We start from the raw sequence: 71,312 nt of genomic DNA, 5'->3' as shown, positions 1-71,312 counted from the left end.
CCTGATCTAGCTGAAGTGGTACTAAACTCCTTCCCCAGCCAAAGGCAAAGCCCCTCATTACAAAATGTGTTCACTCACCTGCATGTTCAGACGACACCTCCAGGGACAAGACCATTGACTTTCAAAGCTATCTGTGAAAGATTCAAGCAAAAGAGACTTATAAGGGGGAAATGCACACCAAAATTATCACTTCAGGGGATGGCTGGGAGGAGGGCATCAAAGGCCAGCAGCAAAGGAACCTTGCTTCCATGTTTGCTCTCAGAAATGGAAGAGGCTGATACCATGGAGGAAAATAACTCCCCCAGCATGCTGGGAAAGTTGGTTTTGTTTGTTTGTTGTTGTTTTGTTTTTGCTTTTTTAGATTTGTTTATTATATACACAGTGTTCTGCTTGCATGTATGCCTGCAGGCCAGAAGAGGGCGCCAGATCTCATTATAGATGGTTGTGCCACCATGTGGTTGCTAGGAATTGAACGGGACCTCTGGAAGAACAAAAACTACTCTTTTTTGTTTTTAAATGCTTTTATTTTATATTTTATTTTACATATCAAGCAATCCCAGTTCCCTGTCCCTCATATTCTACCATGCCCCCCCCCCAACTCTTCGCCTCCATCTCCTCCCCAGGGAGGGTAAGGCCTTCCAGGAGGGATCATCGAAATCTGTCAAATCATTTGGGGTAGGGCCTAGGCCCTCCTTCGTGTCTCTAGACTAAGGGAGTATCCCTCCATGGGGAATGTGCTCCCAAAGTCCTTTTGTGCACCAGAGACTCCAGAGACTACCCAGGCCTCCTAACTGAGACCCATGTTCAGGGGATCTGGGTTGGTCCTATGCTGTTTTCCCAGCTGTCAGCTTGGGGTCCATGAGCTCCCCCTTGTTCAGGTCAGCTGTTTCTGTAGGTTTCTGCAGCCTGGTCTTGACTCCTTTGCTCATCGCTTCTTCCTCTCTGCAACGGGATTCCAGTAGTTCTCAGCCAGTACTCTTAACCTGAGCCATCTCTCCAGCTCCTGGGAGAAGGTTTTTTTTTTTTTTTTAATGATGCTGGCATACAGAAATATCACCTAGAGGAATCCTTGAAGCTAACAGGTTGGTGAAGTATTGAAGAAAGGAAAGCTCAGAATCTCACAAATATGTGGTTGAGGGTGGTGCCCATTCCTAATACTGAAGATTCATTAGCAGAAGGTGAGAAGCCGGTACATCTGGGACACAGCCAATGTAACACCCTAATAAGTTCTAAATCCCCACTCCTCCTCCCCAAAGGTGAATGCATGTTTAGATGTTTAGAAAAAAAAGGCAATAAAGAAGTGACATTGTCTAAAAAGAGACTTCCTGGGACCAAAAATACTGAACAGAAACAGAAATACCTGGAAGGTTGGTGAGAATGTGAATGTTCAAGAAGGTAATGGATACACAGAAAGGGCCGGAGAGATGGCTCACTGGTTAAGAACACTGGCTGCTCTTACAGAGGACTCCAGTTTGAGTCTCAACACCTACAGAGCAGATCACAACGATCTGTAACGCCAGTCTCAGGGGATCTGATACCCTTTCCTGGCCTCTGTTGGCACCAGGCACACACATGCAATGCAGACATATATGTGGGCAAAATACTTACATGTATGATGTAAATAAATCTAAAGGATGTTTTTAATTCACAGGAAAAGTGACTCAATAAAAAGAGGTATATGTATATACATACGTACATACATATCTTCTAATGCCAACCCAGAGAATGAAGAAATTCTTAAAACAAGGACTTCCTAAAGGAGAACACTAAAAATAATCTGAACAAAATTATGAAAGAACTACTCAGTATTTAAAACTGGTGCCAATTCCTGAGTAAACTAAATAAATAAATAAACTCCAGCTGTTAAAAGAAACTTTTATTATTCATGCACACACACACACACACACACACACACACACACACACACACACACACTTGCATACAGTGTGTGAAAGCCAGAAGATGAGTTGGCTCTTCCAGGAGCTGGAGTTACAGGCAGTTGTGAGCCTGTAACACATCCCTGTACTTCACTGTAGGTGAAGGTTTGTAGACATGATTCATCTCACTTGTGCATTTAAGCCACATCTTCTACAGCAAGCATAGTGTGAGTTAGCCCAAAGTCAGTCAGTCAGTCAGTCAGTCAGTCAGTCAGTCAGTCAGTCTGTCTGTCTGTCTGTCTGCCTGTCTGTCTATCTATCTATCTATCTAGGCAGCTATGAATCAACAACTTTGGGCATGTAGTAACTCTATGTCCTTGGATATCTGGGAATGTCTTAGATGGGATGCTTTTGCCTGGGCCCTAAAGACTGACCAAATATCTGTCAATAAAGGTAATTGCAGGAAGGCAGATCTCTGCAATTACAATGGAGAGGGAACAGAGACCTGATAGTGGTCTCACAAATAGCTAAGGAATGTAATCAGTAAACCAGGTCCTGTTATTGTAGAACAGGTTTTACACATAGCTAGGGAGTGTAATCAGTAAATTCCAAATGCGTGGGATAAATTGTTTCCAGAAAAGTATCAGATAGTGCTAAACTGTGGGAAGTAAATCCCAAGCTTGTTGCAGAAAGCAACAAACTACAGGAAGAATCTACAGCAAAACAATATCTAGCCACTTCATTCACAAAACTATAACGCCAACTTTTGTATTGGTTTAATTTATCAGAAGAATTCTTAATTTTTCTGAGTTATCTCATGATATGATGGCTGTATAATTACTGTGTTACCTTGCAGCTTGTAGCAGTTTTGGATTTTTCCCTTCACAAGCATGTTTGAATTTAGAGAAAGAGAAAACCATGCTCCAACTCCAAAGCTATTGATTGAATTAGTACCAAAAAAGACCATTTGCTTTTATGTTTGTAAAGAGCAGCAGAAACAAATATTTGGGAAGATTTATGAATTCTACCCTGTTGGATGTGTGCTATACCATTAAGCCAATTACACTTTCTTGGGACATTTTCTCTTTATGATTTGTCCTCCTTTTTTTTTTTTCTTTTTTTTGTCCAGACGTCTTCAGCTTGCTTAGTTGGATACTTTTATTCTTTTGAAAAGACAAAAACAAAACCCTGTTGTTGTGGATTATTAGTAGAATATGTATTACATTTGTTTATGCGGTGGAACATTTGCTTAATGATGCAAAGATGTGTTGCATTCTTTTATGTTGCATGTGTTTAACTCTCTGAAGTTACTTTGACTATCTAAAACACCTAATTGGTCTAATAAAGAGCTGAATGGCCAATAGCTAGTCAGGAGAGGGATAGGCAGGGCTGACGGCAAAGAGAATAGGAGGAGAAATCTGGGAAGAAAGAGGGGGGCTTGACAAAAAAGAGAAGGAGAGAAGGAGATCAGGGGCCAGCTACCCTACACAGCAAGCCATGGAGTAGGAAGTAAAGGATGGTATATAGAATAGAGAAAGATAAAAGCCCAGATAATTTAAGTTAAAAAAAAAAAAAAAAAAAAAAAAAAAAAGCTGCTACAAACAAGCCAAGCTAAGGCCTGCATTCATAAGTTAGAGTAAGCCTTGTGTATTTATCTGGGAACTGGGTGGTGGGCTCCCAAAGAATAAAGGGTGAAAATAAAAACAAATACATCCTGCCACAACCCTAACTTCAAGGAGTTCATTTTGGGCAGGTTATAGCTTTGTTTGTAATGCTTCTTTGTTTGTTTGGTATTTAATTTCTTTTTATACCTAATCAAATGAAAGGCATTTATTCGTCTTAGGAATTAGTTTAGATTGAATGATCAAACTGATAACAGAACTATCACCTCTCCTGATCCAGAAGTCTATCCTGTTTGAATCTAATCTTTATCAATTTTGAGAGTATACAAAGCTTTTAGTCTTCTGTGGGAACAAAAGCAAAATATCTTTCCCAATGTAACACATATCCTGGTTTCTATTCTGAGCTCAACACATCTTTAAAATATATAGGCTCATTTAATTCAGCAGTTTTTTTTCCCTGTTATCCAATGCCTCTCTGAAGTCATTGTTCCTTTTTCATTAACAGTTAAAAAATTAAAGTTTTGAGCCGTGTGGTGGTGGCACACACCTTTAATCCTAGTACTCCGGAGGCAGAAATACCAGGATCTCTGTGAGTTCGAGACCAGCCTGGTCTACAAGAGCTAGTTCCAAGACAGCCTCCAAAAAGCCATAGAGAAACCCTGTCTCGACACCCCCCCCCCCAAAAAAAAAATTAAAGTTCTGGAGGACTCTGGGGTAAACATACAAAATTATTTTTGTTGTAATATTCAAAACAGTGTTTTAATTTACTAAAGACAAATACTGGAGTGTTGTCAGCCTTAATTTATACAGGTGTCCTCATAATGTCTGTGAATTCTAATAAATATGTAATTACAGAGTCAATCTTTTCAAATTATAAAGCAATTTCCCAGTGAAATTCTGAATATGTATCTATGGTATGGTGAACATATATTAATTTTTGAAACTATGCAAATTATAGACATCCATTTGCCTAATTTCATTTTGGAGTACTTTTGGGTTACTTCTAGCAAGTAATGGAGTTTGATTATACAAAGAACAAGTAGAACGTTTCCTTATAAATTCCTTGGCTTGTTGCCAAGTGATAGAAAATTCTTTCTTCACAACTTTGCTGTTAATGTGGTGTTTCTTATGAAATTCTGAGGCTTCTAACACATTTCCTACTAATAGCTGATCAATCTCATCATTACCTTGTACCAGAGGGCCTGGTAGACCTGTACATGGTCTGAAATGCATTATATGAAGGGGATGATTTCTGTTTCTGATTACTTGTTATATATGAATAACAATTATGAATCATCTGTAGTGAGATATCCACTCCACCTTCACCTGTTGCACTGACCATGCCCACCGGGGCATGGGGACAGATGTGGACGTGACCTGTGGGGGCTAGGTCTGGGGTCCCAGACCCCAGCTCGCTCTCTTACTTCCTGGTTGTGTTGGAGAGAGCATCTGGGGGCATCCTTGGAGCGGGAACCCATGGTGGTCATCTATTTCTGGTGTAAGTGATTTCTCCCTGAATAAACATTTTTAGCCTATATTATGTCCCCGGATCTTATTTCTCAAGCAATATTCAACAGTTTCAGTATGTAAGACAATATTAAGAGGTTCTGAAAATTTTAATATCATGAGAATAGCATGTTAATTCTGATTTTTTGAACTAACTCATAAGGACTTTGAGCTACTTTACTTATTTCTCCTGACTTATAACCTGCCTTTCCTGATTTATTTCCATCAGTATAGAATGTAGGGACTCCAGAATTTGGTGTGCCCTTTGTTATATGAGGGAGAATACAATTAGTTCTTTTTATAAAGGAATTTTCTTGCTTTTGGGATATTTTTTGCTAATCCCACCCAAAAAATTACTGCAAGCTCTTTATCAATATTCATCTTCTATCCATATTGAAGCAATTTCAGCATTAGCAAAAGGTACCAAAATTTCTGCTAGGTCTATTCCTGGTCTCAGTTGCCATTTCAAAATCAATTCAGAAAACTTTTCTACATAGGTTTTTTTCATCTTTTTTACTCATTTGTGCGGTAAAAACATCCATTCTAAGATAAATATTCCTATAGGAGAATCAGTAGAAGGTAGAATGACTAGGATACAATTAAGCTCTCAACCCAAATGTGCATCCTGTAATTCCTTTCTACCAAAGCCAGTTCTCTCTCAGCCTTGGCCGATAGTTTTCTTGGCCTATTTAAGTCCTTCACCTTGTAAGGTTTCAAATACATTACTTAGTTCTTGAGTTGTTAAATCCAGTTGTGGGCAGTAGCCAGTTAACATCTCCCAGGAGTTTTTGAAAATCGTTAAAAACTTGTAATTGATCTCTCCTAATTTGTACTTCCTATGGTTGAATATTCTGTAAACCTATCTTATATGCTAAAGAATTAATAGAATCTCCTCTTTGTATTTTTAAGGAGCAATTTGTAATCCCCAGCAAGGCAAAATTTTCTTTTATTCAACATTTTTTTTTTCCTACAGTATTTGTATCTGAATCAGCCAGTAAAATATCATCCATATATTGGCAAATGATAGATTAAAAACTGTTCATGAATTTGTTCTAATGGCAGTTGTATAGAATATTGACACAAGGTCAGGCTGTTTAACATACCTTGTGGAATAAATTTTCAGTGGTACCTTTTAACAAGCTAGGACTTAAATAGGTGCTGTGAAGGCAAAGTTTTCTCTTAAATAAATCACTATCAGACCATGGCTTGGGCAATAAAGAAGGCTACAGAATTTCAGGCTGTAAAGAGCCAATTGGCTAAATCATCTTATTGTGACTCTTAAATTTGTCAACATTCTCCACTTTCTAGATTTCTTTTAAATGACAAATATAGGATAATTCTGAAGACTGTCTGATTCTTCAATATGTTGTGCATTTCACTGTTCCTGTAATAGCTGTCCTAGTGCTTGGTGCTTGGAATATGTCTGATTCAAAGGCCATAGCTCCACCCACATAGTTCGCCAGTCAGACAATATTTTGGTGAAATTATCATTAGATCTGTTCCTGTTTCTTCCAAACCTTCAATTTTGATGCCATTTATTTGCATTTTTACCTTTGTTCTCTGATCACTTATAGCAATTTGCCAAAATTCGTGTTTTCTGGACTCTCCCGAACCTTTTGTTCTATTACAGTTGTTCTGTCTTTGATGACATCCAGAGCCGTGTTGTATTTAAGAACAGGTGTTAAGTCTTTTAATTGCTCCTTGGGGGAGTTTCTCTGACACTGACTTCTCATAGTTTGTCTGCAGCAACAGTGCCATCAGTGGTGGGCTCAAGTCCCTTCCATTATTTCCAAGCACGAGCCACTTTTCCAGAGTGGCTCTTGACAGGGCCCAAGCAGGGATTGTGCAGGTCCAAGCTGGCATGACTTCTCTGTCCATGTGGTCATACCATGCCTTGAAGCACAAAAATGGTATTTTTATGTCAGCCTAGTGGTTGCACGTGAGTCTGGTGATACCTAAATTTTCTGCAGCCCCACAGTCTGCAGTCAGTGCCCTGTGGCCACTTAGCCTGGCACAGCTTCCTGTTCTGTAGACTGGCCCTGTCTCGGCCACTACGTGTAGGTTCAAACTAGGTCTCTATCACTCTGTTTATTAATAAGACTAGGGAGGCAAAGGATGGCATGTAAACCCGCAGCTCAGAGAAGTTGAGTAACAGCCAGCTGACCTAGCTTTTGTCCAGAAGCCCTGCAAGAGACAGGTCTTTTCCTTTGTCCCAGAAGCAAAAGGAAGCACCAAACTCAAGTCCCTACCTTTTCCTTCCTGTGCACCTTCTACATCCAAATTGCTGGCTTTTCTGTGGCCAATTCTGGTCAGCTAATTGCTGGTTCCACACCCTCTGATTCCAGGTTTAACTTTATTGGCAAGTCTTGGGAGTGCCAGGGTGCAACCAAAATATACCACAACATGCAGTGGTGTAATTAAAGGCAGGCACCACTGTGCCCAGCTATCCTGGACTCTTTTATCTTTCCACATTAACCTTCCAAGTTTTAGGCATGCAGGCATAACTTAAAGCTATCCATATTTTCAAAAATGTTTGCCAGCCCAATATACTTTTCTCAGTAATTATGGCAGTAAAATTGGCAAAGCACAGGCTTGTCTTCACATACATGGTAAAGGAAACAATTTAATTATGAGAGCTGGGTATTTTGACACATGATAGTAGGAAGCTTCTGTGTAGCATGAATTAATCACTATATCCTCTCATTTCAAGGCACATTCTGTTTATTATTTTGATTTTCTAAAGTTTTTTTTTTATAACAATATAGACTCATTCACTCATCAAAATCGAAAACAAGAATGTATCTCCCACGGGGCTGGAGTTAATAGCTCAGTTGTTAATATAGTTTGCTGCTCAGTCATAAAGGCCAGAGTCAGAACCCCAGCATCCATGTTTATCAGCTCACAATGTCCTGTATCTCCAGCTCCAAGGGATCCAGTACCTTCTGGCCTCAAGAGGCACCTGCTAAGCCCCTAAACTAAGAAGGGGGGCATCTTCCATATCCTTAGTCTCTTCATGTAATTGTCGTTCTTTTCTTAGGATGCCCCCCTTCCCTACACGACATAGAGTCAGCAGCTGCCATTGTGCTATCATCATTATAATCTATGCGATTTCAAAGGTTTTTAATGAACACATACTTTCATATATCCCTTCCCTTCTCTCCTCCTCCTCCCTCCTCCTCCTCCTCTCCATGGCTGAGGACTGAATCAATCTTCTTTGTGTCTTCTTCCTACTTTATATATAGCTCACTAAATAGTCTAGTGGCAGGCATTGTGAAATGGTATCTTTATTGTAGTTTATCCTCTTTCCCTCTACTGATATGGAAAATGTGCCTCTGAAATGTTCCTACGATGGCATTCCTCAGAGTGATTAATGCCAGCTGCTGGCGGAACAGCCTTAAATTCCAGTGGCTTAATGTTACAGTTTTTTCTTGCCAGTGTGTTCGGTTGGGTGACTTTCTCCAGGCATGTTCTTCCCTGTGGCTACTCAGAAATAAAGTTTCCTTCATGCTGTGGCTCTGTCACCTTTAAAATGTGGTTTCAGCCTTAGTTGTCATCCAGCCAGTATACTGGGCCAGTAGGGAGCCCTTTTGCTCCAGACTAGGAGTACCCATCCTTGATGCTAATGGTTTATAAGCAAACGCTACTAACAACATCATCACAGGGCTGGGCATATTGTGTAAATACACACATACTCACACACACACTCACACACACACTCACACTCACACACACAAGCCAGATTAGGTAAGATGGACTGAGCAGTCTCTGCCATAATTCCAAGGTGAAAACTGCAAAGAAAAGGACCCAATTTCACACATGCTCTTTCTGCCTTGTGCATCCTTGCTTCCCTATTGATGCTGCCTTGCTAAAGCAGAATGTGAGGACCACAGACACAACAGCCTGCTAGCAAGGATGGAGCCAGGGCAACTCAGCTCATGCTCATGCCTTCATGAATTAGACGATTCTTACTTTGTGAAGGATCGTTTAATGCGGTGTTCACATAAATGATGTGTAAAAAGACAGGGTTTCCACAGTGTAGCCCTGGCTGGCCTCGAACTCAGACTTCCACCTGCCTCTGCCTCCCCAGCGCTGGGATTAAAGAAGTGTGCCACCACCACCTGGTAAGAAGTAGCACATTTTTTTTTCTTTAAATTTGAAATAAGCTTGTTTTATATGTCAATCCCAGTTCTCTCTCCCTCCCCTCCTGCCTGGTCCCCTCCCTTCCTCCTCTGCCCCCTCATCCCATCCCCTTTCTGCTCCCCAGGGAGGGGGAGGCCTTCCATGAGGGATAAAGAAGTAGCACCTAAGTAAGTTTAATTTTAGAAGCTTCCTGGAATTATTGAACCCTCTCTTTTTCAGAAAGATTGAAATGGATGTGTGTGTGTGTGTGTGTGTGTGTGTGTGTGTGTGTGTGTGTGTGTGTGAAGTCCTGAAAGGGGTGGAACATGCTGAGATGATGGAGATACCAAGGCAGGGCGGAGGGAGGGGGCTGGAAAGGCTTCACTGCTAAGTTAACATCTGAGTCAAGAGTTCACAGAAACATTACTAGGTCAATTACCTGAGATAGCTCTGATTCTTTCTTCATGCAAACATCCACAGACTTGAACTTTTCTCTTAGGAATCCATTTGCTGTACCCTAAGGTCCTGGTAAGCTGTGTTTTCATTTTCATTTGATTCTATGAACTTTAAAATTTCATCCCCGATGGTTTTTTAATTCAATGGTTATTTAAAAAGAATGTGTAGTTCAAGAGCTAGTTCCCAGGACAGACTCCAAAGCAATACAAAGAAATCCTGTCTCAAAAAAAAAAAAGAATGTGTAGTTTAATTCTGCACATACATGTAAGATTTTTGCTTCTTTGCCTAATATGCTTTGATAAAGTATATGAATTGCTTTGATTCTTTTTAAACATTTTAATTAAAAGACCTACTAATTGCATTTGTTTATTTTCTTATTTGCATAAGTGTCTGTCAATGTGTGTGTGTGTGTGTGTGTGTGTGTGTGTGTGTGTGTGTGTGCAGGCATGTATGTGGAGGACAGAGGACAACCTGTGGGATTTGTTTCTCTTTTTCTCCAGTGTGGGAACTGAGACTAAACTCAGGTCATCAGTCTTGGCATCAAGAATGTTTATGAATGGAACCATTTTGTCACAACTTTTTTCTTTTTTTGCTTAGAATGATAATGCATAACAGTGAAAGAAAAGTCAGACACACATATGACAGGTGTGGTTGTGTTCTCTCTGAAACTCCAACACTCAGGATTCTGACTGAGGCAGGGGGATTACAAGAATAAGTCAGAATAGGTTCCCAGTGATTTGAAGGCCACCCACAGTGAGACTCTGTCACCATGATTAGAAAACTACCCCAGTCTTTGGATGAGGCAGCCTAAGATTAGGGACATCTCCCACAAGCACTTCCAAGACAGGAACAAAATGGACACCAGTGAAAAGGTTAAGAAAACTTTTAATGAAAACTGGAATCCAGGGGAAGGATAGTACGTACTCCTTGCCAGAAGGCAAGTTAGGTGAATGGGGAAAGAACAAAGAACAGTTGTAGCAAGCCTTTGCATTATTGCGGCTAGCATAAAAACTGTCTTCTGTCCAGCATCATGTGACACTCCACCTCTCCATGTCAATACAGGAAGAAATAAACACATTTACTTCTGCTGATTTAATCTTGCAGGCTGTTCCGTGTAACCCAATCCTCAGGATGGGTATATGAGACAGGAGTTGATAGCTAATCAGACATACTAGTGAGAACTTTACCTTTCTACAGTTTTTTTGGTGTTGGGCCAAGAAGGCACAGCTATTTATAATTACTGTCACCTGTTTACACTTAAGGTTCAGGGACAGAGTAGAGCCCCAAGCTGCTCATCTGGCTCCTCGTCATCTAAACAATATAAGCATTTTGAATACTGTTTAATGAAATGTCTGTCTTGAAAGCATTAAGCGTCCTCACTGAGAATCTGCTTCCCCTTCCAGCTCCCTGACTCCCTGCCTACTCAACAACTTTCTCCCAGAAGAAACCAAGGGCTGGGGATGTACTTCAGTGGTAAAGCACTCCCTAGTGCCTGTGAGGCCCTGGGTTTGATCTACTGAAACACGTGAAAGGGCTCTACCTGTTAATGGCTTGCTAGCTTTGATGGTGGACGAAAGTGCTGCAAAGTAAGCTGTCTGAAGTTGCCCTGAGAAAGCTCAGACAGCTGAATGCTAACCCAGCCCTGATGCTCTACTGTGGACAATGACTACAGGAAGCAGGAGTTTGCACCAAACTGGGAGAAGTCTCAGATGTTGGAAAGGCAAGGAAGCATTTTCCCCCCGAGATCCCTCAGAAAGGAATATATACAGTGAGTCATTTTAGTACAAGGAGACCTTTGTTAAACTTTTGGCGTGCAGAACTGTAATAAGGTGTCAGCCAAGCAACTGCATTTGTGTAATTTGTTTAATCAGCAATAGAAAAGTATCATACAACCTGAGCTAACCTAGGATATAAAACTAACACAACACTTACATGGACGTTTACTCATGACCAATGTTCTTTGGCTATGCCAACCCAGTGTTAGCATGAGGTCACACAGCCCATAATTACTTCCCTACCTTTAGTGGACTGTAGAATACATTTGTTTGTTTTTTTTTTTTTTTTTTTTCTTACAAAACTTTCCCTCAGTTGTCCCCAAGACTCCTCAGTATGGCAAGGGAAGTCATGACCACCAGGCTAACTCTAACCTAACCAGGGTCCCCCAGTTTCTGTTGCCTGGCTTAAATGTTATTGATGTCTACTGTCCCCCAGCACCTGCCAGTCTCACTCATGGTCCTGGGCATGACCACAGCTTCCGTCAGAGCATCTCTGGTGATCCCTTGTTGTCAGGGAGGCCTTTCAGGTACAGCGTGGGCACGGCTAGGTGTTGCTGCCTCTCTGGGAGGGAGGAGTGGGGGGAGGGGGAGTCTCAGTGCTTTCAGACAAAGTTGGAAGAATCATTGCCTCCTTCACATTAAATGTCTTTCAGTTTCAAAGCTGTCTGCCTCAGGATTGGGGTTTTAAAAGGCCCTTTTTGATGAAATACTTCTACCAGTTGAATTATAATCCTCCCTCGAGGTTCAGCTGTAAGTCAAGGGGGCTTCCAGAGGTTCCCAACCTTCCTAATGCTGCCACCCTTTAACAGTCCCTCATGTTGCCGAGGCCCCAATCATAAACTTATCTTGTTGCTACTTCATAATCATAATTTTGCTACTGTTATGAATTGTAATGTGAATATCTGATGTGTAAGATATCTGATATGCTACCCGCCCCAGAGGGGTCTGAGATATTACTGGCTTAGACAGAGGAGTATAGGTAACTATTTTCCCATAGGCCCTTTCCCCAGGAGGGTCCCACGCATAATGAGTTTCTAAAACTTCATCCTAGATATATTACGACCAACTTCTAGAATTTTCTTTTGCATCGGTTCCCTTTAGGTGTATTTGGGTCTTGGTTGTGGTCCTTATTACCTTGTAACACCTGGCAAAGCCTTGGGGCTGGGGTGGGGAACCTTGCCTGGGATCTCCTTGGTAATTGTAAATTTCCGGGGAAACTGCTGATACGGCATCTGCCAGCAGGTGGCGATATTGCCCTTCATCCGTGCCGACCTAAACAGACTTCTCCCCTGCACTTGCAATCGAAAATGAGCACGTCGTCGCTGGGCAACAAGTCCAACTTTTACAGTTTGGGCCGAGGTTTCCTGCTGGCTGCTGTGTGGTGAGTTCCGGAAACCTCAGGGCCCACAGACTTCCCCTAGTGGGGCACCCGCCCAGGCTTCATCCTCTGCGGGCAGCCACGCCCACTGGGGGAAGCTGAGACTGGAAAGCCTTTCCTTGAGGCTAGCACACCTTGCTGTACCTCACCTGTCCCTTCCAGTCCCCTGACTGGCCAGCTCCATCTGAAACCGGAGTTACCAGAGGAAGGACAAGGTAGCAGCTGGCTTCTGGGGGTTGCATCTGGGGTGGGTTTGAAGTTTGAAGAGAAGGAAGGAGGGGGAGATGGCGGTAGAATGGCCAGGCTGTCCGTCTGAGAACCAAGGTGCGTTGATCTGTATTTCTTTGGAGCAAGTGTTTTGTGGCTTTTGACTTCTGGCTTCTTATGGCATGAAAACTTCAGTTTTGGCAATGAGAACCTAAGATGAAATTCTCGGAGAAGGGACAGCCGGGACCTAGACGGTATAGAAAAAACGAGAAGGCAAGGATTACTGATAAGAGGGTCCATAGACCTTCAGATGAGTATCTGGTGTTTAGTACATTCAGCCTCGGAATTAGGCACCGCAGTTACAGTTACTGCATAAGGTTGTGAGATCCTATTTGTTGAATGATATAATATTTGTATTATCTCATGTTTCAGAACTGCGTTCTGTCCCTTGCTGGGCCAAACCTGTTTTCTACTTTATTATCTTTTTATTTTCTTCTTCCCCATTTTGTCTCTTTTGACTCTCTCTCTCATCTCTGTTACTTCCTTCTGTAAAGAGCCTTCTCCCCACGTGAGTTTCTTCTGTAGAGGAGACCATGCCTTACCCCCTACTCAGTGCGAGTCACTGGATGTCCAGGGTGCGGGGAAGCAGGGAGCTGCTGGTTCACTGCTGTGGCTCTGGACAGACACTGGACTTTGCTGACTGCCTGGTTTATCATTCTGCCTCCATCAGCATCTTCATTCACAGACACCAGGCGACTGGTCCTTTCACAGAGATGTCAGGAAGCATTTGTGCCGCTGCAAATTATAACCTCACCCCCATGCCTTCATTATTGGCAGAAAGACAGGGGTTTGTGCAACCAAAACTCTTGTTTTAAATTGTGGAAATCCAAGTGCAAAGTCCATGCGTCTGGAGGACCATTGCTTCTGAGCTCTGTGAAGGATTTGTTCTGGGCCTCCTTCTGAGTCGTTCCCCCCCCCCCCGCCCCCTACGTTTGTCTGCCTTTGCACCTTCCTTTTATGAGCTCCTCGGTCATATTTGACCAAGATCAATCCTCTTATCTCATCTTTTAAAAGTTCCTATTGCTAATTAAGTTCAAATTTGGGGGTAGGAGGTTCTACAGTGTCAGCCTATGAATGGAGTGGGTCACAACTCAACCAACCCACGACAGAGTTTAGCCTTTGTATGTATGAGCTCAAATGTAGTCCATCACCTGTGTACTCACAGGTGGTCAGGACATCTTAGGAATGGCTCAGCTGTCCCCTGCTGATGCTTCCCCCACCTTTCCCGCCCCTTGCTATGGTCTCAACGACAGTGTGATCTGTTGTGTTTTAGCACGAGACCTCACCTGTGCTGTGGCTGCTGTAACAAATAACCACACACACACACACACACACACACACACACACACACACACACACCAAACAAACAAAAGACAAAAGCTGGTGGCATAAACCTCCCACTCTTGTCTTTGGGTCCTGTGGGTTTGGAGTCAAGCAAGGGTAGGTGGTCTTCTCTCTGGGGGTTCTAAGGGAAATTTCACTTCCGGTCTTGTTTCTGGGGCTTCCATGTTTAAAGACTGGAAGCTTTTATTTTCAAACTTCTAAGAATTTCTTTGCGTTCTCTACCCAGAATGATGAGAAGATAGGCTAGTGCATGGTTGGGGTCGGTTACGTTTAGGTAATGGAAGGGAGTGGGGGAAATCGGGGGCTCCTGCCTGTTCCTTTACTTGTACCTTCTTCCCTGTGTCTGTACACTGCCAACTCAAGGCAGACAGCCTCCTCTGCTGCCAACTCAAGGCAGACAGCCTCCTCTGCTACCAACTCAAGGCAGGCAGCCTCCTCTGCTGCCAACTGCAGACAGCCTCCTCTGCTACCAACTCAAGGCAGACAGCCTCCTCTGCTACCAACTGCAGACAGCCTCCTCTGCTACCAACTGCAGACAGCCTCCTCTGCTACCAACTCAAGGCAGGCAGCCTCCTCTGCTGCCAACTCAAGGCAGACAGCCTCCTCTGCTACCAACTCAAGGCAGACAGCCTCCTCTGCTGCCAACTCAAGGCAGACAGCCTCCTCTGCTACCAACTCAAGGCAGACAGCCTCCTCTGCTACCAACTCAAGGCAGACAGCCTCCTCTGCTGCCAACTCAAGGCAGACAGCCTCCTCTGCTACCAACTCAAGGCAGGCAGCCTCCTCTGCTGCCAACTCAAGGCAGGCAGCCTCCTCTGCTGCCAACTCAAGGCAGACAGCCTCCTCTGCTACCAACTCAAGGCAGACAGCCTCCTCTGCTACCATCTCAAGGCAGACAGCCTCCTCTGCTGCCAACTCAAGGCAGACAGCCTCCTCTGCTACCAACTGCAGACAGCCTCCTCTGCTGCCAACTCAAGGCAGACAGCCTCCTCTGCTGCCAACTCAAGGCAGACAGCCTCCTCTGCTGCCAACTGCAGACAGCCTCCTCTGCTGCTAACTCAAGGCAGGCAGCCTCCTCTGCTGCCAACTCAAGGCAGACAGCCTCCTCTGCTGCCAACTCAAGGCAGACAGCCTCCTCTGCTGCCAACTCAAGGCAGGCAGCCTCCTCTGCTGCCAACTCAAGGCAGACAGCCTCCTCTGCTAGTTCGCTCCCGTCCCAACTGTACATGCTGTGACTAAATGCTCAACAAGAAACAAACCAAGCGATGAAGGACTTGTTAGGTTCATGATTTGAGGGGCCATCTATCAATTGGGGAAAAGCATGGCAGTGGGAGCAGCTTGTGGCTCTGGCGGCAGAAGGGGGAGGATTTTCACTAAAACTCATGCAGCAAGGTCCAAAAGTAGGGAATGAGCCCCACTCTGTCTCCTGTGGCTCAGGCTGGCTTTGAACTCGTGGTGCAGCTGAGGCAGGCCTTGAGTTCCTCAGTGCTGGGATTACAGGCTACCCCATGACTCTCGGCTTTCTCCTTTGCATTCAGTCTGGGGCTTAGTCCATAAGACTGTGCTTCTCTTAGGGTCTTCTCTCCTCAGTTAAACTTCTCTGGAAACAGCCCCAAGAACACTGCCAGAGGTGCATCTACTAGTGAGAGTAATAGAGGAAGATGCTGGCTGAACACTGCACATGCGTGCACAGAACACATCCATATAAGTGCAAGCAACACACCACGCGCGCGCACGCACACACACACACACACACACCACACATGCACACAAGCACACACAGGCTTAGGGTCAGCCTCCCTAAGTCAGATTGTGCTGATTTGTCTTCTGCTGATCTTGAGCTAAGTGCTCAATGAGTCTTCGTTGATCTTGGCCCCAAGTTTAGTGCTGCTTCTGGTCAGCCTGGGGGCACAGTAGCAGGATTTGTGAGTATGAGAGGCAGAAGTGGTATACTTTGTGATAGGGAAACCTAAGAGGATGCTGAAAATCTGACTTGGATATCCTATCTTCTATGTGATTTATGGTCAGGCAGTGGGGTTGGAATCTGGGTGGGCCTACCCAGTCTCCTGCCCCTTGAATTTCCTTCCAGGCCACAATATCTGATCCTTCCAAGGTCCAGAAGGGACTCATATCCTGGTGTGAGGCAGCATGAACTGTGCTAGAAGAAAAGAGCAGAATTTTTTTCATTAGTTGTAACTTGTGGGCCCTCCTTACACACAATAATGGATTGCAGGGTGATGATTTCACATCCCCTCCCTTACTCTGTCTTCCACTGTCCTCTTCCTTTCTCAAGAAATTCCTTCAGGAGGCTCCTGTAGTTTCACAGTTAGAACTCTGTGGCCTTTGTGATGCATGTGTTGCATTTCATAGTGTGTTTATAAAGGTTAATAAATGGATGAGCTAGACCCATGTGGTGCATGCCTTTAATCCCATCACTCAGAAGGCTGAGTTCAAGACGAGCCCGGTCTTCATACCAAGCTCTAGGACATCAAATGCTGTCTCAAAAATGAAGAAAAGAAGAAAGGAAGGAAGGGAGGGAGGGAAGGAGAGAGGGATGAGGAGGAGGGAGGAAGGGAGGGATGACAGAAATCAGTTGGCTGGCTTAGCAGGCAACAGCACTTGCTTTACAAGTAGCTGATCTGAGTTCAGTCCCTAGAAGTCATACAAAGCCGGAAGGAAATAACCCACTGGCCTCTCCACGTGCGAAGTGGCATAAGTTCACACAATATGCAACACACACACACACACACACACACACACTTATTTTTTAAAGAAAAGAAGAGCAGGCTCAGTCTGTTTCAGATATTTTGTTTCTTTAGTTGGAACGTGGCTCTCACGGCAGGGAACAGGGAGGTACTCAGTACATTTGCAGTGTGTTCCCAGAATGGCTTTCTGATGTTGGTTGACTTGCAGTGTTTGCCTGGCTCCTGGAGGTGCAGGCTGCTCCTTCTGACACCATGTGACCTCGGTTTCACTCTTTCCTCACCCTCAATCCAAACACAGAATGGCCTAATAATACAGCCAGAGTCAGGAGATCACATGGCATCAGATTGGATCTCTACTTTTTTTTTTTTTTTTTCTGACCTCAGGCAAGGCATTTTACAACTTAACAATTAAAGTGTAGTTTCCATGTCTAATATACTGTTGATAAAACAGGAGCGAGGTGGCCTGGCATGATTTTTCTATTATGTGAATGAAGGAAAACTTGAAGAGTACCACAACAAAGTAAGATTGTGAGAGCAAAATGTAGATAACACAAATACTGGTTGCAAATGATCCAGCCTTCATCATCACACAAATTGTTCCCCTTTCTTGGACCAAAATAAAAACAAGTAATCGTCAGTCCTCTGGATTGGTAATGAGCAGGTAATGGAGGGGACATAATTTGAGAATGAAAACAAGGGCATAGATTATCTACAAGGGTGTAGATTATCTACAAAACAAGGGTGTAGATTATCTACAACTGATCGGGCAATGAACACTCCACGGCATTGGCACAACTGGTGACAGGCTGTGGGCTATGGGTATTCAGATAGTGTGACATAAATCTCTTCAAAAGGAAGATTCTTTGACCGTTGATCTCTGGGATAGAATTGCTGATGATGTGCCATGTGTATCTTCATGAATGAGTCAATGGTTTAGCAGTAATATCGGGACCTACAGCTTTGTGGGCTTGAGTGAATGTGTAGTTCAGTGTGGGAGAACTTGCCTAACGCATATGAGGCCTGAGGCTTGGTCCTCAGCATGGAGAAAAAGGTGACCCAAAGACCTAATGGAATGGAGAGACAGTGTAGTGTAAATCTTCTGAAATGTATTTTGAGTGCCAAGCGAGCAGTGGGTTCTGCTGGAGGATGGATTAGGAGAAGTCAAAGTGGAGATGGAAATTAGGGACATGGACTGTTTGGATACCCAGTTGGCCATGCAGGGAACTGAGATCATCCCAGGGCTGTGAGAAAATGTGAGCTTGGTTCAAATCCCACCATAACCGCAGGTGATGCTTTTGTTAGTTTCTGTCCAGCAGTGATCTAGTGACCAGTGGCTCCATTCCCCACCACAGGGCTTGCTGTAGAGAGGAGCACTCTGGCTTGACTCCAGGAGGCCCCGATGGTCGGTTTGTCCATGCACTGATTCTCCAAGAGGCAGAACTTCTGAGGTCCCAGGAAATCACATACAAATTAATTTATTAATTGTTAAATTCAAATACAAAGCAACATTTTTTTTTCATTATGGCATTTTCATACATACATACATATTTTCTCATTTGTTCTGCTCTGTTGTAGTTATGGTTTCTTTTTAAAAACTGCACTTTAATTCGTTTACTTCATGGAATGTGTGTGCTTGTGTGGACATGAGTGCTACAGCATACATGTAAGATAGAGGTCAGAGGACAGCTTGTTCATGTCAACTCTTCTTCGTAAATGCAGGTCCTGAGGACTGAACTCATCTCTTTAGGCATGTCGGCAAATAGCCATCTCACCACCCCTTAGTTAGGCTTGCTACTGTTGTGATAAACACCACGGCCAAAAACAACTTGGGGAAGAAAGGGTTTTCTTCAGCTTACACTTACACTTTATGGTCCATAAAGGAAGCAAGCCAGGGCAGGGGCTCAAGTTAGGAATCCGGCAACAGGAATGGATGCAGAAACCATGGAGGAGTGCTGCTTACTGTCTTGCTCCTCATGGCTTACATGATCTGCCTTTTTATAGCACCCAGGACTGCTGTGGAATAATGCTGTTGTTCACTGTAAATATTTGTCACTAGTTTGGTTTAATAAAACACCAATTGGGCAGTAGACAGGCAGGAAATATAGGAGGGGCTTCAAGACCGGGAGAATTCTGGAAGAGGAAAGGCAGAGATGCAGTCGCCAGCCAGATGCAGAGGAAGCAAGATGAGAATGTCTTATTGAGTAAAGGTACCAAGCCACGTGGCTAAACATAGATAAGAACTCTGGGTTAATTTATGTTGCAAGAGCTTGTAAGAAATAAACCTGAGCAGTAGGCCAAACAGTTTATAATTAATATAAGCCTTTGTATGTTTATTTCGGACTGAATGGCTACAGGATAGGGCGGGACAGAAACTTACATCTACACAGGACCATTACACTAGCCCAGGAATGGCATCATCCAGAGAGCTGGGTTCTCTCACATCAATCATCAATCAAGAAAACGCACCACAGGCTTGTTCACAGGCAGACCTGGTGAGGACACTTTCTCAGCTGAGATTCTCCCTGCTAAAATGACTCTAAATTATGTCAATCGATTTAAAAAACAAAACAAAAACAAACTAGACAGAACACCTTCATCACCGCTCTCCCTTGATCCACGCTGCCTACCCTTCTAACTTTTGCCTCCCATCCTGAGACAATCACCTTTTTGCTTTCCTATCACACGTGTTTACTTATCCCATCTCCCTCTCTCTTCTCCCTTCATCATCCCCTGCTCCATGAGCCCTCTCTTTCAATGTATAACTTAAGCTCAGCATGTAAGAGAAAGGATATGGTGCTTGTCTTATGTGTGTGGCTGACTGCTTTTACCATATAATGCCCAGTTCCATACACTTTGATGGCAATCTCATTTTTCACTGGGGCTGTATAAAATTGCCTGTGTATATGTATCACTTTTCTTTATCTATTTTTGTACTGATGCGTATCTGGATTGGCTCATTCCCTGGCTACAGTGACTAGTATAGCTATCAGTGTGAATGACTAAGCATATGAATCCTTAGGGCACACGCCTGGGAATGGTATAGCTTGGATATGTGGCATTATGGCATTCCTAGCTCATTTATTTATTTATTTTTTAAGAAACTGACACCTTGATTTCCATAGTAGCTGCCCCACATCCTCATCGACATTTGCTGTCGTTTGTTTTCTTGATTCTGACTGGGGTGAGAATGAAACTCAAAATGTTTTACATGCATTTTCTTTAGTGCTGTTTATTGGCCATTTGTACTTCTTCTTTGTATTGAGTTTCTCTCTCTCCCATCAGCCAGCTCCCAAATAACCATATAGAGACTTATTGTTAACAATGAAATCTCACCCAATAGCTTAGGCTTGTTTCTAGCTAGCTCTTGTAACTTAAATTCACCTGCTTCTGTTAATTTACATGTTGCCACATGGTTCTTGGCCTTTAACTCTTCTCCTTCATGTCTTTCATCCTCCTGTGTCTTTCTCCTGGTGACTCTGCTCTGAAAATCCTGCCTAGCTATTGGCTGTTTAGCTTTTTATCAAACCAATAATAGTGACATATTTTCACACAGGGTAAAGGAATATTCTATAACACCTCTTTAAAGAATTGTCACTTGAGTTCATTAGCCTATTTATTAATTGGTTCATTTATTATTGTGGTTGGTGTGTGTGTATGCTTAATTTTTGTAGTTTTTTATATAATCCTAGTATGAATCTCCTGTTGGATGTGTAGTTAGGAAATAATTTTCTCATTATGAAGGCTACCTCTTCATTTTGTGATTGTTTCCATGTTGTGCGGAAGGTTCTTAACTTCACTGTAATCCTACTGGTCAGTAAGGTGTTTGCCCTGCAGTCATGAATAGAGTTTGAATTGCCAACATCCACAGAAATGCCACATATGTATAGTGGTCCATCTAAATGAAGCTCTTGAGAGGCAGAGACAGGAGCAAGGTGGCTGGTTAAACTATTCAAATAGCTGAGTTTTGGGTTCATGTGAGAGATCCAGACTCAGTAAATGTGATTGTAGAAGACAAGTAGTGTCAAATCCTCCACATGTATGCATTTATACATACACATATGTACACAATACAAACATGTATACATGCCCATATACATCACAGACTGTTGAGTGACACTATCCCTGGGGAGACATGAACAAATGTCAGTCCTCTAGACAGGGACTGACAACAGATCAGAGTAAGGATAGCATAAGACATCAATTGTGTCAATCAATGAGTTTTCTGGAGGTCATTTATGGGAGCAGAAATAACTCAAAGGCAGCTGCATCATCAAAGCCCACCCCAGCATAGGCGACAGCTCACAAAATGTGGAAATCTGAATCACTTCACAGCCTGCAGACAGCTCCACAGGTTGAAGAGTGACCTTTCTAGGCTGTTCAGTTGGTTTGAGCCTCTTACTCTTAGCTGACAGTAACTCTGAGAAGCCCTTACTGTTTATATAGCCTTAGGGAGCAGCCTAGTGAACATTATCAGTTTGAGGAACTTCCTGAAGACTTACAGTATCACTACTTCCCCTTGAAAACATATTGGGTTTTTGTTGTTGTTGTTGTTGTTTTGTTTTGCTTCTAACAACTTCCTTCTAAGATGGGGGTTTATCTTAGAGGAACTTGCCACAGAACACACAAGCATAGACATACAGAAAGAAAGAACACAAAGAAATGTAACAAAATTTTATGAAAAGTTTATTTTGGAGTTAATTTGAAAATTTTTATGAATTTTATAACAAAACAAGATTTGTTAAAAAGCACTGTGTATGAGCCCCTGTGCTAAACCTTGCCACCTATAGGATATGACATGAGTGTCTAACTTTTGAGGTGCTTAGGAGGAAAGTTTAAGAGCTCAGTGACATAGTCTGTTTTCCTTATTTCCACACGTAAGTAGCAGAGATGAAGAATATAACAAAGTTTGATCGGAATAACCCAAATTATTGGCAAAAGCTTTCAACTTTTGACTACCCCTGACAGTTTTCCCATTAGGTAAAACAGTCACTGAGCTGTAGGAACAATTCATGTCTGACTCCACTTGAACGGAACAGGAACATGCCTCCTTGACTAGAGAATCAAAAATACCAGGGTTACAGATTTAGTGGGGGATTCTCAGGTTTTATACAAAAAGCAACTCTCAGGATTTTAAGGTTGCATTTGGAGCATGAGGAAGTAAGGGATGCTTTGCATTTAGGCCACAGGGCATGCTTGACAGATGCATGCTGAACTAATGGATTTTTAAAATTATGTAGGTTTGTTTCTTCCACTTTTTTTTTTTTTTTTTAATAAAAAGAGACCATTCTGTGCAGGTCTCTGTTCTAAATTGGAATATGTTTAAGAAAGTGAGAGAAATAGGGTCAGCACTCTAGGCAGCTTTAATCATCTCTAAAACAAACGGTGACAGTGTGTGTCCTGTGTCTTCTCTTTCAGGCTAAGCACAATAGAGCGCCAATAAACACAAGGCAAACACTGTTGGTTTCTACAGAAGATGTTGTGCACGTAGTAGTTTTTTTCCCATGTGAAGTCTATAGTGTTTCTATAACATAGCTGCCTAAAGTTTTTCAAGAATGCTCTGTCTGTTCTTTAAAAGCTATGCCTTTCGTTAGTCCTGAAAGCTATGAGGAGAATGGAGCTTTCTTTTGGGTGACAAAAACATGTTGGAACTATATAGAATTACTAGTTAGTTATTGAATCATGAACGTGTTAACATGGCTAGGGGCTGCTGAATTGCTAAACTGCCATGCAAACCTGATCCTGGGAACTCAAAGGTGGAAAGAGAGAGCTGACTCCTTCAAATTACCTATGACACGTGCACAGATGGACACACACATGAAATCAGTATGTAAAATGCAAAAACTCCAAACAAACAAAAGAGGTGGAGGCCGAGGCAGGTGGACCAACCTATTGTGCCAGACTTTGTTGACGCCTCATGGGAGCTGTTGCATGTGAGGAGGACTGGACTGGGGGATGGCTAGGAGGAGGTGAGGGACTGTGGTAGGAGGTGGGAGCGTGGGAGGGCAAACTGTGGTTGGAATGTAAAATGAAATCAAAATAAGAAAAATGAAAAAAAAAAACCTTCAAATGCTTTATATGTCACTATTCATAGCAACATAGCGGTGAAAACTGGAAATTAGTCATGGTAAATGCATAATCAAAGTCAAGTATATTCATACAACCTGATTCAGCCTCAAAAGGGGGACTAAAGCCTAGAAATCATTACATTAACTGAATGAAGCCAGGCACAGAAGGCCAAATACTACATTATTCAATTAGTATGAAATATCCAGGATAGAATAATCCATAGAGAGAAAACGATTTGTGACTGCCCTGGATTAGGGGGTGGGAGCACTGGGTAATCACCGATACTAAGAAGGCGTTTCATTTCGGCAGGTTATGAAAATATTTATTTTAAAAAAGATGTATTTATTTTTATGTGGCTGGTGTTTTGCCTGCATATGTCTGTGAGCCATGCGTGCCTAGGGCTGCAGGAGACTGGAATAGGATGTCAATTTCCCTGGAAGTGGAGTTAGGGGTGGTTGTGAGCCACCACATGGGTACCGAGAACAAACCTAGGTCCCCGGGAAGAGACCAAGTGCTTTTAACCACTGAGCCATCTCTTCAGCCCAATGACACATGTTAAAGTAACACACAGTGAAGACAATTGCTCGACACTATGACTCTACTAAAAGTAACTTTTTAAAATTTGAAAATGTTGAACTTTATGATACACAGTTAAAAGAGCAATGCTAAAGGTAATTCTAACTTTGCAAAGCAAAGGGAAACAGGAAGAAGGGAAGAAAGAAAACCTTTTAGGAGGTAGTACAGTATAGGATACTTTGTAAGAATATTGACGCTGGGCCACGGTTTCTCCATCTATGGGAATTATATGATTCACTATGTGCAGTGTGTTTAGAACAGCACATAACCTGTGTTGTCCATGTTTGGCACAGTAAACTCAGTCAACAGCAGTAGGAAGAGTGGGGGAAACCAAGTAAGCTCAGGCGGAGTGTCAGTTAAGGAGCAGCAGGGTGGAGCAGAGATCAAGGCTGATTGTTTAGCTTGGCTATGTGAACTCTGCTCTCCTGATAGGGGAGAGTCTGGGGTATAACTTGGAATGTAGGTAATTCCCTAGCTTAGTGTCCTGTTTTATTTTATGTTTGTGTTGCTTGCTTTTGTTTTAAGCCAGAGTCTCGTTCTGTGGTCTAGGCTGGTTATGGAGCAAAGATAGCTAGACCTTGAGACGTCTGCAATGCTCCTGCCTCAGCTTCCTGGATGCTGGGATCACAGGTGTGAGGTACTCTTTTCAGCTGGGTCTTGTGAAGCTCTGCCCACAAGTGAAGGGATGGTGAGCAGCACCTAAGTATTGTTGCTTAATGCAAATAATCACTAGACACATATCTCCGAGGAGCTCTCCCCCAGAAGCCCAGCAGGAAACATGTCACCGGTGTCCTCTTGTTCCCATATGAAGTTACCTTTTCAAGAAGATTGATATTTAAGTTTTGGTTGTGTGTGTGTGTGTGAACCTGTGAGTGCAGGTGCCTATGGAGTCCAAAAGGTGTTTGATCCCGTGGAGCTTGAGTCACCGACAAGTTGTAAGCTGCCTGACATGCTTGTTGGGGACAGATCTAGGGTACTCTGCAAGAAGAGTATGAGCTCTTAACTACCGAGCCATCTCTCTATCCCTTAGTTTTTTGTTTTTGTTTTGTTAGATCGATTTGTTGTTTCCTTGGCAGAGCTCTCTGCATTTTGGACAGCTGTATGGCTTGAATTTTCTGTAGGAGTCAGGCTGTGTGAACACACAACAAGCAGCAACGACTGGAAAGACTCAGTTTCTTCATCCTCTGCTTAACTCAAAGACAAGTGCTGGTGTCCACGCCCCTTCTGGTTGTACATCTCCTGATTCTTTTCTCTGCATAGACATTTCACTCTGCCTAAGTTATGAACAGACACTGACAGAGTGTTGGTTGTTACTGCCCTTGCTCTAGATCACAAAGCTTCACTGGACCATTGAAGAGCCCTATCCTACCCGAAACCACACCGTTACACACATAATGCATTGCTGAAAGGTCATTGGATTGCAGATTATCTCCCAGTATGAGTCTGGCATCATCTCTCTTGAAATATATTAACCTTTGTTAGTCATAAGTATAAGAATTATAAGTATAGATATAAAAGAAGAAAACATGCAGCCAGCAAATGACACACTCACATGCAGAACCAGCTTGACCTCTAAAATAACCAGAGCCACAGTTGAGTAGATGCTCAGATCATTTACCACTGAACTTCAACTCCTAAAGGCAGGGGACCTTGGAAGAGGGGGCAATACATGTGTGTGGTTGGAGGGGCACAAAAAAAGCATCTGATAATCCTACCTTGGAGTAGGATTTTTAAAAAGTACTTTGGTCTTGAAATTTTAAAGCACTTTAATCTTTCATTTGCTGTTTCAAGATTGGGTCTTACTATGTAACCCAACTAGACCCTGACCCTCCTATTTTTGATCCTTCATCTTTAGTCTCCTGTGTGCCAGGATTACAGGTGTGCACTCCAGTCTCTTTTGACACCGTCAGAATGTCTCTGATTATGTGATTCATAATTTTAAAGATTAGGATTTAGTATTATGATTCATTATTTTATAGATTAGGTATTAAAATGCAGAGGAGAGATTACACTTGCTCAGACTTACATAGAGTAACACAGAAAGGCAGGAATTCAGGTGGTAGATCTGTGTGATACTAGAAGGATGGCTGGCTGCCAATACAAAAATCTTCTCTAGTGAATTTGAAGCTAATGAATTTCCTCTGGATTACTTAAGAGAGAGAGATAAGCAGTTTATCAGTGGAAGGCTGGCCAAATTGACTTTCATACTACACTTATCCAGAGGGTTGGAAGTACCTCTTTACACTTGGTTTTAATTTTCAGAGTCTTATTCTTTTTAAAATTACTTCTAGATGATTCCTAAGGAATATCTTTCTTGCCTTCTTTCTCTTTCATGGTTTTTGAAAAATTCAAACAGAACCATTATTTTTGACTTGGGAGTTATTGTGTGGAAAAGGAAGTCTGAAATCTGTTATATCTAATTTTACAAGTACATGGTATTCCATATCAGAAAATTATGAAGCAATTCACAGGGAAGAACAGAAGAATTAAAAAGCTTGAAGTAACAGTCACAGTGAGGCTGCTGTACTTCTGACACTCCAGAGGTAGAGACAGGAGGACCAGGATGCCAAGTCCATTACCAGCTGATCTCCATCCCCCGACTCCTTGGTAGTGGTTTAATAACCATTTTTATTTTAAGGCTCTACTATGGCTTGAAGATGGAGTGCTTTCCTAGTATGGATGTGGCTCTTGTCTCTATTTCCAGCAACACTATACATACACAAATAAAATATAAGAATCCCCTTGTGGTTATTGGAAAGAATTCTTGTTAGGACAGCCACTTGAAATCATTTTCAGTGATGACCCTCACACTCTCACTGACTCTCTGGAGGAGGATTCTCTGAGCATGAAGGATGAGCTCATCTCCGTAGATTAGGAAGTAAAGCCTTCATCTGGTTGAGATAAGTCCATCCCAGGAATCTGGGAATCAGGCCAGCAGGAGGCAAGAGGCAGGAGGCAGGCAGGAGGCAGGCAGGCAGGGGGCAGGGGGCAGGAGGCAGGAGGCAGATCTCTGTGAGTTTGTGACCAGTATGGTTTACATAATGAGTTTCAGCCACCTTCAGCTTCATAGTGAGGCCCTATCTCAAAGATGAAAAATAAAAATTACTAATTCATATATAAGCCATTCTTTGTCTATACGTGTTTAACATTTTGACTTAGTTAACTTGACTCCTGCCATTCTTAGCTATTTATTTATCTATCAGCATATCAGTTTTTTTTTATTATCAGACAGTCACTTTTTAATGTTTATTAATTGGCTTTTTTCCATTGTGATTTTTTTTTCCTATGGGAAAATATTCCATCTTTGCAGTTTATAAAGTAATCAGTCACCAATCTCATATAATCTAAAATGTGAATTTATGCTTCTCAGAGAAATGTTTACTGCAATGTATTTTGTTATCAATGAAGTAATGATGTAAATTACTTTTGACTGTGTAAGCAATCCACTGCCTGAACTTCAGTAGTTCTCAACCCCTCCATTTGTCAGCATCTCCCGGGAGCTTTCCCACTGTTGAACACTACTGTGTGGAGTCATAGTCTAGGACCCGCCATCCTCCTCATCCCCGGAGGCAGTGAGCAGTGAGCAGCAGGGACGCTAATTTCACGGAGCTCATGGGAAGTGCAGGTGTGAGGGCCACGGACCTGCTGGAGCCCTGAGTGTCTGCAAGTCAGCCCCGGAAGCCTTCACTGATGCACGCCCGTCCTCCCACTCACCGTCCCTTAAAGAGCTTGGAGAGATGCCTGCACATAGTTTTCTCACATCCTTGCGCCTGTCTCTTCCTGGAGACGGCCCCGGTGGTCCTGCCTGGACTGTTCTATGCTCCCTCCCTTTGATCGGTGTTCACTCAATGCGCATTTCCAACCCTCCCGTGTTTTCTTCTCTGCTGATGCTGGACTCTCCTCCTCCTTCAGCCTCCACCACAGCTCCGCCTTCTCTTACTTCCCTCTCTGCTCCTTCCTGAGGTCTTTGCTCATCCCCTCTTTGGGTGTAATTCGCTGCCTTTATGTCTCCTATATGTTTGGACACTTACTTGCATCATGCACAAATCCCTCTTTTATTCCTCTTTTCCTTTTATTTTTATTTTTTTTTTCTCTCTATCCTCCCCCTCTACTTCCAAGACTTTCAGTATCATTGAACAGATCCTAGGGCTGGAGAGATGGCTCAGATATGAAGAGAGCTGGCTGCTCTTCCAGAGAACCTTGGTTCAATTCCTTGCACACACATGGTGGCTCACAGTCATCCGCTACTCCAGTTCCAAAGGATCTCAATCCCTCTTCTGGCCTCCCTCTTCTGCTTCAATGTATGCACAAACACACATAAAATTAAAACCAAAATAAAACAAAAAGCTAAGCTCCTGAGATCCATTCTCTGCCCAGACGTCTACTGGACATTTCTAATCAAAATGTCAAATCCTGTATTATTTTTTGTCTTTTCCTTTATCCTCCTCCCTTGTCCTTCCTGTCGCTCCCTCCTGTGGGATGCTGGTTCCTCAACATCTCCAGTGTTTATTTTTACTGTCAATACTGTAACCCTGGAGCCCATTGTGAAACAATTGTTTTCCCACGTTCCTTCTTACCTCTGACTTAGTATTCAATGCTTACCAGAGTAACATCATGTTTTCCTTTTAAGTTTGAAAGAATCACCTGGTCACATGGACGAGGCAGGGAGGGATAACCTGAGTTTTCACCTGAGTCTGACCCTTTCCTCACAGATTCATTTCCTGCTGTTCTGTTTCTCCACTCCACAGGAGAGAGGGAGGGGGTTTAGTAATTCCTGGAGGAGGAAGGAAAGGACTATCAATGTCAGATGCTGTTTTGCCACTAGGTGCTACAGGAGTCACCACCAAACCAGAGCGCAAACTGCAAGCCTGTGCCAGCACAGAGCCAAGTCAGTGCTGAACTCCATCTCTCCCAGCTTGTAGACAGCTCACAGATGTCTACCTACTGAACCACCCTCAGGAGGGGACACACTCTGCTTTGGCTCCCAACTCTGTGGAAGGAGGTAGTAGTGTGCTCCCAGGGAGACACGTTTAATCCGGTATTTATTGTTGTTTACCTGGGAGTGTGCTCTTTACTGGACCACACCCTGCATGACACTGTACTTAGGTAAAGGCAGCTAAGTGGACTTCCTGATTGTTGGCCTGAGAAAGAGGTGTGGGGGGGGGGAAGGGGAGAGGGAGGGAGAGAGAGAGGAGGTAGGAAGGGAAGAAGGAAGAGAGAGGAGGAGGAGGGTATGTATATGCATGGTCCTCTTGTCTGTCTTCTTAACCTTAGCTTGAACCTTTCTGTCTGCCAGAGAGATAGAGAACAGACGAGAAGAATTTGTGGAGGAAACTGTGAGGAGGTGCGTGCGTGCGTGCGTGTGTGTGTGTGTGTGTGTGTGTGTGTGTGTGTGTGTGTGTGTGTGTTAGTTTTTTTGAGACAAGGCCTCAGTATATAGTCCTGGTTGTTCTGGAATTCACTGTGTAGACCAAGCTAGCCTGGCCTCAAACTCACACAGATATGCCTGCCTCTGCCTCTGTCTTCTTGTACGGTGTCTCACAGGTTTGTCTTGGAGAGAGGAAGAGCCCGAGTATAAGAGAGGTACCTAGGGATCCCGAGTCCTCATCCAGTGTTCTGTCCCTTTGGACAATGAGATCAGAACCTTCTTGGCTATGGGGCATATTCAAAGACTACTATTCCTCAGAACTGAGTCTTCACACTCAAAAAGCAGATCATAAAGACAGAATTGAAGGTGTGTGTGCGTGTGTGCACATACATGCATACATATACAGGTGCATGTATGCAGCAGTTTAGAGCACACTATATATATATAAATAAGAGATCTGGGCCTAGATAAGAAATCTTTTCTGCCATTTGCTCACATGGCTAAAAAAGACTTTATCACTTGTATTGGAATGGCTCAGTTTCTGCCTTTCCTCTTTGGCATGGATGAGCCTATCACAATAACTGGCATGCAGTCTTTTCTTGGTATATAAGATCTGAAATCAGGAAAGATAGCTTGTTTTTTGGGATGTTGAACACAAATCATACTGAATTCTTCCCGGTCTGAGCAGTCCTCACTCTTACTGCTAACTGAATGTGTTCTCTCTGGCAAGTGAGCTTCCTTGTTGGATAGCTTGGGAGTAGAAAGGAGAGGAGGGTAGTCAATGACTTAGGAACAAAAGTAGACCTTCTTAGCCTGGGCTCCTTCCTCCTCCATAAAATTTCCCCCATTTAAAGTATTGAGGACTTCTGCCCCATAGCCCTTAACTGTTAATAACTCCCTTGAGCCATTGTGTTTGCCAGGAGGTAAGTCACTTGGATCTTTGAAAACCACTTTGCTGGCAGATCCACGAGGGTTGTTGTGCAGATGCTGAGATTGGGAATGAAGCTTCAGACAGACAGACTCACACCTCAGTGGAACAGATGCCATCCCAGTGACATTTCTGTAGCACACACAGAGCTTTTGCGCTAGCAGGACAAGATGATTTCCCAAGTCCTGTGCACGGCTGTGCTTCGGTGGGGAGAATTTCTTTTGGAAACTTGTAGGTATATTGGGGATTGTGTCTGGGGTGGGGTGATATTGTGATAACCAAATAGAAAAGTCAGGAAGAAGAGTTGTGTTATGGTTGCAAACAGACCTGCCCCTGACTCGATGAAACAGGTGCAGACACTCCCTGTGGTTGTGGTTGTGTTGTGTTGTGAATCCGTATAGCAGTTTGAGAGTTAGCATTGATATTTAGTAAAATTATGATTATCACTTACTTCTATAGAGTCTGCAATGTTGTCTTGCAATAAATTAGGGCCTTCGCTCACCTTTCTAATTATGTCTCCTGTCTCAATTCAAGGGGGGAAATTAACCCTTTTATAGGAAAATTGACATTGGAGTAGCTGAGAGGAGAAAAATCAAGGAATAGCTCACCGGTGAGGCAATATTTTTGTGTCAGGCAGAACTCTGCCAGGAGAGATTGGGCAGGTACAGATACATGCAAACTGTAGGCAAGTTATATACAAACATATTTTGCAACTGTCAAATGAGGGTCAAAATAAAGAATAGCGCAGCTGCAAGAGTCCCTTGCTTCCAATGCATGAATTTTCTTATTTGTGGCACTCACTGTGGACTAACATTTTACATTCTTAACGATTTGCAGCATTTCGCAGCCCATATAAGAGAAGCTGTAGCCATGCTACAATTTTTTTTAACAAGATTAAAAAAAATTGTGTAAATGTTAGTATAGTATTTTTATAAATATGGTCTTAATATATACCATAGTTGTAATTTCAATTATATTATTAATCTATTAATGTTCTTCTCAGGCACCTAAGTGGCCCTGTAGGTAGATGCCACATGGGATTTAAGTAGTTATTAGTAGTTATGGGCTATAGGGCTTAGGACTCCAACACTTAACTATTATGCCTATTTATTAGTATTACGAATTAATTTAACATATTTGTTATATCTTATAAGTATAATTGTTCCCTATAGGATTCTTCTAGAAGAGTCAGATTAAGCCTTGAGAAGAACCATCTCAGAGGATCAAGCATAAAGTCATGCCTTTTCTCAGCTTGATGCAGACCAATAGACTAAGCCGTTTGTTAGTCAATTACTAATTTCAGGGGGAAAGTGGCATAGCAAGTAATCTTGCTGTGACAAGCAAATGTGAATATCTTTTGATGCACAAGCTTGGAGGAAGATAGGGATTTGTAAGGCAAGGTTTCCTGCATATGTTATTGCTATCCGGATATGCCTACTAAGTATCCCTGGTGTGCAAATTTTAAAAATCCTGGAGTCATTTGTTATATGCCACATGCGTTTTGGCAAATTGGAGATTATTGTACAATTATCTTCCTTTTCTTTCTACATTTTAAAACATGTCTTACACACACACATACACAAACATTTGCACACACACAGACATACACAAACATTTGCCGTGGTGCCTGTGTGGTAGTCAGGGGTCAAGTTTTGGGAACTTTCCCTTCCGCCGCTTGTGTTCCGCGGATACTCAGGTTGTCAGGCTAGTGCAGCAAATACCTTCACCCTCAAGTCTTCCTCCATGCCGTGTGAATATCTTGGAGACAGCTTCAGAGTGCATTTGCTTCATTGGCTTGCCGGTTATTAAAAATCCTAGTTACCTTAAACTGCCAGAGACAAGGAGAAGCCGTGGTGAGAGCCTGGCTCAGGGAGGGTAAGTGAAGGCCATATGGTGTCTCAGGGCATGGGGAGGAAGGGAGGATTTGGGTCACCCAGGGGAGGTGAGTTTGGCTGTAGCCAGGTCAGGGTGGGGTCTGGGCACGTCTTCAGGTTACGTCCTTATGCTGGTGGCCAGTGGTTTGGCTTTTGGGCAGAGCTCACAGTCTGAGCTGGCTGCTGACTCCTTTTTTTTCCCATTTGTACTGTGTAGAGAGATTGTGTTCCTAGCACCTACTCCCCAGAGAGCCAAACTCGTTCAACTGGCTGCTCCCTGCACAAAAATGATTACTTGTATCTGATAAGATCCTGAAAAGGAAGCAAGAGGAAAAGAACAAGAATGCCCAGGGCGTTGCTACATTTTCCAGCAGACTCTGAGCACCCAGCTCAGCTCTGGGTTAGTTTCAGGGCCATCTCCTTTGCTCCCACTGGCCTGTGGTCTCAGAAGGGTGGAACCTTTCTGACCTGCTTTCTCTTTGCTTGTTTGGTTCACCATGTACATGAAGGAGGTAGCTTTCGCTGTCTTAATTGTTCACTGGCTTCAGAGATAACTTGCTGTGTACAAACTCACAGACAAAAAATTCTTCCCCTCCCACTACCCTCTCCCTCTTCCTGTTTCTCTCTCTCTTTTGTTTTTATTTTTTTGAGACAGGGTCTCTTTATGTAGTCTTGACTGTCCTGAAGCTCACTATATAGACCAGGGTGGCCTCCTACTCAAGAGATCCTCCTGCCTCAGTGTTGGAATTGCCTCCCTCCCTCCCTCCCTCCCTCCCTCCCTCTCTCTCTTTCATGTAACTTTTCACCACCCACTTTCCACCACCCCCATTAGCTGACCATACACCCACCTCCCTTCTGAGCTGTTTAATTGTGATATGCAATATGTATTCATGGAATAATGAAAAGTGAAAAGGCATGGGGCTGGATCTGGGAGATTTCTTTGTTCATGTTTTTTGGGCAGAGAGTCTTTGATCATCAGCATCAATAGTAAAACTCAGTATGTAACCATAGGAGACCTAGGATGGCTAATGGACGACTTTAGCATCACATCATGTCAGCTGCACTTCCAGTTTTGTTTTTATCAAATCACTACCGAATGAGACCACCCGGGATTGCTGAGCAGGAAAATCAGACTAGTTTCAGACTAGTCAGAATTAAAGCAGTAGGCTGCCCTGACTCTGGAGCCACCTCGTCTCTGAGCAAGGGCAAAGGGTAGGTCGATAGATACATGGAAGAGCAGGAATTGCTGCCTCTCTTCAGAAAGAAACAGGTCTCTAGATGTCACTTAAAAGATGTGTGGGTCAGGATGGTGCTATGGGTCCCTACTTCAGTGTGGTCACAGAAGTCTAGCAATGACATGAAGGGATCAAGGTTGGAAAGCTGTATAAGTGAGAAATACAAATGCTTCAGGAGAAAAAGAATGTTTCTTCAGCCCGAATCCCAGACAAAACAGCAGAGAGAAGTGGTGGCCCAGGGAGGCCACTGTGTGCTGAGTAGCTAGAGATTCATACATGTGTTTAAAATTTCTACCGTTACAAGCAGTTTTCCCGCCAGCCTGGTCCCACAGCCAAAAAACACAGAGACGCTGTATTAGATACAAAGCTGTTGGCCTGTTACTAGCGTTTCTTATTAGCTAGCTCTATCTTAAATATTAACCCATTTCTATTAATCTAAGTATTTTCACATGGTCTAATCTTCCCGGAGATAGGGTCCGGACCTCTTCCCCTCTCAAGTCTCTACATCTTGAATCTCCTACTGTATCTCCCAGAATATTCCTTGTCTCCTAGTCCCACCTATCTTGCCTTCCTATTTGCCAACAGTTCTTTATTCATTAACCAATAAGAGAAACATATTTACAGAATGACATCTCCCATCAGTCTACATGTGCCCTTCTTTTTTTTTTTTCTAGAATAACACACACAGTCCTTGGAAATACCGCGTCACTGTGGCTGTTCTCTGTGCACCCCAGTGGGCCTTGTAGAGGAGGCTGGCCCTGTGGCGATGGGAGAGAAGGGTCACCCAAGTCGGGTACTGTTGGAATGCAGTCTCAGTGACAAGCTGTGTGGTAAGAGCAGACGCCACAACTGCCTATGATCTGATGCTGTAATAATAGAGACTGAGTTCTGGATGGTTCTAGAGGAGGGCTGGATTCATTTGTAGTAGGCATCATTTTTGCAGTGGGAGCTACATGCCAGTCAGAGATCAGGATAGAAGAACTGACTCTTATTAGGCCTCCATTGAAAGAAATGAGGGGAAACCAGGAACACTGAGACATGGTGGGTAGGGGAAATTTGCAGGCTTCTTATTTCTCTTCCTGTTTATGGCCTACACAGTTGTTCGGGAGCAACAGTATGAAGTAATCATTGTTCCAGCTCTCCTGGTTGGTGGCTTCCTCATCCTTCTTGCAATCATCCTGTGGCTTTTCATTAGAGGACAGAGATCCCAAAGGCAGCGCCCTGGACCCAAGGGTAAGGCTCAAACCCTACGGCTAGGCATGGGCTCAGGGAAGATTGATTTTAAGGAAATCGTAGGCCACAATTTCAATAGCTCCAATCATAATCAGATTTTACAAATTATAGATCCAATCCATTTGCATCTTGAACTCCTAATGGTTTTCTCTCTAACTGCCTCTAACATTACATTGACCTAGTTCCGCCTTGACAATGCGAAATGATTTATGAATTCCTCGATTGGTCTCAGTTCATGTGGTTTAAGACCATCCAATAGCTTATTGTGTTTCACAGAATGGAAAATAGCAAGGTTCTTCCCATGGCCCTGTATGATCTGGACTCTCTGGCCCTCCCATATCTCTCCAGGCATCTCCCTTCCATCTGGTCTACCTTCCTGGCCTCTCCTTAAACACCTGCTGTGCATTCTTCTCTTGGTGCCTTCATACATCTTGTTCTATCTACTACAGTGTCATCCTGGCTTGCTCTGTAATTGCTTCTAGGCTTTTATTAAACATGACCATATCTGAAAGGCCCCCCTTTTTACTTCTATAGATAAAATAGCATCTCCTTTGTCTATTTCCTCCCATAACCCTACCTCATCCATTCTTAATGTCCTATGATTAAAACTAATCCTAGGCAGATACGAACTGTGCCTATCGTCAAAGACAGTGTATGGTATATGGTAATACTTACTGAACAGACAGGCTGATTAAGAAATGATTGGGAATTTAAGAAGGGAACTTTTTCTTTTTATTATTTCTTATTTTACATATCAATCCCTATTCCCTCTCCCTCCCATCCTCCCATGTACCCCTGACCTCCCCCATCCCATTCCCCACCCACTCCACGGGGTAGTGGGGTCAGGCTTTCCAAAAAGGATCATCAGAATCTGTCAAGTCATTTGGAGTAGGTCCTAGGCCCTCCCTCCTGTCTTTAGGTTAAGGGAGTATCCCTCCATGGGGAATGCGCTTCTGAAGTCAGAAGGAAACTCTTTTAGGCAACTGGAAAGGTAGCTATGGATGGGAGACAGTCTCAGAAGACCCTTTGACTAAGAGTCATGGAAATATAGAAATATAGAATGATTTCACTTTTGATTGTAACCTGAAGGAAAAAAAAAAAAAGCCACAGCTGATGGCTGAGTGTCTACCTATACCCCTCCTTGAATTCTGAAAGTCATGTGACTGATTTAAGACAGTGACTACCACCTCTTGGTACCTGTGGTGCAGATTCCTTTTCAGAACTGCCCTGCCTCTGTGCTCATGGGAACACTGAAGGTAATCCCAAGGATGACTAAGAAGAAACATGACCACTCTCAAGGGCTTCATCTTTAGTTTTTCTACAAGTAGTAGAATTCTTGTGACCATTGTAGAAGCTCAGTGTTGGTACTCATTCACTGAACAGTATCAGAAGATGCCCTTGTGTTAGTCATTGAACAATCTGTCTGGCTAGTTTGTTAAGTCTGCTTTTCTAGTGTCCTCAGGGCATGGGGACAGATGGTAGATAACTGTCTCTTTGCTCTAGGTACGGCCTCTGTACCTGCATCTAGGGACCTAAGCCAGGAGGCAGCGGGTCAAGGAGAAAAAGTGCTCCTACCACTTAAGGAGACCTCCTCTGTGGAGAGCTTTCTACGAGCAGCCACACCTCCCTTGGCTAAGCTTCAGCTGCCCAGGGAACAACTCTCAGATGTTCTGGAAAAGATCTACGATGGCAGTTGTGGGACCCTCTATCATGCCATGATGAACACCAGAGATGACCCTAAGCCAAAGAGTGTTGTCCTCAAGGTTTTAGAAGGTAAAGTATGAAGACCAACTCCTCTTTTTATTTCTCCACTCTGAGCCTGTACATGTAAACAGTAACAGGAACTGCAGACATACGTATCAGCAGATATGCTTATTGTGTATAAGGGAAGCTTGATGCAGAGTTGTTCTTCTTGGGTCTTTAGATCTCTACTTCACCCTTGCCTACTGAGGCCAGTAAAATAGATCTTTCCATAGTAGATAGTAGATGCTGCTTGGCATAGGATTATGGAGTATTTTCTTTACTGTTTGATTTCTTTTTAAATTAATTTAGTGTGTGTGTGTGTGCATGGCATGTGTGTGTGAGTGCAGGTGTGTGCCACATAAGTGTGAGGTCAGAGGTTAACTTTCTGGTGTTGGTTCTTTCCTTCCATTTGGGTTCCAGTGACTGAAAAGTCATCAGACATCCACATCACCAGCCACTGGCTTTCATCATCTCTCTGGTCCTTATATCCTTCTTTGATATCATGTCTCCTTCCCTTCCTCCTCTTTCTCTCTGGATACATAGAAAATAAAACAAGGAAGGGCTAACATAAGCAAAAGTGTCGACCCAAAGGTCCAGACAGTAATGGAATACAGAGAACTGTCTATTCAGGCAGGTGAAAATCTGTCCAGGTCTAAGACCCTTGACTGTGTGTTGTTTCTGCTAAAGCACTGTTGACTGAGTATCACTCTCTTCTACATGGTCTCCCGCCTGTCCCCTTTCTAGCTGTACTTTTTCCACTTTTGGTTCCTTTTCCACAAGGGGACTTGGACACTGCCATGCCATCTGCTCATGTCCTTTACCCCTTGCCTCCTACTCATCAGCTGTGCTTGACTATTCACTGACCTGGTTCTTCTGTTTTTTATAGAACCTACTGGACTCCAGGAGGTCCAGGATTTCATAGGGCGAATCCAATTCTATCAGTACCTGGGGAAACACAGGAACCTGGTGCAGCTGGAAGGATGCTGCACGGAAAGGATGCCACTGTACATGGTGCTGGAGGATGTGGTCCCCGGAGACCTGCTGAGCTTTCTCTGGACCTGTCGCAGGGTGAGCTGCAGAGAAGCTATACTAGTAGAGGAAAGCTTTGGTTAGCTTTTCATATACCAATGAACACACAAATGACAAAATATGCAGACCATTTATGGGTGAAATAATGACCCCTTTTGAATAGCACTATGACAGTTTAAGTGTGAAACAATCATCACGCAGCTAAGGATGGATACGGCTCAGTTGGTACAATGTTTGTCTAGCAAAAGGTGCCGTATTTGACCCCCAACACAAAATAAAACTGTGTGTGGTGGCATATAACTGTAATTCCAGCACCAGGAAAGATCTTGAGTTCAAGGTCATTCTCAACTATACATCCATTTTGAAGCCACCATCAGTTACATGAGACCCAGACTAAAAAAATTAAAAATTCCATATCTGTTCTGTGCAAAGTGACATGTGATTGTTAAACACTTGACATGTAGCAGGAGAAACAGATAATGAACTTTTCATTTTTATGTTGGGCAACTGTACACATTGTGGGTTGAAATATACACTTGAGATTCGTCACTTTCTTGTTGGGTAATGTACATTTAAAGACTGGTTATTGCCTCCACTGCCTAACTTTATGACTTTGGCAAGTTTTTCTTTCTTTTCTTTTCTTTTTCTTTTTCTTTTTTTGCTACTATTTGAGACAGGGTTTCTCTCTGTAGCCTTATCTGTCCTGGAACTTGCTATGTAGACCACACTATGTAGACATCAATCTTCCTGTCTCTGACTGTTGAGTAGTGCTGGGACAAAAAGCATGTGCTACCATGCCTAGCCTAGACAAATAATTCTTAACCGAGTTTTTTAAATAAATCATTATAAAATATCAGAGACATTATGTATGCAAATCAGTAGCAATGGTACTTAATAAGCAATCAAGATGGTAACTGCTAAAAATGGTGATGACATAACAATGTACCACTCTCAGTGATAATGGTTACTCTGTTGATGCTGCTAAGTGTATTTCCTGTTCTGTAAAAGCACCCAAGTGTGCCAGGGCTGACAGGGGAGAAATTCAGCCGTAAGCATCTGTGTGTCAAAATCTTAAAAACGAAGTTTCTAACTATAATGAACTTCCTTTTTAAAAAAAACTAGTAAGGGAAGAACATAATAATTGGTTTTCCAATATGAAATGATCAGGTCTGAAAACATACACATTCAAGTAACATACAGACTAAGCAGGCTATATTTGTATATCTATGAATACATATATGTATATGTATATACATACATGCATATACACATGTAACAAGAGGCTGTGAATTTGAAGAGAGCAAAGGGAGAGGTAAACAAGGAGAAGTTTAGAGATAAGGGAATAGGCAAATAATGTAATTATATTATAATCTCAAAAAGTAAAAAGTTATTAAAACAACAACAACAATAATAATAATATCCTTAGTTCTCTAAATGTTCCTTCCTAAAGAGCTGAAGAAACCAGTGTCCCTGGTTTCTCAGTTGCGTATGAGCCAGCTCGCTCCTCTGTGTGTGGTGGGGGAGCACACAGATGCCAGAAGACAAACTGTGGGAGCCAGTTCTCTGCCTCCACCATGTGAAGGAACTCAGGTCATCAGGCTGGGTGACACGCTCCCTCACCCTCTGGCCATCTGTCTCTCCAGCCCCATCTCTTTGAGTCTTAATTCTTGTATTTTTATGGCGCCCTTAGCTTTGATATGTATACTGCAGAGCTTCTCTGTCACCGATTTAGGAAGAAACTATGTGCAAATCACTTTTCTATGTTTTTCTTTCCTCTGTCTCTTTAGGATGTGATGACCACATATGGCCTGCTTTACGATCTCACAGAAAAACAAATATATCACATTGGAAAGCAGGTCCTTCTGGCCCTGGTAAGATCAGCATCCATGAAAACTGACAGTGGGGTTTTCTTGTCAGCCTGGGTTTATGCTGTATTTCCCACACTGATAATTCTGAATGGGGTATATATTTTAAAGGTAGTTAGATAAAGGTAGGGCAGACTATTCACCAACAGTTTGTTTTTCAGTCCCTTATTTACGAAGTTATTTAGGTTATACAGTGTAGTATAAAGCATTCCAGGCAGAAGACGGCCCATTTAGGATTGATACAGCAAACTAGAAATATATGAACGTTTACTTAGCTTAAATTTCAAAAGCTAGGGTCAAGATTAATTTGGTATTTGAACCTGTGTACCTGTAAAAGAGGAAATGCGGAAGTATGATGGTAGAGATGTGAGGGAAGAAAGCTAATAGGTGGAAGGATGAAGAAGGGTACAGATTTCTACCTGAAAAGCAAGACAAACTAGCTCAGATTGTGTTTGATTGGAGACTTGCTTTGATAATAGATGTGATGTGAAATATGCATGTGTGTATATACACACATATAATAAACTCCAAAGAATAAGGAACGAGGGGAAGAGAAAGATAAGAACAGGAAAGTCCAACTGTTCATTTTAAACCAAATTAAAGAGGCTCAAAGAATTTAGGGTTTCAGAAAAAAAATATCTTTATCAAAATTACTCAGGAATTTTATACAGCTATGGCTGAGAAATTATTTGGATGTATTTCAAATGGATATTTTCTATGAAAGAAAAATCAAGGCTCTGTTGTTCAACTTTGTTGAATTTTGCTACCACAATATGTGAAATGGATGAGGGTCTAAAGGGTAATAGTATGGGGAATTGAACTCATGCCTTCTACACAGAAGGAGCTGCGTGCTTGGCCCACCAGGCATTTAAATGAAATTAGGAAAAGAGGAGTAAAAAGGAGGTGATACGAGAAAGGAGAAGTAGCTCTGGTTGGAACTCCCATTGGATGGGGAGAGAAGCCATCACACAGCAGTTATCTGCCCTTCTTGGAGGATGTAGCCATAGCCTTGCTAAACTAGTAGCTTCAGCCCACTTTGCCTCCTGAATCATAAGCGCGGAGCTGTCTATCCTGCAAGGGTGTACTGGTCAAACTGGTGCGTCTGTCAGGCACTTGCATCGCCTGTTACCAGGCAAGGCTATGTTTTTTTTGTAGTCACCCGTCATGATTTAAATTTAGTACATTCTTCGGTTCTTCTTATTATAGGATGATCATTTTATATGTTCCTTAATTCTGCTCATCACAATTAATCTCTTTGTTCTAAAAACTCCCATGCGACAGCAGACTGCTAGGTGTGGTCTCCTTCTTCATCAGTGAGTGGGAACTTTCACTTTAACCCTCTACATTTCCTTTTGCTGTCAGTGTTTGGTAATCAGAGCCCCAGATCTCTGGCTTTCGGTCACACACAGCTTGAGTGGCTTCATGCCAGAGGAGGTGATCCAGCAGACATTACCTGCCTTTGTGATTGTCACCCGCCTTTCTAGCTACACTGCAATCCTTTGATTCTCTGTACTACAAGTCACTACCTCTCTCTTTCTAGATGTAAATCTAGTAAATCTGTGCTAAAAAGTCTTAGAGTTTATTCTTACAAGTGCTCAGAGAATTTTGATCTGGAGCCCTGCTCCAGTTGCAGCACTTCCAGGGTTAAGGGACTGGCTTATGGTCATAGTCACCTAATGGGCGTGTGGCCTTCTGTCTTCCTTTGGATTTGCCTTACGATACTTCCTTAACTTCATCTAGTTCAAAGGACAGAGTGAGATGACTTGAACGTTTGTATACATTTATGACACAGCACTCAGCTTTTCTGTATTCTTTGCTCTCTGTTCCAGAAGCGACCCGAGTTCCATCTGAAGGGAAAGTATGATCAGGAGTGAGGAGGGGCTAGGCTTGACACAGCTCATGCATTATGCTTTCCAAGTGCAGTGTTAGGATGGGTGTGTGGTACAGCTGCAACACATGAAGTAACAGGAGCCATCCTTAGCACTGGAGTGAAATCCTGTGTTAGTGCCATTTGGATCATTCACCGAGTTTGGTAACCCTAAACATACATACATACGGTGTAGAGGTCTAATCCCCTATCCTGCTTTGGAAATGGTCTCATTGACTCACGAGAATGTTTGGAGCAGAGAAGGTTCTTGTCTTTTGAAGGCCACCCAAGACTGTCTTATTTGTGAACTTTGACCTGCAGAATGCTGATTACCTTTGATCATCTGCTGATAGGAATTCTTGCAGAATAAGAACCTGTTTCATGGGGATGTAGCCGCCAGGAACATCCTGATCCAAAGTGACCTGACTGTTAAACTCTGCCGATTGGGCCTGGCTTATGAAGTCCATACCCAAGGAGCCATCTCCTCTGCTCGCACCAGTGCTGTCCCTCTCAAGTGGCTTGCTCCAGAACGGCTTCTCCTGAGACCCGCAAGCATCAGAGGAGATGTGTATGTTCCGCTCTTTCATTTCTGGTCTTTGAGGTCTGGTGTTTCCCGCAGTCAACCATGTCTGCACTTGAAATCAGACATACTCTCAAGTGAAAACGTTTGTCATCTGCTTTCCTTTGTTAAAAAAAAAAAAAAATGCTTTTTCCTGTATGTAGTTCTTGTGAATTAGATTAGCAGATTTATTAGGAAAGAAACAAGTGAAAATATTACTCAAATCAATGTTGGGGGACTTACTGTAGCAGCCTTGCATTAACTTTTAGGTCATGGTTTCACTTAAGAGTCAGGAAATGAAGGATTTGAAATAAAACGTTTATAATGTGTCAAGTCACCTTAAAAAAAATATTCACTTAATTATGTTCACCGTGTATGTACAATAGCTCTTGGTAGCCGAAAGAGAGTGTCAGATCTTCACAACTGGAGTTACAGGAGGCTGTGAGCCAACACACATGTTCTGGGAGCTGAACTCAGGCCCCCTGAAGGAGCAGTCAGTGCTCTTCATCACTAGGCCATCTCTCCACCCCCAAACCACTTCTTATGTGAAAACTTTTGCATGCGTATTTGCTTACCAAACTTTTGAAGGAGAAAAACCTACATTCTGTGATGGGTCTTGAACATGCAAATACAGCATGATCCTTTTGTCTTAAGCTCCCAAGTGCAGGGGTCACACATACATGCCACAAAGCCCAGATATGAGCTGTATTGCTCCTCTGAACAGCAGCAGTAATGATGGCTAATGACTAGAAGTCGCTTTGAGATGGTTCTAAATATAGTGAGAGACCTGAAATTATTTGTGAAACAATGAGACGTCTATTGTTTCCTCCCTCATGGTTTTTTTTTTTTTTTTTACTATTAACTCATCTATACACTAGTTTGAGGACAGTCTGGCTATACAGGGAGACTGTCCTTAAAACAAAATAAAAATGAGGCGGGTGTGGTGGTGCATGCTTTTAATTGCAGCACATGGGATGCAGAGGCTGTCAGACTTCTGTGACCTCAAACTTAGCCTTTTCTACACAAGGAGTTCCAGGATAGCCAGGGATATATAGAAAAACCCTGTCTCAATTCCACCCCCACTTCAGGTTAATTTTAGTGAATGATCTTTTACAAAAATTGTATAGATGAAGGAGGGTGGATGTTATGGCCTTTGAGGACATGTTTTCAGGCCAGGCCAGATTGCACTGGGTTGACATGGACTCTGAGCCTCTTTCCTTCCAAAGCCTACTAGAATGATGGTTCCTTTTCTTCTCGCTCCCTTTCCTTCATCAGCCTCTCAAGTGTTGGGACTACAGGTATGTAATACTAGTCTAGCACATTCTCTTTTAAGCAGCTTACTCTTATGGACTAGTTTTAAAAGATTCAACTTATTTTTAAAGATACATCTTATGCAAACATGTAAGTAGCATCTATACCATTTAGATGATCCCTTGACTATAATTCCATATACAGTCTGTATAATCAAGGTTGCAAAGAACTGAAATTGATCTTTGGAAATCACATATATCAGCTGTTTGAACAGGCACACAAATTTGAGGCAGAATGCCTTCCTTGGTGTTCATATCACAGAAGGTGGCAGGGATTTAAACACCAGGGCAATGAGCCAGTAGGATGCTTCCATGGGTGTATCACTGATACCTGCTTTTCAACAGACTGTGGGGAATTTTTCTATAAAATCCATTCATTTAATGACGGTATCAATAGTGATGTATGTACCTCTCACGTCATATTGATTAGCCAAATTCCCTGTTCAAATGTCTAAGGTTTACTAGTACTTTTTCTAGGTTTGAGTAAAAATCCACCCAGAAAGCCATGGTTAAATGAAGAACCCATCTTTGCTTTGGGCTGAGTAGAGGCTGGACTTTGAGCACAGAGGGAAGGGAAAGCTGGAAAAGGAAAAGGGGAATGTTCTGTTTCAGTGAGTGGATTTGTGATTGCACACTCATGTGCTGATAACACCAGCAAACATGTGTTGTGAAGAAGGGGCACAGACTCAGTCCTCAAAGAGATGAGATTCTGAGGGACATGGGCAGGAATGCTCTCTCATAACTGTTACTTTGCCTTTTTAAAATACTCCAGCTCTCCTCGACTCCTTCATTTCCTTGCTGATGTTAAAGTAAACTTTCTTTTGTAAAGACAAAGGTATAAAGTAAATGGATGGCTTTGTTTCTTTTACAGCTGGTCCTTTGGGGTCCTGCTTTATGAGATGGTGACTCTAGGTAAGGATGACTTCCAGACAAGCTTGCTTATTTGGAGGGTGGATGTTATGGCCTTTGAGGACATGTTTTCAGGCCAGGCCAGATTGCACTGGGTTGACATGGACTCTGAGCCTCTTTCCTTCCAAAGCCTATTAGAATGATGGTCCTTTTCTTCTCGCTCCCTCTCCTAGACTGTCCTTAACTTTCTTTAGTTCTCCTTTTAACCCTTCCTTTCCCCCAAACCATACCCACTCTGCGAAATGTCTTCAAACCCAAAGGATAACTCCCATAGCCATCTTATATAAACATAAGAATGTTTTATTCCAGCTTATTGATCCATTCAATTTAGAAGCTGTAGCCCCTTCTGTGTCATGGAGAGTGGAAGGCAGGTCTTGTTCCCTCTTTCGCTATGCTTTGTTACTTTCCTTAAAACTCAGGAACTCCTAATATTACCTTTCTTCTCCAAAACAGCTTTTCTGAAATCCACTGCATTCTTACACAATCATCAGGAAGCAAGTATACAGCACACCGCATTTCCCCGTGACTATGGTTTAAAGGCCACTACTGTCTCAGGTCAATGGGTATTGGAGCTATTTTCACCTCCTAGTTAGAGCTGCTCTCGTGTTTTTCATATCAACAGGGGCGCCACCATACCCGGAAATCCCTCCCACTAGCATTCTACAGTATCTTCAGAGAGGGAAAATCATGAAGAGACCCAGCAGCTGCACACATGCCATGTAAGTGGCTCTGAAAGGCTCGAGTTTCTGTAATTCCGAGTCATGTTTTGGTCCCTGTTAACTACACTCTTTTCAAAGTGTGCCTGCCTCAGATGATGGTTGGTTGCCCTTATTTGCTAAGGCACAGCCTTAAATGAAGCACGAGGCAAAACAAAAATAGTTCTGCTCAACAACTGTATTGGCCACTTTTCTAATTGCTGTGACAAATTACCCAAGGGGAACTGCTTTAGGGAAGAAAGGTTGACCTTGCCTCACAGTCCCATTATGGCGGGGAAGGCAGAGCTCAGTACTCAGTCTATGGATGTTAGAGTACACAGACAGCTTGTTCACATGCTTGTGGACAGGCAGGCAGAAAAAAAAAAAAAGGCAGGAATTAAGATGGCTACACCTTTCAAAGGCTTCCCCTGGTGCCACAAGCTGTGGAGTCAAGCACTTAAAACATGGACCCCTGGGGGACAGTTCAGGTTCAAGCCATAAATATGTCATATACATTATATATATCACACACATCTGTGTGTGTGTGTGTGTGTGTGTGTGATAAACATCCTCAAATACAATTTTCAGCCAACCACTGAGGATTCCAATTTTTGCTTTCACAAGCAGCATTCAGACAAAGTGCCTGGCCTTAAAGAACCCAACACTGATGGATGGGTTGTTAATCATCTTATGTTTGAACTATCTTTTCCACCATGCGGTGCAATAAGGTAACAGACAATTTCCTCCCAGGCCTGTTACCATATTGCATTGCATGGTGGAAACGGCAGAGCTCTTCTGTCACTTTGTAGTCTGAAGTCCCCAGCTTTCTATTGTAAAAAGCAATCATGCTGAAAGGACGTTGAGAGACTTGATATAAAGAGAATGCTAGAGTACCACTGTCTAGGAATACAGTGAGAGACAGGGCAGAAAGACCAAAGAGCTGAGACTTCTATTTTGTTGTTGAAAAGGAATTATGTTCCTTTCACCTTGCCTCTGCCGTTCCCATCTCAGGTATAACATCATGAAATGCTGCTGGCACTGGAGTGAGAACCGTCGTCCCTTACCTGGAGAGCTGCGCTTGCGCCTAGAAGCTGCCTCTAGATCTGCAAATGACCAGGCCGTGCTGCAAGTGCCAGAGTTAGTGGTGCCTGAACTGTATGCAGATGTGGCTGGCATCAGTGCAGAGAGCCTTTCCTACAGCTACACTGTCCTTTGAAGATGCCCTGGGGCAAGTGCCTATATGTGCTTGCCTATATGTGTTCCTCCAAGAACAGAGGGAAGGAAATGTCTATGGGACACAAAGGGAGAAAAAACATATGGATCCCACATTTTCCTAGAAATATGAAATGCTGCTGGATGAGGCTCTACCTCTACACATCATGTACTTTTGAACTAAGACTCATCATCAGTCTGTCTGCTTCCCAGTCCCAAGGGCCTGGGTACAAGTGCCAGACAGTGTCATTCTAAAGGAGATTTAAATATCTGCTATGATTGTTGGGGATATGGCAAAAGGGCTGGCCCCACCCACCCCAGGCGGGTTTACTACTAAAAAGGTGTTTTAATATAAATATTATAGAGTATTATTAAATCAGATGGTACAAATGAATAGGAACCCAACACAGGGATTCTTGAGAAAGAAAATTCAAGGTTCCTTTTCCTGAGAAGTATAAGGTAAATCAAGAAGAGATCTTTTCTCCTTCAAGAAGAGATCTTGTATCTTCTACATTGAGAGGATGTAAAAGTTGTTCAGTCCTGGTCCCTTCATGAAGAATTAGAGAAAAATCATAAGAAAAAATACCGAGTTTTTCCTTGACTATAGATTGGATTTTTTTTTTTTTTTTACTGAATTCTGAGACAGGTGGACCCTGTCTGAAACTATGTTTAATTAGAAATAGGAGTCATTTCATGGTTAAGAATGTTGTTCATCACATTTGCTAGCTAGTCCCGATAGATGAAGGAGAATAAATCTAAAGAACCAAAGTTAGAAGTGTGTGTGTGTGTGTGTGTGTGTGTGTGTGTGTGAGAGAGAGAGAGAGAGAGAGAGAGAGAGAGAGAGAGAGAGAGAGAGAGAGGAGTAGGAGGAAGCAAGGAAACTAAGCAAGGAGAATGAGTTAGTAATCCAGGCTGTCATTAGCAGATGCCATAAAAGAAGTAATTTGAGATGGGTGGTAGCTTCTAATTTTCAACCATCCATTGAAATACTGTGAAACAATTCATTAAATTAGTATTTATTGACTAGAAGTAGCTTTTCCTGATGTATAGTTACTGCAATATCTACAATAGGGAGTAAACATAAAACAAGTAGAAATTAATTTTGATAGGAAAATTAAAGAATCTACATTGTGCAAAAATGAGATTCTTTATGTATAAAATGAGAAGACTTTTCTACCTCACAGGGTGGTGTGAGGGTCACTGAGAATATATATTTGTACAATACATGGCATATTATATGTCCTCAATAAATACTAGTTTCTTTTCCCTCCATAACTCAGAACATTTCTTTTCATCCTTTTCGTTTTTTTTAAACACATAGAACAAAAACATAGAAGGCCACAGATAGCCTATGGTCCTTAGTAGGATGTGCTTGTTTGAATTTAAGTTAAAAGTTATGCTGTGTGTTTAAATCATATGATACTGATGCATGTTTGCTGTACCATGTTTTCTCTGTCCCACCAGCCAGCTCTCAACACAGAGACTTATTACTAATTATGAAAGCTTGGCCTTAACTTAGGCTTATTTTTAAGTAGCTCTTATAGCTTAACCTATTTTTATTTATCTGTTATATCATGTTCCTCCTATCCTGCGTTTTCTGTGTCTCCTGGCATCTCCTTTGCATGCCTTAATTCACCCCCAGTTCCTCTCTTTGCCTGCAAGTCTCTCCTAGTATCCCTGCCTAGCTACTGGCTGCTTAGCTTTTCATTAAACCAACCGCAGGGACCTATCTTTACACAGTGGAATCAAATATCCAGCAACAGCTTTTCCTCCCAGCTGTTCCAGACCTAATAACGCAATTAAGTCTATCATATCATGGTAATCAATTGTCCTGCCTGATAACCAGCGGTACAGAGGTGTTTGGTGTTTCAGCATGATGGGGATTTATTTGAGAAGCATTGATAACTAGTGGAAAAAGACAATGCTAAAATCCATAGGAAAATCAATGATGGAATAAAAGACAAAGGGTGGATATGGGCAGAAATACAACAGCACACTTTGGCTTTTCCGTCTTAAAATGTACTAACTTTAGAATGATATATTAGACTTCAGGCTGTTATTGCACATAGATTCATTTTCCTAAAGGATTATGCTCTGACATTTGGGTATATAAATATATAAAGCCAATCAAAATTACTTATCCAAAATGAAAGCATAAGCCTATTACCTGTAGTGTGAATCATGGTACGGTTAAAGAGTGTTTCTGAAAATTGAAAGAGGGAATGATTTGGTCACTTTCCATAGACAAAAAGATATACGTGGGCAGAGGAGACATAAAAAGAGTTCAAAAGAAGAGAATCCTATAAGCATAAAAAACCAGAAGAGCATTTAAGACATTAACAACTCTAAGGAAGAACCACTCCTAAAACAGGCAGGTGTGTGGTACACACTTGTTATACCAATACTTGGTAAGGAGTTTAAGACCAGATAGGTTACATAGGTGAGTTTAAGGCCAGCTGGGGTGCATGAAACCCTGACTCAATTAAAAAACAAAAACAAAACATAATACAATTAGAAATGAAAGAATAACATGATTGAAAAGGCACTTGATTGCAAGATAATTATCAACAGATATTGTACATTGAATCATCAAACCTCACCTCCGTTGCAGTTGTGAATGTTTGTTTCCTACTTCAAAATGATTTCACAAGGTGTTGTGAAGCTGATCACAGAGTTGGCAAAGGCAGAAACAGTCCTTTAGTTTTATGTGGGCGATAAAAGCATTTATTTTCACAAGGAAATGGTGATAATGTAATTACACCCTAATTTGGAATCTAGAGTAACAGAAGGGAAAAAAACAAAAAACAAACAAACAAACAAACAAAAAAAAAGTTCACTGCTTCCAGTCCGATTAAGGATATTGGAAACTTGGAAACTTTTTTTTTTTTTTCCCTTTGGGCAGGGTTTTTATGTGTAGGCCTTGTTATCCTGGAACTCACTCTGTAGACCAGGGTAGCCTAGAACTCACAAAGAGCTGCCTGCTTCTGCCTTCTGAATGCTGGGATTAAAGGCCTGTGCCACTACTGCCCAGCCTGAAACTCTTACTTAACTATGCTAACCAACATGAGAAACACTAGCCATCTGTGATAGTTAAATGTTAATGTAAGTTAATTAAAATTAAGAATTGGGTTTCCCCAGTCTTACTAGCAGTACTTAAGACCTCAGTAGACACAACACATCCTTACATCCCTGGTGTCTACCATCTGAGAGGAGAAGACACAGTACTCTGTTACTTCTTAATACCGATCACAGTGCAAAGGTACTACTTTGGTACTATCTTGATTTATAATGTAAAGAGTTAGGTAAAGACAGTTTTCTAAAAACATGTAGGTTTCTACAGGACATTAAGGCCACTGAAGGAGTCTCTCTGTAGAATTCAGTGGAAAGGATTATAACTGATATTTTCACAGATGTTATAAAACAGCGTGCTTAAGTTTCTGTAAATTGTTCTTGTAAGAATTCAGGCCCTTCTAGAATTTAAAACTGAAAGTCTCTCATCCTAGAAAGCTCCTCAAACCTGGGCAAGGTTTGGTGAGTCATCCTAGTTGTATGGTTGTAAGGTGTGGTGATTTATGCTTCTAATGTATCTCCCTAAATAGCAGCCTACCACCCTACTATGAGAGTGAGTAAATTTTTCTAACAATTACGTAACTATTAAGATGACCAAAGAGGCTGGATGGTGGTGGTGCACACCTTTAGTCCCAGCATTTGGGAGGCAGAGGCAGGTAGACCGCTGTTGAGTTCAAGGCCAGCCTGGTCTGTCTATAAAATGAGTTCCAGGACAACCAGGGTTACACAAAGAAACACTGTCTTGAAAAACAAAACAAAACAAAAAATAGTGACCAAAGAGAATCTGCCCCAACTTGCCTTAAAAATCATTCCACTTTCTTGAACCCTACATTCCAGTTAGTGATTTCAAGTGTAGAAACTGTGTCTTTTGGCTTTCTCCAATTACACACATTCACAGGACTCCACCTAACTGGTCATCCTTGCCTGAAATGCTTGTCTGTACTGCAGGGCAGTCACAGAATTTTCTCATCAAAGAGCCAATTTAAATATCACAGCCTTTATAAGTCTTCTTCAATACACCTGTTTTAATAAATTTCTGGCTCCACCTATAATATAACATCACTTGCTTTTATGGGGAGTTACTGGATGCTTTATGGTATGTACACTATATGTAATACTAATTGCTTCCCTGTGCTGATGTTTGCTTTGCATGTTTGCATTCTTTACAGCCTGAAGGTGCAAATAGCTCTATTGCTGTGTTAGTGAAGCCCATCTGTTCTGGCACATGGGAAATACTTGTTAAAACTCATGCTGTATGGATTTCAGAGCACATCATATCCATGTTTAATTTTCTCAGTTCTGTGTTTGGCAGAGTTGATTACTGTGTATCTAGTTAGTTAACTATCAAACAGGTGGAGACATAATAAGGCAGTGACCCTGTTGAGATTGTACTTTCCCAGGATTACTACAAAGGACAATCAGTCACCTGATAGGTGACTCAGTGTTGGTAACAGACAGGTGATCAGGATTTGAAATGTGTACTGTGTGTGTGCAAGTTCACTGTCATTTTGTGCTCTTCAATACCATCTCACACCAAAGAGCTCCTTACTTTTCCAATTTAAACTGTTGAGAATTGTGGCCTAGCACCCCCCCACCCCTAAATAAACAGGCTACTAACTATTAATCCTTATTGAATGAAGTGACTCATAAGTTCTACTATGAAAAACTTTTCCATGATGACAGTCTGGGCTTTTCAATTTCATGTGCTGTGTGAACATCAAACTCCCCACTAGAGCGATTCATTTTACGTTGTTTGCCTTCTTAAAATTTTATTTTTTTAAATCTTTCTTTGTTTGCTCTCTTAGTCTTATTTTAGGCTGTTGGCTAGTGGGCAACGGTGAAACATTGTGCAAAGGTTTCTGTTAGGATTCAGGAAGACTCTATTCACCTCACCGGTTACAGGAAGTAAAGTCACACCCCACTTTACAATGTGATTGGAGATCAGAGATACCCACAAAAAGTACAGCTTGTCAACCTTAGGTTCAAAACCCAGAAAAGCCACACCCACACCACTGGGCAACCAGAAAGTAAAAGCGGCTTACGAATATCCCTTCCAAGCCCATTAAAGAAAAGCAAAGCTATTTGTTTATTACTAAGATATAATGAAATCTGAAGGAAAAAGGACGAATCTGGAAATTATTATAGGAAGTAAGGGGTAGTAACCGTTAAGTATTAACGACAAACAACCCATTCACTCTTGAATGTGGATCTTAACTTGCGCATGTGTGTAGTTATTTGCTTGTGGGTGTTGGTTATTAAACCAGAAAGGGGCCTGGGGATTGGTTCAAGAAATGGAGTGATGAGGGTAACAGGGTACACTTCACAAGAGAGTGCATGTTATGATAATGCGGGGAACCTTGGTGGATTCCAAGGCAAGCGAGGGTGAGCGAGGCAGAGCTTAAGTGAAATTAGAAAAGGAAAGTGGGGGAAGGAAAGAGAAAAGAGATAGAGAGGACGGAAGAGAGGAGGGAGGCAGGAAACGTCCTGTCTGCCCCAGGGGAAGAGCGGGACAGGGAGCGGGGAAAAAGAGCTTGGGTGGGCGGGGCCTCTTTCAAAGGGGTCCTTCGCACCTGGGCTGACCAGGGCACTGCCTGAGTGCATTCTGCCAAGTGACAGGGGCAGGCCAGCGTAATGCCCGAATCCTCACAGTGCAAGCAGGAACACTGCGGGCAGAAGGGGCGGGGGCAGGGGGTGGGGACAGGTGGCATAGGAGGTTACGCCACAACACAGAATCCCCTAATGAAATCCGGGGGCTTTAGCCGCCATCGTGCTCACGCGAGCAACGCTTATTAAACTCGGTGAGCGCCCCCACCCAACCCAGACACAAGTAAGGCGTCAAAGCACAGGAGGATTTATTGGGAAGAGTGGTCCGGCGGGAGAAGGGATGCGACAGGGAGACGAGGAGGAAGTGACTAGCATCCGTCAGGTCCGCGTATGAAATCGTCACGCAATTAAAAAAGGGAAAAGCAACGCATAGAAAAGCCCTTTCCCCAAAAGAGGTCAACGCGCTCGCGAGCTCAGCAAAGCCGCTCCAGCGCGAAGCTGCGGCCCCCAGCGCGTCCCGCCGTGACGCCCTTCGCCCGCGCCGCCGTGACGTCACTGCCCCGCGCCGGCGGCACGTTGGCCTGGCGGTGCCGCGGGGGGCTTTGGCGGCAGCAGACATGTCCTTGGCCAGTGATTTCTACCTGCGCTACTACGTCGGGCACAAGGGCAAGTTTGGGCACGAGTTTCTGGAGTTCGAGTTTCGGCCGGACGGTGAGCGGCGGAGCGGCGGCGAGGGAGGGCGAGCCGCCGCGGGTGGGTGGGGTGGGTGGGTCTCTACGCGTTTCGTTTTGCGCCCCGCTCGCCTCGTTGTTTAGTCCAGGCTGCCTTCGAACTCCCGATCCTCCAGCTTCAGCCTCCGCGGTGCTGGCGTGGCAGGTGTGTGACCACGCCCCAGTCCCCCAGGAGGGCTTGGCCGGCTTCTTTCCAGCTTGCGCCTGTAGCAGGCCTGGGTGTTCTTGTGAGGGAAAACATGGCTGTGAAGTTATCCAGAAAAGCGGATCCGGCCGCCATCAGAAAAGTCGAACAGAGCGAAAATCGGAAACCTAGAATGGAGTGTTCCCAAGTGGTACTCCAGATGCCTGCAGTCTTTGGGTGACCTTTTGGCCTAGTCAGTGTGTTAAGGCCGCTTTCTAGGGGAGGAAGCCCCTGTGTAAACAGGAGTGTGAAGTGTGTTGGCATTGGAATGCCATCTTTTATCAAGGTACGTGGATGGATGGCGGTCAGGAGGTAAGGCAGTAAAGGAAAGCTTCCTAGAAGCTCTTTTCGAATTGCCTCCTAGGTAGTCAGCCCTGCTAAAAAGAAGCTGAGGATCTCCTACCCCAGCCACCGGCTGTCAGACCACGTTAAAGTGGGCAGTGAACACAAGCTCTGTGCTCTCTAAGACAGGCAAAGGCCGCGGAGGTAGCTCTGTTGCTCGGGTAAAGAGGGAGGAGAGTTAGTTGTGTGGTCCCAGTCCTTGGTGGGTTTTGCCAGGACATAAGGTTTCTTGACCCTCTGCAGAGTGTGCCTGCTGTTGAGTAAGGGGCATACTTGCTGTATACCGAGTAGAAACGTTGTGCATGCCAATCTGGTTGTCTTCAAATTGGTTATTGTAAAAAAAAAAAAAAAAAAAAAAAATAAAGAAAGAAAGAAAGAAAAAGGGGGGGTATCCCTTTTTTGGACTGAGAGCTAGCAGAATCCTAAAGATTTTCAGTCTCTCTGAGGAAGGCAATATCTACCAGTATTTTGTCAGAAAGTTCTTAAAGAAGGTAAGAAGTTTAGGACCAAAGCACCCAAGATTGTCAACTCCGGCTTATTGTTCTGAAGAAATGACACACTAAGAAGCTGCAGGATATACTAAACACTTGGCCTAGAGAATGAAGGAAGCCAAAACAAACAAACACACACACCTCCAACCCCTGAAAAAAAAAGGAAACAAAAACAAAACAAAAATAACTTCCCCTCCAAAAAAAAAAAAAAAGCCCCACCAGGAATAAATTTCCAAGAGACATACGCTGTCCTTGCTGAGAGCCTCTACTTTTAAATCTGAGTCCAGTAAAGACTAAGTCTTTAAGAGTAATAAGTAAATGATCAGACCTTGCAAAAAGAAAAACAAACAAAAGCTTCCTTGAAGACAGATAATGGTGTCTTATGCTTTTAATCCCAGCACTTGAGAGGCAGAGGCATAGGTAGGTTGAGCTCTTTGAGTTCTAGGCCAGCCAGGGCAACACAGAGAAATCCTTCCTGTTACAAACAAAACACAAAAAATAAAATACAGTAAACCAAGCTAAAACAAAACAAAAAACCCGAAACCAAAAAGAAAAAGAAAGAAAGAAAGAATGAAAGGAAGAAAGAAAGAAAAAAAGCTTCTCCTAGAAGATGAGACACTTGAGATAAAGAAACTTTCTTATCTTTTGGGGAAGTGAAAAGCCAGACACGAGTGGTTTGTGGAAGCCCCTCCCATGTAGTGTAAGGCAGTTCTGTCTCTGGACAGCTCTGCGTTCCTGCCACATGGGCAGAAATGTACATTGTGCACTGGGCAGTACTTAAGTGCCAAAGCTAAAGGTGGAAGTTGAGACAAAAAGACATTTATCTAATCATATGACTATAGATTTTAACTAAGTGCTGTGTACATGTTTCGGGCGAGGTTCTTTGGAAAGGAAAGTAGAGAATCAAGCATTTAAGAAGTCAAGGAACTCATCCTGCAGTTGTTTAGAAACTTAATAACTTTACCTTTGTTCTCCATAATTTGTTTGGAGCAAAATTACTTTTTTTTTTTTGTGATTGTGGTGGTATGTTTTTATCTTATGTTTTTCATTTGATTTGATTTTTACTTATTTCTTTTGTAATTCTGTCCTTAGTCCCTTGCCTGTGGATGCCATGTGGCTTGTCCTTACCACCCTGAGTCACACAAATTAAGACCGAATGCTTATCAGGGACATTTTAATGTATGGGTTGGTTCTCATGCACCTTTGCCACCAAATCGTCCCACTCCCATGAGAAACAATGACTCATGGGATTCACAGTCCCTGCGGGTACACCCCAGTATGGTAACCTATCATTTTAGCAGATGACAAAACCGTCACAGCTGTATCTGAGCCATGGCCCATGCAGGAACACACACTGGGGGCTTCAGAGGTCATGACAGATGGTTTGAAATAAATCAGCCAGCAAACTGGCAGTTTATATAATCTGTATGCTGCCTAGTTATAATTTAAAAAGTTTTTCCTTATCTTAATCATATACACTAATTTGAAAGAAAGCAACTAAGAGAATATTTTGGAATAATAGAGACAGGGTTGAAGCAGAGGAGATTTCTTGAGACTTGTGTGACCCTGAGCAAGTTGCTTGACTTGAGTTTATCTCCCATGAATAGATGAGAAAGTGAGAGGTGCTGCTAGAATTCCTTTAGAGATCAGATGAAATGTTGTGAGTGCTGCCTTAAGCACCGACATGTCACATTTGAAGAGAATACTCGTACCTTGTCAGTCACATTTAGTTCAGGGGCTAGATTAAGAAAATAATCTTGTTTGATATGAACAGCTTTAATCCCAGCACTTAGAACGAAGACAGAGGCAGGTGGATAGATAGATCCCTGTGTGTTCAAGGACACTGACCTGGCCACAGTGGAATCTTGCCTCAGAAAGGGGAGGGGGCGAGAATAGGCCTTAACAAACCTGACATTGAAGCTATGGAACATTTTAAAGTTTGCTAGCTCACTTTTATGTTAATAAGTGTTCATCACTCATTTTACACAAGGAAAGTATATTTACTACTAAAAGTGGGATATGAAATTATCTTTCCCTTTAAAATTGCTCATGGTGTTCTTTCTCTCTGTACAGGAAAGCTTAGATATGCCAACAACAGCAATTATAAAAACGATGTGATGATCAGAAAAGAGGTAAGCTGCATGTGCACTCTCTCTCTCTCTTTCTCTCTCTCTCTCTCTCTCTCTCTCTCGCTCTGTCCCTTTCTCTTTTGAGATGGGGATCTCACTTTGTAACCCTGGTTCTCCTGTGAGCAGTGTAGAACAAGGCTGACCTTGTACTCAAAGATCCACCTGCCTCTGGCTAAGTTCTTTTCAAATGTCTGAGTTTTTTTATTTTGTTCATTTATCTTGTCTGTGTTGACAAAAGCTATTCAAAGGCTCTGTTTCAACGAAGAAACCAATTTTTAAATGGAAAGGTTTCTCTTTTAATTACATATGATTATAGCATTTTTAAAAAGTTTTTTTAGTGTATGTGTGTGGTGTATGTGTGTGGTGTGTGTGTGTGTGTGTGTGTGTGTGTGTGTGTGTGTGTGTACGCACGCATGTAATAGCCTGCATGTGTGGAAATCAAGACTTTGGTTTTTTCCTACCATGTAGATTCTAGGGATTGAACTCAGGTCTTTAGTCTTGGCTGCCTTTACCTATGTGGTGGTTTTCATTTTAACATTTTTTTTTTTTTAACAAAAGAATCAACCTGAATGTTTATAACCTCATCATTTAATTTAATTCATTTTGTGAAGCGTGAGTTTTAAATAAGAGGCTTGGAAGTGTGGACTGGGCTCAGCGTGTGGCTCCTGTGTGATTGTGTTGTGTCCTCACTCTGTAGCCTTATGCTGCTCCATTAACTGCAAGCAAGCAGATTGTTCCTGTCACACCCTCAGACTGGAGTCTTAAAGCAGCTGGAGGTGAGAAGAGTCGAGGGTCTGTGTTAAAGGACAAGAGAGAAGAAAAACACATTGTGAGGAGGATGAATTTTCATTCTGCAGCTTTGGAATCAAATTCTGTTTTTGTTTTGCTCCTATTCTGTTGGAATATTTAGGGTTTATAGCTTGCCTTTATTATATCTTGCTGAACCTGTGGGAAGACAGATGGGCATTATAAGATTTTACTGTAATTGGTTTTCAGGCCTATGTTCACAAGAGTGTAATGGAAGAACTGAAGAGAATTATTGACGACAGTGAAATTACAAAAGAGGACGATGCTTTGTGGCCACCTCCAGACAGGGTTGGCAGGCAGGTCTGTGCCTAATGATTCTTTTAAGTGGCTAGAGTCAGAGTTGATATACAATGACTGTGTCTTATACATCCAGCTTGGTTTCTTATTGAAACATTGATTATGTAGTCATTAAATATTCATTTTTTTTGACAATTTTTTTTTGTAGTATTAGAAGTTGAACTCAAGATTCATACGTGCTAGGCAAGCAAATATTCCATCCAAGCTACATCTCCCAGCTGTTACTTAGCTTGATTTTTCTCTGCTACCTCCAACTTCTAGAGGAGTTAGCACATAGCTCTAAATTTAGACAGTATTCTACATCTTTTGTCTGGTCTGACCAGCCAATGTTAGGATATTTTGACACTGTTATGAATTATTTATTCTAAATTAGCCATTATTGTAAATTATTTCTATTGTAAATTCTAATGTAAATATTTCTATTGTAAATATTGCTAGTTAAGTTTGAGAGTTCTTATCACTGAGTGCAGCAATTCACTTTTTCCAAATTTTTATCTTTGGGAATTTGTGTATTTGAATGCACCAGAAAAAGTCTTGGTTGATTTGTTTGTTTGCTTGTTTTTTTGTTTAACAAGACCATTGTTTTGGCCTCTTATAGTCCCCTCAGAATAATTGAAGTTTCTCAGAGTGCTCTTGAAGAACTCGGCAAGCCCAGTTTCATTCCGTATAGCGACAGCTTGGTTTCTGAATTGGGTATTTTCAATTCTTGGAGAAATGAAATACAAGGCCTGGGAGAAAGGAACATTTAATTTCATTTTTGTGTGTTTCTGAGGGTTGTACTTTGTACCAGCTGCTTTATTTGACCAGAAGAAAAGTCAGAAAGATCTAATACCTGCTGAAAGTAGCAGTAACTCAACTGTTCTGTGGCAAGAGCCCAGTGTAGGGCGTGGTAGTGAGAGAGTGGCAGCGGTCTGTGTGTGGGGACCTGGGGCCTCGTAACGCCACCGTCAGCATAGAGGTCACTGGTATCTGCGTCTGCAACACAGCCAGATATTTTAGAACTGTTAAACCTCCTCTACAGCGAGGATATGACATCTAGACTGACTGTGTTTATAAGTTGATATACTTCTTTTAGAGGGTGTTATACATGGCATTATACATCAGGAAATGTAAATATTTTCCACCTATTTTTGCCTTAGTAATCTCATTTCTGGATCATCAGTTTTAGAAAAATAACTGCAGATTGGAGAAGGTGTCATTAGAAATAACATTTTTCCTCTGGGCAGAGCCAGTGCTCGGTATCTGCACTGGTGATGTGTTCTCATGAGGGGTAGCAGCCTGCTCCAGAAATTACCACTGGCTAATTAAACCAAAGATTTTTGTGATTATTAGAGAATCTTAGCTAATTCTCAATTTGCTGTATCTCAAAGGGTACAGTTCGGCCTTTTGATTGAATAGCTAAGCCTGTCATTTTTAGCATCTGCTTGATAATTCAGTGTGGCCCCTTCATTAGCCTTTGATTTCTGGATAAGCAGTCCAGATAAGATTTATATGATGATAATGTACTAGAACCATCACATTACATTGTATTGTCTTATAAGTTCTACTTTTCATTGAATTTCAGAGTATTAGTCTCGTAACTGGGAACATTACTTTTTTTGTCTTCTATTCAACTTTATATAGTGCCAAGTACTTTTATTCACCAGAGATAATTATTTTTCCCCAAGAATATATAAACATAAGCCTTTATAGTAACATGAATACATACTTATACATTATAAATAACTGCATTTATAAATGTTAACTTATATTTTTAAAACCCAATATAAAAAGTACGACACTTAAATATACTTAAGTATATTTTTATCTCCTTTATATTGGCAGTTTTGATTGCCCTATAATATCATTACATAATATTTTATAATATTAATATGACCAAAGGAACATTACTGTTATGGTTGCATTACTCTGGTTATTGATATCATTGTATGTTCTGTGCTTTATGAGTGTAGGATTGTACATTTGTGGAATAGGGCTAATGAAGTCTGTATCCTTGTAAAGGTGTTTCAGGGACTGCAGAGAGTGTGTGTATATAAAATCCCAGCATTCAGGCCTGATGTGTGGCAGGTGCCAAAGTGGTAGCCATTGTTAATGTCATATATTTGTAGAAACTTACCTAAAGGGAAATGCATTTTGTGATATTTTACAGGGGTTTGTATTTGTATAATCATTTCTATAACATATGCTTTAAAGAGACAGCTCTCATATTTACCAACATCATAGGGAGCATTTGTGGGTTGTTTTGTCTGAGCCCCTTTTTTATGATGGCTCTGAGAAGCTGTTCTGGCTTGGTCCCGAAATTGAGGCCAGTGCTCATGTGTCCTCAGTGAGGTTTTATTAAGAGAATTCGGTCTAGCAGATTAAATTTTTTTCAGAGAGAGTCTCCTTGGTCTGGAACTTTCTCTGTAGCCCAGACTGACCCTGAAATTGAGACAGTCCTCCTGCCTTGCCTCCTGGGTGCTGGGATTATAAGCATGTGCCACCATGCTTGGCTGAGATTAAATTCCTTTCCCCCTCTATTAGGTTCTAGAAAGTTTGTACTTCTCTGTAGCATGAATACTGGGATCTTCTATCTTCTGGGGTAGACTTTTTTTGTTTGTTGATACCATTTCTCTGTTCTTTTTGTTTCCAGGAACTTGAAATTGTAATTGGGGATGAACACATTTCTTTTACCACATCAAAAATAGGTTCTCTTATTGATGTAAATCAATCAAAGTAAGTATACTAAAGTGTTTGGCTGATCTGATAAAGCGCATTAGTGAGGCTCGTGTCAGAACTGTGGTCTGCTAGCCAGGCAATTTAGGATTCAGATGCCATTGGGGCTTTTTTTTAAAAGTAAGCACTTGTTATCTTGTCTGTTGGAGAAGTTAACCACGTATTTCACAAAATACTCAGTTCAGCAGTGTGTGTAATGATGCCTGAGTTTTGTTGGTCATTTTGTATTCAAAAGCCTGGTTATAATGGCACAAAACGTAAAGGAAGAAGTGTTTGCATTGATGAGCTTCATTGGGCCCATATTATATCATACTTTCCCTTGGGTTTAGCACTTGAAAGAAACAGTAGGCATGTGTGTGAGCCACCTTTGTGTCCTCAGGTTCTTTGCAGCATATATTTAAGCTTTGTTGGCCTGAGTCACTGAGTCATTTCTTCATGCTCCTTCCCCTCAAAATGTCTCTATATTGCTTCCATTGCTTCATGTCGCCCTAAATCATAACTTACTTGAGTATGAGCTGCATAAGAACCTTGCTTTGTCTTTAGTTAGAACAGTGTCCCACACATAGTAAGTGCTTCAGAGAAGCATTAGAGAGGGGAAAGGAATGCGTGCACAGTAGTAGCTGCACACCCATGTTGATGAAGAACATGGGTTTCTAATCTGTGAAGACATTGCTACAGTTGGTGAGGACGTGGGCTGTGTATGCTGTGTCTCTTCAGCGCTCTGTGAGCTGCGTTCCTCCCACGGGGAGGGAGGTGCTAATTGTTAAGTTGCCACAGATCTTCCTTTGCCCTGAATTTTATAAGCTTTATCGGTACAAATGGTTTGGTCTGTTTCAGAAGTTTATAAGATTATGTTTCATAGGAAACAGAAGGTAACTCTTATTTATTTATTGTTTTTATTTTTAGGGATCCCGAAGGCCTCCGTGTATTTTACTATTTGGTGCAGGACTTGAAATGTTTAGTGTTCAGTCTCATTGGACTACATTTCAAGATAAAGCCAATTTGAATCGAATACTTTGGAGGTTATTTATATATTTAAAGGAAGGTTTTTTTTTATTGACAATTTTGGGATTTTTATGAATGTGAAACTTTTGTATATAAACTCAATATGTGGGGAAAAAAAAAACCAGGTTTAATGGTTTGGTTCTCTTGGGTCCATGTGGACTAGACAGTCCCTATATGCAATTGATTCTGTAAATAAAAGCCACTTTTTTGTTGAAATTTTGCTCTAATAAAATGTACCAAAGCCTGGATGTGGAGTCGGTTGGTTGGTTGTTGAGTCAGTGGTGTGTGTGTGTGTGTGTGTGTGTGTGTGTGTGTGTGTGTGTGTGTCTGTCTGTCTGTCTGTCTGTCTGTCTGTCTGTTGCTTTAAGGATCAAAAGTTGTTCTGGTTGGTAGAGCTTAGAGCAGAGGCTGCTCATCTGGAAATCCATAGCCAAATCCCAGCTGCTGAAGGGACCATAGAGTAACTCTTCTGTTTCCATACTTGATAGGACTTAGTTTTGTGACACCGAGGTTTTTACAGAGGTTTGAGATTTTTTTTTCTTTTTTTTACATTATCATAAGCTTTCTTGGGCTACTTCACATTTACATATTTTCCTAAGTTGTTGAAAGAGCATAGTCAGTACCCCACATTTGGCCTGTTTTATTATGCCCTTATTCTTCTGTGTGTGTGTGCGTGTGTGCGTGTGTGCGCGCGCGCACGTGCATGTAGAAGTTGAGTTGAAGCTTTACAAAGTTACATGAAATTTTGTTTTAACCACCTATAGTGTTCATGCCTGTTGTCAGACTCTTACTGGAAACGGCATTCATGTTTCCCAGGTCCTTCAAACTTGCTACCATTCATCTCTTGTTATCTCTACTAGTACTGCTGCTGCTGTCCTCTTCTTCCTCCTTTTGGATGGTCTCAGACTCACAGATCTGCCTGCCTCTGTCTCCTGAGTTTGAGGACTAAAGGTGTATACCACCGTGGTGGCTTGAGCATAAACCCCAGCTAGGAGCTCCTGATGGGTCAGGAGCTCAATGCCTATTTTGGCGTTACAGTCAGTTCTAGACTAGCGTAGGCTACACGAAACCCTGTCTGTAAAGAATGCTTTAGGAGAAATGAACTGAACTTACAGACTCCCCCGATGATGAGCAGTGGAGCTGCGAGGCTGACCAGTCTTCAGTGTGTACGTGGCCTTACTTCTCTGAACTGATGTGTAGAGAACATGGACTGAAATGAAACTTAGTTGTGGGTCAGTACTTAACTGTTTCACTTTTAAATCTTTTGTTTGTTATGGACGTTCACTTGTGTGTAAGTTTGTGCACCCACAGGTATGCCTTGTGCCTGCAGAGGCCAGAAGAGGCTGTTGGATTCCTTAGGACCGGAATTACCCCCATGTGGGTGCTCAGGTCCAAATTTCTGGTCCTCTGGAAGAGCAGCCCATGCTCTTGGCCATCTCTCTAGCCCCCGTTTTTCTTATGACCTTTAAGTGGCTATTATCGCTGAGTGACACAGAGCCTGAACATCCACCTGAAACCCTTCTACCTATCCTTTTTGTCATTCCTACGGAGTTCCCGAAGCATCTCTCTCATGTCCCCTGTCTCAGTGCTTGTGACTCAGCAAGGGCTACGTGAGTGGGTACGATAATGCAGAGTTTTGGAACAGATGTGATTGCAAATGCTAGGACACATGGGGTGGTTTAGGGCACAGGAAATCTTAAAATAGAGCTCTTGGTTTTCCTAAGAGCTGTGAAGTTTACCATACTTCAGAGTTGTAAAAGGTCCACCTTAAGACAAATAGCAAGAGGTGTAAAGCTGGCCAGGACCAGCCAATCCGTCCTCTCACTGAAGACAGTGAGTCAGCCCATCCTTCCCGGTGGGCTGGTGGTGACTGCAGGCATCCCTCACCTCAGACTGGGGCAGGAGGAACAGCTTGCAACTGTGAAATGATGACATTACTGAGGTCTGAGGGTCCCGCTAGAAGGTCTGAAAGTGACTAAGATTGTATCTGTCTAAACCTTAGTAGGACGGGCAGCCGTGGTTCCACAAGTAAAGGCTCTGACAGCAAAGAAGCCAGGGAAATGAGTGTATATGTGTGGTTTTTGTGGTTTCTTTTGTTGTTCTTGTTTTCTTTTTGTCCCCACAAAAGTGAATTTAGAAGACAAAAATTCAAGAAAACAAAACATTTAAGTTTTTCACCTTTCTAATTAGATTTTCATGTGACGTTCCGTACTTCCTATTTTGTGCTGCACTTTGGTCAAAGAGCCCCAATGGGAGTGTCAGCCCATTCCAATCTGAAGTGATTCCACCTTCTGCTGCTAATTATGCTCATTATCAGCTTAGGGCTTTCTAGAAAGTCAGAGCTTAGTTGTGCAGAGCTCAGAGGAAGCTCCTTGGCTTAACAGTTTTTGACATCCTCTTGACTCTATATTCAACCAAAAAAAAAAAAAAAAAAAAATCCCATTGTGCATTCAGCTTTTGTTAGCTTCCCTCCCTTATCAAGCACACTGGTGGGCAGCTCACACCCTGTTCATGCTTTGGTAACAGTAACCAGCAAAACAAATAGGGACTTCTTGCACACAGACTTTGTGTGATGTCTGAGGAGGCAAGCAGTATGTGGAAAGCACAAAGAAGCATGCCTGCACTCGCTTAGCCGCCCTGGTGAAGAGGGCTGCCTCTCAGCAGACTTAAGTATAAAAAGCACCTTTATTATATCCGTGGGCAGTGCGTGACATAACTCCCCTGATCTGGAGTTTTCTAGAGCGGTAGTGGCTCACTACCCTAGATCTCTCGGTCCCTCACTTTGGCTCATGTGGCCTCCTCATCTTGTTCGTCCAAATACCTGCACTCTTTGACACGGGGGAAACACGGGGGAAAACCTAGCTTGTCCTGTGTCTCAGAGAAGTGTCTGGCTAGAAAGCGTTTTAAAAAAAGTTATTTTGAAATCTAAGAGCTTTTGAAAAATTCATTTTTATTGTTTGTGCATTGTTTTGATGGCATGAATGTTTGTGTGCAGGGATCAGATCTTGTAGTTACAGACAGTTGTTAACTGCCATGTGGGTGCTGGGAATTAAACCTGGGTCCTCTGGAAGAGCAGTTAGTGCTCTTAACTGCCAAGCCATCTCTCCAGCCCTCAAATCTAAAATCTTGTGTTTCATATTCCTGATTGCAGTTTTGTAGTTGTTCCAATCCTAGGAAGCAGGTGACATACTCTCCATATTAAAAAGGAACTCTTTAATATGCAGTGTTTTGCTCAAATTTATATGGTAAGGACTTTTATGGACTTTAAATACAATGTTGAATGAAAGTTATCATTCATTCCCCAGATTATGATTGAGAACTTTATTTGTGAAGCTGGGCCTGGTGGCTCACACCCCTAATCCCAGTACGTGGGAGGCAGGCAAAATAGTCCCAGGCAAACCTGACATACATAGTGAAACCCAGGCCAGCCAGGACTACATAGTGAGACCTTGCCTCAAACAAACAAAACAAAACGCTATTTGTGTATCTTACTGAAGCTTCACAGCAAGCCGGGAGAAAAATGGCGCTTCTTTTCTGCTTGTGCAAAGGCCATGAATGATCTGCCTTACCCGAAGTCACAGGAGCTTGTTGGTGTTTCCACTCTTGTCTCTCCAGGCACCAAACTCATGCGTTGTGGCAAGCCCTCTGAACCCACGTTGTGTCTGTAGTGTGTGTATTCAGTAAGGCCTTATTTATAGGTCCAGAGTTAGTTACAAGGTGTCCTGAAGTAAATCAGCTGACTTCAGTGTTTCCTTTGGGAAGCTGAGGCAACACAAGCGTCTGCCTGCCTGCACTGGGACAGTGTCTGCCACCTTCTCCACTCCAGTGCTGCTCCCCAAGCACAACTTATTTAAACCTCTTTTCATTCATTCCTTGTTAATGGTGGTGTGTGTATGTTGTTGGATGGTTTTTACTCTTTAGTCTTGCTCTTCTGGGGACCCACCACCCAGCTCCCAAATAAATCACATGGAGGCTTATTCTTTCTTTTGAATGCCTGGCCTTAGTTTGGCATGTTTCTTGACACCTTTTCTTAAAAGCATCCATCCCATCTACCTTTGCCTCTGGGCTTTTGTCTTTTTGTATTCTGCATTTCTTTCTTCTTTCTTTACTTCTTACTCCACGGCCTGCTGTGTAGTTGTGTGGCTGACCTCTGGAGTCCTCTCTCTTCTTTTTCTTGCTCCTCTTACTTATTCTTCCTGCCTGCCAGCCCCATATATCCTTTCTCCTGCCTCACTTTGGCTGTTCATCTCTTTATTAGACCAATCAGATGTTTTAGACACGCAAATAACATAGCTTCACAGAGCTAAACAAATGTAACATAAAAGAATGCAACATATCTTTGCATCATTAAAAAATTTTCAGTAGCAAAACAAATTGTAACACATCTTTAATTAATATTCTCTCTCTCTCTCTCTCTCTCTCTCTCTCTCTCTCTCTCTGTGTGTGTGTGTGTGTGTGTGTGTGTGATATTAAGACTAGAGATAGAGTCCTCCAGGATTAGGGTATAGAGACAAAAGTAACTATGGGAGGTATTCTGGAAACACTGGTTCTGCACCCAAGGAACTTTGCTTACACTGTTGAGAAGAGTTAATATCTGGACCTCTGGTGCACAACAATGGCAGACTTGAGTAGTGACTCAGAGATACTAAGGTTTAAGAACAAAAAAGCAAAAAAGGGGGACCTGTGAGATGTCTCAGTGGGTTAAAGTACTGGGCACATAAAGGCTAATGATCTACCTGAATTTAATTCCTGGAATCCATGGTTGAAGAAAAGAACTAACTCACTAAAGTTATCCTTTGACACTCACATAGAATCCATGATACATATGCGCTCAGATTCACACAAACACCTTTTAAACACAATAATAAAACAATTTCAATTTTTTTTTTAATGTCTACCAAAGAAAAATGTAAGATAGAAACTGGCCATGAACCCAGTAGTGAGAACAGGATGCAGTTAGGAGGAAACTTTGGAGGTGGGAGCAAATGAAGACAGAGCATGAAGATTAAGTGCTGGCTAGAGGCTAGCAAAGGAAGAGAGAAGGAAGCTCACCTCAGGCATAGTCAAGTGTGGGTAACGCTTGCCATTGCATCATCACTTCCTCTTCTGTTCTGCAGCCATTCCCCACCCCCAGTGCCCCATTAACCTCTGTCACTTGATTTGAAGAATAATTTAAGTTGACAAAAACAAGCTAGCATTTTGGAAATGACAAAACCAATGAAAGTATAGTGAGAGCTTTGAACATATTCTGGCAAGGGTTAGCTCCTGGCTACAGACAGACTATAGAAATCAAATAGTCTTCCTTCCCTTCCTTCCTCTAATACTGTATTTAGTTATTGCTACTATTTTGCTGTGCTGCTTGTGGTCTTCTCTGAACCATACCTCCAATCCCAATGAAGTTTCTAAAGTCTTCAGCTTGTGTTAGAATGCAGGCTCTCACTGGCAATGTGCACATCAAGAGTTTAGAACGAAGACCTGTTGATGTAAAAGTAAGCTTTCACCTTAAAGCAGTGGTTTCCGACCTGTGGGTCTTCACCCCCTTGAGGGTCAAGACCATTCACAGAGGCCAAATATCAGATATCCTGGTACCAGGGCCCCCTGAGTTTAGACAGGACGCTTACAGCAAGTATGGGATACAGCTAAAGGAATCTGAAGGTAAAAGGAATGAATCATCTTACACACACATGTCTTCTTCTCAACGTGTTTCTTTATTCTTCATAAGTTCTCCCTCAATCCCACAAAGTTTCCAGTTTATGTACCCACAAGACACAATTAGCATTTCTGTGGCAATAGCAAAGGTACCAGGCATGCGTTGCTCAAGGCCAAGAAGACAGATAAAGACTGATAATTTCTTAAGTGTGGCTTGTTAAGGTAGAAATTTGTAATTAGTAAATATAGAAAAAGGGAAAAGACATCGTAGCTCTGTGCTTTCTGAGCACTCACATTTGCTTTCTCGGTGATGGCAAGCAGCATAAGCTTCAGAAGGAAAACAGGTAGCATTTGGTTTGCATTAGCATTTTTGTCAAATGTTAGCTGATTAAAGGGAGCCTTTCAATACTAGATCAAAAGGAAGAACTATGGCTAGTGTACAATCTAGAGCCTGGCATTTTCAGCCTCTAGGCCATTAGTGGCTTTGTTCCCACTGACCTCCGAGTGAGAAGAATTTCTTTTCTCTGGGGCCTTTTTGAGAATACAAGGTACCCAGTATACTATGTCAAGACTGTACAGCCAAATGAAAATCATCCTTTTGACTTTCCACAGATACATGTGTCCAGAATTTATGATATACAGGCTAGGGAAAGAATGCAGTTAGCACATTTAAAATTACAGGCAGAAACAACAGATATTCTGGAGTCTCTATTTCTTGTAGACTTTGCAAAGCAAGGTTCCGTCATCAGAAGTTAATTCTGGTGGGTTAGCGCCTAAAATATTAATTGCTACTTCTGTAATCTATGATAAAGGCTCATAGCATCCTGCATATCAGATATTTATATTATGATTCACAACAGTGGAAGAATTACAATTAGAAAGTCACGGTGAGATAATTTTATGGTAGGCAGCCACAACAACAGGAGGAACTGTAGTAAAGAGTTGTAGCATTACCTTAAAGGGAAGAAGAGATTGTTTATTCTGGAGCCATTTTGAACGATCATGGTTCCAAGTTCCAACTTGGAAGCAGTTTCATGTAGTTTTGTAATATTACAGGACTGAGAATGTTACATAAATCAAGGTAAATTTAACGCATATATCATTGGGTACATCACAGAGGTGATTACAGCAAGATGGGGGAAGCTTTTCCACAGGTCATCAGATGACATTTTTAGCTATCATCTTGGTGGAACTTAGTGGTCTGCTAAGTTAATAGATTTCAGGAATTGTTGTTTAGGGGGTTGAAGCTATTCTGTGGCAATGTAATTATTCCCTAAATTTACAACATTCTACTTTCTCCACATCACTGTAAGTTTTTGTTTGTTTGCTTCCTTTGGTTTTGATTTTTAAAAGATAGTTTCTTTGTGTAACAGCTCTGGCTTTCTTAGAAATCCATTTGTAGATCAGGCTGGCCTTAAACTTATAGAGATCAGCTGCTTATGCCTCCTGAATATTGGGATTAGAGGCATGCACCACCACTGCCCAGCTCACACCACTTTAGTTTTAACAAGTAAATCAGTCTTTGCAGACATAGTTTCTTTCCAGAAATTCTCATTCACAAACCCATGGTTAAAACTTACACAGAAGAAAAAAAAAAATTAACCTTATTTCATCTCTCTTAAAAAAGAAAAAAAATCAGTTGTGAATATTTTCACATCCAACTGGTAGACTATAAATTAACTAGATGGTGTGTGATAATTTGTGTCAGAGTTCCTTAAATGTGTATCTGCTTTAATCCTATTATTTCATGCATAAAATGTCTTCCTAAGTATGTTCTAAGTAGGTTTTAATTCTAAGACCAAAATAGTCTAAACTTAAATGTCAACATAGAAGGATTGCCTAATTAGCATAATTAATTTATGCTGTACAGAAGTGATTAATAATTACATGTGGCTTTAAAAATTTTGCAGATCACTGTAAATTGAAAACAATGCGTATTGTTTATTAGAAAAGAGTTAGAAACATGGTGTAAGTTGGCATGGTTGTATACAGCTATAATTCCAGCACTGAAGGGACTGAGGCCTGTGAGCTTGGGGCTAGTCTGGGCTACTTAGTGAATATGACACAACAACCGTCTCAAAACAAAACTTGAGTCTGTAGCTCGGTGGTAGGGTATTTACTGGGCATGCTTAGTGTTAGATTTGATAACCCAGCAACGTGGAAATGTCAGCAGCAAGACACTATGTATGAAATGACGCCAGCATCACCAACAAACATTATCTATGAAAGAAGAAGCAAATAGAGTTAATACCAAAAGTTCCACAGAGGACATGTGAGTGCTTCAAAGTTATCGTAAAACACACTTAGCTATAATAAGCACAATTCGAAAGCAAGAATTTATTTTTTCAAACAGTCGCTTAAAAGAAAATGTCTTACAGTCTATTACAGAACTAGGAGCAGAGGAACACCAGTCACCTCTTTTTCGTCGTTGTTTTGCTAAGAAGGCTGCTTTACATTCTCTGCAGATGTGCTTTCTTCTCGGTCTTCAAATATCGAATATGGACATGATTTGCAGCATCTGTCATGGTATGTTGGTTCTTTCCTTTGCTGTCAGAATCTGCTTTCATCATAGAATTTCCTCTTTTTCACTTTGGTCAAGAGAAGGCGCAAGCAATTCGGTTCTGCCTTTTCTCTCTGAGCGGCAGAAAGGCCTGGGGGGACCAATTCTCTCCACCAGAATTAATTCCTGGTAGAGACACAGGTAATAACTGCTTGGAGAATTTCAGATGGTGTGATTTGAGAGTGGAAATGCTTGGAGAGCTCTGTTGTTTGTGTTAGATTTGATTGAGTCTGGCAGCATGTGAAAACTGGGGTTTGACATTGTGTGTTTTCTTTCTGGTGTGCTGTGTCTTCTGCTATGTGCCAAGAGAGTGAGATAGAGGTTCTGTGGAGTTCATTGCTCTTTAACTGGGTCAAATGTTAATATACAATTCATACTAAAGGAGTCACAATAGGAGCCAGGTAAGATGGCTCTGTGTATGAAGATACTTCCTGAAACTTACACAGAGATGGGATGAGAGGACTCGCTCGGTACAGTTGTCCCCTGGACACATTTGCACCATGGTACAGACACTACCCCAAGATCAGGAACAGTGAGTATAGCAATTTTACATAATGGATTCTCTAATGGAGCGTCTCCTTTTTCTTAAGAAATTAGGGAAAATGTGAATAACTCCAGAAATCTTCAAAAAAAAAAAAAAAAAAAAAAAAACTGAAAAACTAGAGAAGAATCAATTCATGTACTGTTTGTTTTCCATATTGTCTATTGGCTAACATCTCAGTTATCAATATAAGGGGCAAGGTAAGTTACAAATATTTACTACTGAAATATATATAAACAGATTGGATCCTTTATGGGCACTAGCCAATGACTGATTAGTGGCAAAATTAATTTTCATATAGGCTCCTCTGGTAATTTGATACACTAGAAAATAATATGTGAAATGATCATGTGCGTGGAATAATTTGGGATTAATTTCAGGTTGTACCCTGTAATATGTCTCTCTATTGACCCCATGCCCTCCCCATGCTACACCTCTTTCTGCTTTTCTGGTTGCTGTAGTTACTTCAGGTTATGTAGCATGCCAGAAGACTTGAATCCAGGAGCCTCTAATTAAGAAAATGTGTGTCTTTTGTCTTTCTGGGTTTGGGTTATCCTATGCTGTATGAGCTTTTCAAGTTGCATACATTTACCAGGTATGACTGTGGAGAAGACTGACTAGGCTATGGCTGGTTGAAGAGGTTGGACATCTCAGGTGTTTGGACCCAACCCAAGCAATATTTATATTTTGGAGCCCAAAATTTTAATCATCACCTTTATTAACACTCTAGTATTCTTTTTGAAATGGTGTGTGGGAACACGCAAGAACATTTTAATATTCATTTGTTTATCAAAATGTGTAACTAATTTTTAAGTAAAGATTTTTATTCAGAAATCTTTGAACTTTTGTTATTTGAATTGATATTTAAAAGTGTTTCAATAATTTGTGGTGGTAGCAATTTTGCCTGACAATTTTATATATTTGTAATATTTTGATTAAACAGGTTGTTTCAGTATTGCAGTGCCTTACTAGTATATTTTAATTCTTTCTGTATTTCCTCACAATAAGTGCTGTTACTGTTAGAGGTATAAATGACTTCAACAGAAATCTTTGAAGACTTCTCACCTCTAGTGCAAATCAGAATCAGTCTATGTGATTTAGGATGTTTGGATCGCTAAGGGAATATATCAGACCCCATCCCTTCCCACCCCACTGCAGCATCAGATCCAGGTACCTTCCTAAAGGTGGACATTTAAACTTTTTTCTTTAGAAATCACTCAAGGTTAGGTTTTAACACAGACCTACTTCACCTACTCCCAAGATGAGTGATGAGGAGATCACTTACACAACTTTGAGATTTCATAAGTCTTCTTCAGGGTTGCAGAATGGAGGAAGGCCTGATGAGACTCAAGGGCCCAGAGAAGCTGGCCACAGAGGTAAGGGTTTCAAATGTCTAAATTCACCTGATTTTTATGCCTTTCTAGCTCTTGACATTTGAATACAATATCCTACTTGCTTCTATTAAAAACAGTAATCCTATTTCTAGTTGTTCTGGTAACAAAAGAAAGAGTGATGGGCAGAGTAGAATGATGGGGACCTGCAAGAAAAAAATGTTATTGAGAATAAAGAAGGAAGAAGAAGTAAATACATTCTGTCAAATTTGAGAAATCTTGAGAATGGAGAAGCAAGAAGTGAATACATTCTGCCAAATTTGAGAAACCATTAGGGGTTCTTTTTAGTCTAGTAAAGAATTCTGAAACTTGTAAAAGTAACACACTAGAGTCTGAAGAAACCCCAAACATTCTAGAGAAAGGAAATCTTAAGGAAATGTAAAGTATGCTTTAGAAACAATACTTTCACTCTAGCAGAGGGTGTTTTCACTGTCTTGCATATTTTCCAACATCTAATTCAGTGAAGCAGTGAAAGTCATCCATCAGAAGAGAACATCTCTCCCTTAAAGAAGGGTGAAGAGGAAGAGAAGTGGGATGGGAGAGGGCAGTGGCGGTGGCAATGAGTAAACCACACTGCATTTGCCAAAAAAATCAAAAATATTAATTAAAATTTTTCTATTCTCTTATTACCCTCAGTCTGCACACTCTCCAAGCTGAGAACTTTAACTTCTTTGACTAGGTGGTCATTGGAGGCCTGACTTTCAGATTTCCCACACCTCGAGTACAGAAAGATGTTTAGTATTGTCTAGAGAAAATAGAACTTATGGAAAAAAGAGGGAATTGACACCTAGGCCCCCTTAAAGATAAACCTGTTTACAGGTCAGATCCAAAACTTCCATGGTTCCCTACCGTGGTTCTCAAGAGCACCCGCCCTGTCCTTCCTCCTCATCCTCAGTTGTGCTCTCTTAGTGGACTGCATGCTCCAGTTGGGGTCTGACACTTGGGCTGTGTCTGTGAATCCAATGCTCTCTGAAGGATGCAGTTTTGATCATATAGACTTGGGTGAGGGGCGTGTGCCTGTCATCCAGCTACTTCTAGGCTGAGTCAGGAGAATTGAGGCTCTAAGGCCATGGGGGGAAAAAGTTGAAATCCTGGGAAACTTCACACATGTAGGATTTCTACAGTGGGTGCATTTTAGGTAAAAAATCTATAATTTTGAAAGCACATTTTCATTCAGCTTGTATGCTGGACTTCTGTGAAAAAAATATAAAGTCCAATATACATTGTTTACATGCAACACAGAATTATAATTAGTGGTAGAATGTGGTGCTTCATGGTGTTGATTTTCTTGCTTTGTTTTGTTGAATTAAGGGTGTTCAGTCCCCTGGTACCTCATTGC

The 71,312-nt window shown here is 42.0% G+C and overlaps 3 protein-coding genes across 3 annotated transcripts in view; all 3 read left to right on the top strand.

The window, feature by feature from the left end:
* The first annotated feature begins 12,715 nt into the window (after positions 1–12,715).
* Styk1 (serine/threonine/tyrosine kinase 1) lies at positions 12,716–46,330 on the top strand. The gene is made up of 10 exons (XM_051173235.1): positions 12,716–12,948; positions 33,771–33,926; positions 34,195–34,329; positions 35,833–36,102; positions 36,959–37,140; positions 38,889–38,972; positions 41,187–41,401; positions 43,574–43,614; positions 44,234–44,330; positions 45,318–46,330. The coding sequence occupies exons 2-10, from the start codon at positions 33,863–33,865 to the stop codon at positions 45,520–45,522; spliced, it is 1,293 nt and encodes a 430-aa protein (XP_051029192.1). The 5' UTR covers positions 12,716–12,948; positions 33,771–33,862; the 3' UTR covers positions 45,523–46,330.
* A 5,393-nt stretch (positions 46,331–51,723) lies between these two features.
* Magohb (mago homolog B, exon junction complex subunit) lies at positions 51,724–60,078 on the top strand. The gene is made up of 5 exons (XM_051173170.1): positions 51,724–51,842; positions 54,953–55,011; positions 56,005–56,115; positions 58,745–58,827; positions 59,734–60,078. Exons 1-5 carry the CDS (start codon positions 51,749–51,751, stop codon positions 59,831–59,833), a joined length of 447 nt encoding a protein of 148 aa, XP_051029127.1. The 5' UTR covers positions 51,724–51,748; the 3' UTR covers positions 59,834–60,078.
* Positions 60,079–68,026: 7,948 nt separating this feature from the next.
* The window catches only part of LOC127212997 (killer cell lectin-like receptor 2), a 12,241-nt gene continuing 8,955 nt past the window's right edge, over positions 68,027–71,312 (top strand). Inside the window, exons 1-3 of the mRNA XM_051173224.1 lie at positions 68,027–68,182; positions 69,793–69,958; positions 71,285–71,312. The exon at positions 71,285–71,312 is cut by the window's right edge and continues 62 nt beyond it. Of these exons, the coding sequence (XP_051029181.1) occupies positions 69,844–69,958; positions 71,285–71,312 (143 nt within the window). The 5' untranslated portion in view covers positions 68,027–68,182; positions 69,793–69,843. The remainder of the gene's footprint in view (positions 68,183–69,792; positions 69,959–71,284) is intronic.

This window comes from Phodopus roborovskii, unplaced genomic scaffold (assembly GCF_943737965.1).
Source record: "Phodopus roborovskii unplaced genomic scaffold, PHOROB, whole genome shotgun sequence".
NCBI lineage: Eukaryota > Metazoa > Chordata > Mammalia > Rodentia > Cricetidae > Phodopus > Phodopus roborovskii.
The sequence above is the reverse complement of the archived record's forward strand: the minus strand, read 5'-3'. Positions and strand labels throughout refer to the sequence as shown.

Bases quoted from the DNA above. Each gene is read 5' to 3' on its own strand.
- Styk1 (XM_051173235.1), top strand. From the start codon at position 33,863: ATGGGAGAGAAGGGTCACCCAAGTCGGGTACTGTTGGAATGCAGTCTC. The intron at 34,330-35,832 runs GTAAGGCTCAAA...TCTTTGCTCTAG, and splicing joins GCAGCGCCCTGGACCCAAGG to GTACGGCCTCTGTACCTGCA. The intron at 36,103-36,958 runs GTAAAGTATGAA...TGTTTTTTATAG, and splicing joins TGTCCTCAAGGTTTTAGAAG to AACCTACTGGACTCCAGGAG.
- Magohb (XM_051173170.1), top strand. From the start codon at position 51,749: ATGTCCTTGGCCAGTGATTTCTACCTGCGCTACTACGTCGGGCACAAG. The intron at 56,116-58,744 runs GTCTGTGCCTAA...TTTTGTTTCCAG, and splicing joins CAGACAGGGTTGGCAGGCAG to GAACTTGAAATTGTAATTGG. The intron at 58,828-59,733 runs GTAAGTATACTA...TTTTATTTTTAG, and splicing joins ATTGATGTAAATCAATCAAA to GGATCCCGAAGGCCTCCGTG.